Source organism: Eleutherodactylus coqui, chromosome 8 (genome assembly GCF_035609145.1).
Source record: "Eleutherodactylus coqui strain aEleCoq1 chromosome 8, aEleCoq1.hap1, whole genome shotgun sequence".
Lineage (NCBI taxonomy): Eukaryota > Metazoa > Chordata > Amphibia > Anura > Eleutherodactylidae > Eleutherodactylus > Eleutherodactylus coqui.
This window is the reverse complement of record NC_089844.1, coordinates 115,229,045-115,296,234: the sequence shown is the minus strand read 5'-3', so window position 1 is coordinate 115,296,234 and position 67,190 is coordinate 115,229,045. Positions and strand designations below refer to the sequence as shown.

The 67,190-nt window shown below is 46.0% G+C and overlaps 2 protein-coding genes across 2 annotated transcripts in view; both read left to right on the top strand.

The window, feature by feature from the left end:
- The first annotated feature begins 12,606 nt into the window (after positions 1 to 12,606).
- LOC136577569 (palmitoleoyl-protein carboxylesterase notum2-like) lies at positions 12,607 to 47,285 on the top strand. Its single transcript, XM_066577494.1, has 12 exons — positions 12,607 to 12,670; positions 20,089 to 20,444; positions 20,517 to 20,569; positions 20,774 to 20,869; positions 21,900 to 21,960; positions 23,094 to 23,152; positions 28,297 to 28,396; positions 32,110 to 32,298; positions 34,872 to 34,972; positions 44,133 to 44,280; positions 45,251 to 45,298; positions 46,105 to 47,285. Exons 2-12 carry the CDS (start codon positions 20,128 to 20,130, stop codon positions 46,406 to 46,408), a joined length of 1,476 nt encoding a protein of 491 aa, XP_066433591.1. The 5' UTR covers positions 12,607 to 12,670; positions 20,089 to 20,127; the 3' UTR covers positions 46,409 to 47,285.
- Positions 47,286 to 65,939: 18,654 nt separating this feature from the next.
- The window catches only part of ITPRIPL2 (ITPRIP like 2), a 6,296-nt gene continuing 5,045 nt past the window's right edge, over positions 65,940 to 67,190 (top strand). The window contains exon 1 of the mRNA XM_066576246.1: positions 65,940 to 67,190. This exon is cut by the window's right edge and continues 5,045 nt beyond it. Coding sequence (XP_066432343.1) covers positions 66,468 to 67,190 — 723 coding nt within the window. The 5' untranslated portion in view covers positions 65,940 to 66,467.

Sequence of the window (67,190 nt, the reverse complement as noted above, 5' to 3'; positions counted from 1 at the left end):
CCCGTTCGGCGTGATTATGTGAGGTTTCAGGAGGAGGAGCAGGAGGAGGAGGAGGAATATTATACACAGATTGATGAAGCAAAAATGTCCCCGTTTTTGATGGTGATAGAGAACAATGCTTCCATCCGCGGGTGCAGCCTACGTATTGCTTAGGTATCGCTGCTGTCCGCTGGTGGAGAAGAGAAGTCTGGTGAAATCCAGGCTTTGTTCATCTTGATGAGTGTAAGCCTGTCGGCACTGTCGGTTGACAGGCGGGTACGCTTATCTGTGATGATTCCCCCAGCCACACTAAACACACTCTCTGACAAGACGCTAGCCGCAGGACAAGCAAGCACCTCCAGGGCATACAGCGCGAGTTCAGGCCACGTGTCCAGCTTCGACACCCAGTAGTTGTAGGGGGCAGAGGCGTCACGGAGGACAGTCGTGCGATCGGCTACGTACTCCCTCACCATCCTTTTACAGTGCTCCCGCCGACTCAGCCTTGACTGGGGAGCGGTGACACAGTCTTGCTGGGGAGCCAGAAAGCTGTCAAAGGCCTTAGAGAGTGTTCCCCTGCCTGTGCTGTACATGCTGCCTGATCTCTGCGCCTCCCCTGCTACCTGGCCCTCGGAACTGCGCCTTCGGCCACTAGCGCTGTCGGATGGGAATTTTACCATCAGTTTGTCCGCCAGGGTCCTGTGGTATAGCATTACTCTCGAACCCCTTTCCTCTTCGGGTATGATAGTGGAAAGGTTCTCCTTATACCGTGGGTCGAGCAGTGTGTACACCCAGTAATCCGTAGTGGCCAGAATGCGTGTAACGCGAGGGTCACGAGAAAGGCATCCTAACATGAAGTCAGCCATGTGTGCCAGGATACCTGTACGCAACACATGGCTGTCCTCACTAGGAAGATCACTTTCAGGATCCTCCTCCTCCTCCTCCTCAGGCCATACACGCTGAAAGGATGACAGGCAAGCAGCATGGGTACGCTCAGCAGTGGGCCAAGCTGTCTCTTCCCCCTCCTCCTCATCCTCCTCATGCTCCTCATGCTCCTCCTCAACGCGCTGAGATATAGACAGGAGTGTGCTCTGACTATCCAGCGACATACTGTCTTCCCCCGCGTCTGTTTCCGAGCGCAAAGCGTCTGCCTTTATGCTTTGCAGGGAACTTCTCCAGAGGCATAGCAGAGGAATGGTGACGCATCACCGCTCACCATCTGGGTAGACTCCTCAAAGTTTCCAAGGACCTGGCAGATATCTGCCAACCAGGCCCACTCTTCTGTAAGGAATTGAGGAGGCTGACTCCCACTGCGCCACCCATGTTGGAGTTGGTATTCTGCTATAGCTCTACGCTGCTCATAGACCCTGGCCAACACGTGGAGCGTAGAGTTCCACCGTGTGGGCACGTCGCACAGCAGTCGGTGCACTGGCAGATGAAACCGATGCTGCAGGGTGCGCAGGGTGGCAGCGTCCGTGTGGGACTTGTGGAAATGTGCGCAGAGCCGGCGCACCTTTCCGAGCAGGTCTCACAAGCGTGGGTAGCTTTTCAGATAGCGCTGAACCACCATATTAAAGACGTGGGCCAGGCATGGCACGTGCGTGAGGCTGCCGAGCTGCAGAGCCGCCACCAGTTTACGGTCGTTGTCACACACGACCATGCCCGGTTGGAGGCTCAGCGGCGCAAGCCAGCGGTCGGTCTGCTCTGTCAGACCCTGCAGCAGTTCATGGGCCATGTGCCTCTTCTCTCCTAAGCTGAGTAGTTTCAGCACGGCCTGCTGACGCTTGCCCACTGCTGTGCTGCCGCGCCGCGCGACACCGACTGCTGGCGACGTGCTGCTGCTGACACATCTTGATTGCGAGACAGAGGTTGCATAGGAGGAGGAGGGTGGTTTAGTGGAGGAAGCATACACCGCCGCAGATACCACCACTGAGCAGGGGCCCGCAATTCTGGGGGTGGGTAGGACGTGAGCGGTCCCAGGCTCTGACTCTGTCCCAGCCTCCACTAAATTCACCCAATGTGCCGTCAGGGAGATATAGTGGCCCTGCCCGCCTGTGCTTGTCCACGTGTCCGTTGTTAAGTGGACCTTGCCAGTAACCGCGTTGGTGAGGGCACGTACAATGTTGCGGGAGACGTGGTCGTGCAGGGCTGGGACGGCACATCGGGAAAAGTAGTGGCGACTGGGAACTGAGTAGCGCGGGGCCGCCGCCGCCATCATACCTTTGAAAGCCTCCGTTTCCACAACCCTATACGGCAGCATCTCCAGGCTGATAAATTTGGCTATGTGCACGTTTAACGCTTGAGCGTGCGGGTGCGTGGCGGCGTACTTGCGCTTGCACTCCAACACTTGCGCTAGCGACGGCTGGACGGTGCGCTGAGAGACATTGGTGGATGGGGCTGAGGACAGCGGAGGTGAGGGTGTGGGTGCAGGCCAGGACACGGTAGTGCCTGTGTCCTGAGAGGGGGGTTGGATCTCAGTGGCAGGTTGGGGCACAGGGGGAGAGGCAGCGGTGCAAACCGGAGGCGGTGAACGGCCTTCGTCCCACCTTGTGGGGTGCTTGGCCATCATATGCCTGCGCATGCTGGTGGTGGTGGCTCCCCGGCTGATCTTGGCGCGACAAAGGTTGCACACCACTGTTCGTCGGTCGTCTGCACTCTCAGTGAAAAACTGCCAGACCTTTGAGCACCTCGGCCTCTGCAGGGTAGCATGGCGCGAGGGGGCGCTTTGGGAAACAGTTGGTGGATTATTCGGTCTGGCCCTGCCTCTACCCCTGGCCACCGCACTGCCTCTTGCAACCTGCCCTGCTGCTGCCCTTGCCTCCCCCTCTGAAGACCTGTCCTCAGTAGGCGTAGCAAACCAGGTGGGGTCAGTCACCTCATCGTCCTGCTGCTCTTCCTCAGAATCCTCGGTGCGCTCCTCCCTCGGACTTACTCCAATTACTACTACCTGAGTGATAGACAACTGTGTCTCATCGTCATCGGCCTCCTCACCCACTGAAAGGTCTTGAGACAGTTGCCGGAAGTCCCCAGCCTCATCCCCCGGACCCCGGGAACTTCCCAAAGGTTGGGCATCGGTCACGACAAACTCCTCCGGTGGGAGAGGAACCATTGCTGGCCATTCTGGGCAGGGGCCCGGGAACAGTTCCTGGGAGTCTGCCTGCTCCTCAGAATGTGTCATTGTAATGGAGTGAGGAGGCTGGGAGGAAAGAGGAGCAGCAGCCAGAGGATTCAGAGTTGCAGCAGTGGACGGCGCAGAACTCTGGGTGTTCGATAGATTGCTGGATGCACTTTCTGCCATCCACGACAGGACCTGCTCACACTGCTCATTTTCTAATAAAGGTCTACTGCGTGGACCCATTAATTGTGAGATGAATGTGGGGACGCCAGAAACGTGCCTCTCTCCTAATCCCGCAGCAGTCGGCTTCGATACACCTGGATCAGGAGCTAGGCCTGTGCCCACACCCTGACTTGGGCCTCCACGTCCTCGGCCGCGTCCACGTCCTCTAGGCCTACCCCTACCCCTCAGCATGGTGTATTACCAGTAGTGCAGAAACAGAACGCTGTAATTAAATGTGCCACTTATTGGCCTGTGGTTGGAGGCTGACTTCGCTTACGGAATGCACAGCAGAGGCAGGAAAGAATTTTGCGCAAGCCTGCTGTAACACTTAGCTGGCTGCGTATGAATTAGGACAACTACCCCCAGCAGAGACCCAGTACACTTGTGGACAGGAATCCAGGGGTGATGTAAGAGGCAACACAGAGGCAGGAAAGAATTTTGCGCAAGCCTGCTCTAACACTTAGCTGGCTGCGTATGAATTAGGACAACTACCCCCAGCAAAGACCCAGTACACTTGTGGACAGGAATACAGCGGTGATGTAAGAGGCAACACAGAGGCAGGAAAGAATTTTGCGCAAGCCTGCTGTAACACTTAGCTGGCTGCGTATGAATTAGGAGAATTACCCCCAGCAGAGACCCAGTACACTTGTGAACAGGAATACAGCGGTGATGTAAGAGGCAACACAGAGAGAGGCAGGAAAGACTTTTGCGCAAGCCTGCTGTAACACTTAGCTGGCTGCGTATGAATTAGGACAACTACCCCCAGCAGAGACCCAGTACACTTGTGGACAGGAATACAGCGGTGATGTACGAGGCAACACAGAGGCAGGAAAGAATTTTGCACAAGCCTGCTGTAACACTTAGCTGGCTGCGTATGAATTAGGACAACTACCCCCAGCAGAGACCCAGTACACTTGTGGGCAGGAATACAGCGGTGATGTAAGAGGCAACACAGAGGCAGGAAAGAATTTTGCGCAAGCCTGCTGTAACACTTAGCTGGCTGCGTATGAATTAGGACAACTACCCCCAGCAGAGACCCAGTACACTTGTGGACAGGAATACAGCGGTGATGTAAGAGGCAACACAGAGGCAGGAAAGAATTTTGCGCAAGCCTGCTGTAACACTTAGCTGGCTGCGTATGAATTAGGACAACTACTCCCAGCAGAGACCCAGTACACTTGTGGACAGGAATACAGCGGTGATGTAAGAGGCAACACAGAGGCAGGAAAGAATTTTGCGCAAGCCTGCTGTAACACTTAGCTGGCTGCGTATGAATTAGGACAACTACCCCCAGCAGAGACCCAGTACACTTGTGGACAGGAATACAGCGGTGATGTAAGAGGCAACACAGAGGCAGGAAAGAATTTTGCGCAAGCCTGCTGTAACACTTAGCTGGCTGCGTATGAATTAGGACAACTACCCCCAGCAGAGACCCAGTACACTTGTGGACAGGAATACAGCGGTGATGTAAGAGGCAACACAGAGGCAGGAAAGAATTTTGCGCAAGCCTGCTGTAACACTTAGCTGGCTGCGTATGAATTAGGACAACTACCCCCAGGAGAGACCCAGTACACTGAGGACAGTCACAGGCAGCCCAAATAGATTTTTTTCCCCAAATGTTTTTGGAAAGGCCCACTGCCTATATACACTAAATATGTCTTCTGTCCCTGCCTCACCACTACTGGCCCTGGACAATGTAAAATTACTGCAGGACGCAATGCTCTGCACGGCCGATATACAAAAAAAAAAAAAAGTGCAACACTGCAAAAAGCAGCCTCCACACTACTGCACACGGTCAGATGTGGCCCTAAGAAGGACCGTTGGGGTTCTTGAAGCCTAAAATAACTCCTAACGCTCTCCCTATAGCAGCTCCGGCACCAGCAGCACTGTCCCTGAACTATGTCAGAATGCATCTGTGGCGAGCCGCGGGAGGGGCCGATTTATATACTCAGGTGACACCTGATCTCCCCAGCCACTCACTGCAGGGGGGTGGTATAGGGCTGGAACATCACAGGGGGAAGTTGTAATGCCTTCCCTGTCTTTCTATTGGCCAGAAAAGTGCGCTAACGTCTCAGAGATGAAAGTGAAAGTAACCCGAACATCGCGTGGTACTCGTCTCGAGTAACGAGCATCTCGAACACGCTAATACTCGAATGAGTGTCAAGCTCGGACGAGTACGTTCGCTCATCTCTAATAATAAACACTAAATTAATAGAAGTTATTGTACACAGAGATGTCATAGTATACAAGTAATATAAAAAAAAAGGTTTGTTACCGTGTTAGCCAGTAGAGTAAAATGTGATTGTTCTCAGTAAGAGAAGTATAGAAGTAATGCACACAGTGATGTCACAGTATAGAAATAGTACATACAGTGATGTCACAGTATAGGAATAATGCACACAGTGATGTCACAGTATAGAAATAGTGCATACAGTGATGTCACAGTATTGGAATAATGCACACAGTGATGGCACCGTATAGAAATAGTACACACAGTGATGTCACAGTATAGGAATAATGCACACAGTGATGGCACAGTATACAAATAGTACATACAGTGATTTCACAGTATAGGAATAATGTACACAGTGATGGCACAGTGTAGAAATAGTACATACAGTGATGTCATAATATAGGAATAATGCACACAATGATGGCACAGTCTAGAAGTAATGCACACAGTGATGTCACAGTATAGAAATAGTGTATACAGTGAAGTCATAGTATTGGAATAATGCACACAGTGATGGCACAGTATGAAAGTAATGCACACAGTGATGTCATAGTACAGGAATACTGCACACAGTGATGGCACAGTATTAAAATAGTGCATATAGTCATGTCACAGTACAGAACTAATGCACACAGTGATGTCATAGTGTCAGAATATGGCACACAATAATGTAACAGTATAGGAGTAGTGCATGCAGTGATGGCACTGTATTTAAGAAATGCACACAGTGATATTATAGTATCAGAATATGGCACAGTATTTAGGTAATGCACACATGTATGTGAATACTGTGATGTAACTTATTCTGCAGCGCTTTGAAGTAATTTGTTTATTACCCAGCAAGGGTACTCATTTTGCCAACCTGAGTCAACCTTGAGCCAGCTACCTGAACCATGCAGGGATTGAACCCGCAACCTTCAGGTCGTGTGTGGGGGTTTAGGACTGCATTCTGCTGGGTTGTCGCGCGCCGAAACGGGTTTTTTTTTCTTTCACCCCCCCCCCTTGGAAATGTGCGATGTCCCCGCCTTCCATCACTTCAGGGAAGTCGCGATTCGCACTAGAGGATCGGCAAGCGTTTCCCAATGTTTTCAATGAAAGATCTCACATCGCAACTCACATGCACCTCGCACACCCTGCAATGTTTTTTCTGGCCCCATTGAAAATAATGGGCAAGGCGTTCTGAAGAAACACCCACAGATAGGACATGCCGCAATTTTTTCCAGCACCACGATGCAATGCAAGAAAAGATTGCTCATGTATATGATCCCATTCAAAAGAACGCCCAAATCTTGCACGATTTTGACACCAGTATGAAAGCGGCCTCGGTGCAAAACGCAGACAGATCAACACTGATGGCGCCGGCACATGGACTCATTTGAAACAGCTTGACGAGTCTAGCGGTTCTCCAGAATGGTAGCGAGGATAGGAGAAAGCTTCGCTGTAGCCCACAGCCACTACAGAAGTTTCTGAGGAAGGGGCTGTGCCCCCAAACCGGGTTAAATATTCGCTGTTTGTTTAAACATTTAATAAAGAAGAACCGAGTAAAACTACCTACCTGAATACCATTTTTAATGAGAGTTGCACCTCCATGTCCACAAATTTTCACAATACCTTGCAATTAGAAGGGAATGACTGGGATGCCATATGTAATTCTGCAGTCTGGTTTAGGCCTCTTTCATACGGCAACAATGACATCTGTACTACAAAATCGTGGCTGTGTTCCTGCTATTTTGTAGCGTCAGTAATGCGTTTTTCTTGTTGGGAGGGGGGGGGGGGGAACGCACATCGCTTCGGCAAGCGATTTTATCGCAAGAAGGTTAAGCCGTCCCCCTACAATAAACCCTACCTGAATTCCCCGAAAAAAAAGGGAATACTTACCTAGCAGGCGCTGTCCGGGTCCTCCCGCTGCTCTCCAGAGCTCCACTGGGTGTCCTGCAGTCCTCGTTCGCGCACAGAAGATCACTTCCTGGTTGCAGGATTCACAAATGCTCCGACCTCTGTGAAGGGGCCAGCGTTTGGAACTGCAAGTGCAGCTCTCATTGAAATCAAGGATAGGTCATCAATAGTATTCTCCCTGGAGAACGCCCTTAAAGGGGTTGTCCCGCGCCGAAACAGGTTTTGTTTTTTTTTCAACCCCCCCCCCCCCCCCCGTTCGGCGCGAGACAACCCCGATGCAGGGTTTAAAAAAGAACACCAGACAGCGCTTACCTTAATCCCCGCGCTCCGGTGACTTCTTACTTACCCGGTGAAGATGGCCGCCGGGATCTTCTACCTCCGTGGACCGCAGCTCTTCTGTGCGGTCCATTGCCGATTCCAGCCTCCTGATTGGCTGGAATCGGCACGTGACGGGGCGGAGCTACACGGAGCTACACCGAGCCCCATTGAGAAGATACGAAGACCCGGACTGCGCAAGCGCGTCTAATTTGGCCATTAGACGGCGAAAATTAGACGGCAACCATGGAGACGAGGACGCCAGCAACGGAGCAGGTAAGTGCAAAACTTTTTAGAACTTCTGTATGGCTCATAATTAATGCACAATGTACATTACAAAGTGCATTAATATGGCCATACAGAAGTGTATAGACCCACTTGCTGCCGCGGGACAACCCCTTTAACACTCTTATTATAAGAATAATCCACACAGTGATGTCATAGGATACACATATTGGCATATTTTACTGTATTTGTTACGCAGGGCACGTTAATTTGCGCACGGCAAATAAGACGCTCTCCTTGTAATGGTTATGCGTATTACGTGAGCATTATTTCTTCAATTTTTTGGATGGATTCCTAGTTTTGATTTCTAAAACTGCATCAAAATACCCAAACAAAAACTGTACTTGTGAACGCTCACTGCAGACTGATACATTGTAGCAAACTATCAGAAGTATCTGTGCTGCTGCCCATGTATTTAGCTCCAGAGCTTTGCTAGGCCAGTTGTTTGCAACCTGTTGGCAGCCACAGGCAGTCAGGGTATGCTGGGAGTTGTAGTTTTGCAACAGCTGGAAAACCACATGCTAGAAACTGTTGGCCTAGACTTCATACAGTTGTATCACAGCTGATAGCAAGACTAGCTATATATGGGCCTGCAGCCTGTGATGTGAGCAAGAATATTTATATTTACTGGCAGGAAACAAAGATCTTAAAAATGGTGAGAAACTGAAAAAGTATATTAGAAGGTTACAGAACTTTTGATTTAAACAGTTATTAAAGAGGGTCTCTCCTCTGCCCTGACATGTCGGCTTTGCATTCTCCATAATATAGCAGTTTGGGAGAAACTTTTCTTTGAACTCTGCATCATGCAGTTCCTCTGTTAAGCCCCATTTAGACGGGACGAATGTTGGGCAAATGATGCCCGCCACTCGTCTCCGCATACTCTCACTCCCATGCTGTTGCACGGGAGCTAGTACTGCTGGCTCGCTCAAAGATGGGGAAGGCGGGGCGGCTGCAGGAGATTTCTCTCCTCGCGCTCCAGCACCCCTTTCCATTAACATAACATAGCGGCCGTTCAGTACTGAATGGCTGCTATTTACACTGAACGATCAGCTCATCGTCCATCGTTTATGCAGCATGTATTAAACGGCCGCTGTGTTATGTCAATGGAGACGGGCAGGGGATCGAATACTCCTGCAGACGCCCCGCTGTGAGCCAGCAATACTAGCTCCCGAGCAGCAGCACAAGAGCTAGTATGTGTGGGGCCAAGTGTCGGGCATCGTTTGCCCAACATTCGTCCCGTCTAAACGGAGCGTTATTCCTACTGGAAATGGATTAATAAATATACTGCTGGGTGTTACCAGTTGCAGGTGTGAACCCATTGTCTTCAATAACATTGCCATGCGATGCTGTACCAGCCCAGTTGAAAATAATGGGCAATGCCTGCGAGGTGTTCTGAGGGAATGCCCAAAGATAGGATATGCCATGATTTTTTCCGCACCGCGATGCGGGGAAAGATGGCTCATGTGTATAACCCCATTCAAAAGAATGCGGTTCATATTTGTGAGAGATTTGTCCGTCTTGCAATGCACAAATCTCGCATGATTTTCTCAGCTGTGTGAAAACAGCCTTAGGCTGATTCGGATTCACACGGGCGTATGCGTTTTTACATTCGCACGTCGGCGATGTAAAAATGCGTGAACGTTCAGACAGCTCTGGCCCGACACATATATGCTGAGCCCGCAATGCCGTTGGGTGGGGGGGGAGACAGCTTAGCTCTGCTAAGCTGTCTCCCCCTTTCTTCATCTTCACAACTCTCTGCAAGGGGAGGAGGTGGGATGATGCGGAACCAAGTAAGCTAAGCTCCCGCCCCCTCTCAGCTCCTTGTCAGCAGCCAGCAATGGGGAGGGGGGGGAGGCTCCGCCCCATTCTGCCCCCTCCGATTACAAACTGCCGGCAAGGGGCGGAGAGAAGGGGAAGGGAGTTTAGCAGTCCCACGGCTAAACTCCCTCCCATCTCCCGTCTCTGGCAGCTGTCATTGGCTCTCAATAGAGTCTATGGCAGCAGCCATATTTTGCCAGGAAAGATAGTTCCAAGATTATCTTTATTGGCCAGTGTAAAAGCACCCGGGGCTACATTGGCCGGCCGGGGGCTTTTGTGTCGTGGGAATATGACTGTGTGATCTGATGCATTGGAATCCAATGCATCAGATGGTAGCGTATATTGGCCAGTTGTGAAAACGGCGGCCCATATACACTTGTGTGAATAAGCCCTTAGGGTGCGATCACATGCCGCTAATTTGCTACAGATTTTCATGTAGATTTTGGTGCAGGTTTCCCTACTTTATTTTGAATTCAATTGTAAGAGTGAAATCTGCTTCAGATTTGTACAAGAATTTGCAACAAAATCTGCAGTAAATTAATGATGTGTGAATGCACCGTTAAGCTTAATTTATATCAGCACTGCACAACCTGGCAGTAGGTTGGGGCCAAAATTACAATCGGTAAACCTCTTGGGGCCACAGACAGGCTCACTTTGTAAAATCCTATCTATTCTATAGTTTAAAGGAGATGTCTCGAGGAAGCAGTGAATTTTTTTTTTGCCCAGTCCCCCTAATTAAACACACATTACTAAGCCCCCCTGTAAATGACTTTTCTAGCTGGTTTGTACTTACCGTTCCAGCGTTTCAGCAACTTATAAAAGTTTCCCCAAGATGGCCGCCGGCTTTTTTCCCGTCGCTTGCTGTAGCCCGACGTGCGCGCTCCCGAGACGCTGCCAGCTGTGTCTCCATGACAATACGACGCCCCGCAGCCGCCGACCGGACCCCTGGAGTGAACACGGCCGACCAGTCACCCACCGCCAGGCAGCAGGTAACCGGCGCAGCCCCCGGCCCCCCCACGCTAGACCCGGCTCCCCCGCGCTACCCCCCGGCGCCCCAGCGCTACCGCCCCGGCTCCCCAGCGCTACCGCCCCGGCTCCCCAGCGCTAGACCCTGCCAGACGAAGGCCCCCTCGGCCCAGCGCTAGGCCCCGGAGCCCAGCGCTAGGCCCCGGAGCCCAGCGCTAGGTTCCGGAGCCCAGCGCTAGGTTCCGGAGCCCAGCGCTGGGCTCCGGAACCTAGCGCTGGGCTCCGGGGCCTACCGCTGTGGCCCGGGACCTTCACCTGTTAGTGAAGATCACCCCCCGACCCATCACTTACCTGGGCGGCTTCTCGGGACAGCTGGGCTGCTGGGCTGGGCTTCTCCGCTGGGCAGCTCCAGTTTCTGCACCTTCCTCTAACAGAGGATGGTACAGAATGGCCGCTCCAGCGCGCTCCCGAGCAGTGACAGCTCGTCTGCGCATGCGCAGAAGAGCTGTAGCGGGGAGCACACTGAAGCGGCTCGTGCTGAAAGGAGAAGACTGGACTGCGCAAGCGCGTCTAAAAAAGCAAGCTACCAGCGAAATTAGACGGCACCATGGAGACGAGGACGCTAGCAACGGAGCAGGTAAGTGAATAACTTCTGTATGGCTCATATTTAATGCACGATGTATATTACAAAGTGCATTAATATGGCCATACAGAAGTGTATAACCCCACTTGCTTTCGCGAGACCTCCCCTTTAAGGATTAAACAAAACATGTGAAAAGCTATGAATTTGCTTTTACAATACAGTTAGGAACTAGAGATGGGCGAGCATGCTCGACCAAGCTTGATGCTTGATCGAGCATTAGCATATTTGAAAGCACTATGAGGTGCTCGGGTAAATTTCAGAGAAAGAGAGAGAGAGAGAGATGGGTCAGCATGGAAAATGCTCGAGTCTCACATTGACTTCAATGGGGTTCGTTACTCGAAACGAGCTCTCGATCATTACAAAAAGTTCGGCTCGAGTAACGAGAACCCGAGCATTTTGGTGCTCGCTCATCTCTATTAGGAACCTAAAAAAAAGCTCGAGGGGAATTACGTAGAAAGTTTTACACTGCAATACACTTACTGCAGCATATACACATCTCCAAATTCTGCAGCTTCAAAGATTTTGTTGCACCACCACTCCAGCGGCCTTGCCTGACTTCCATTCACTAAAGGTCCTTTACCCTGTACAGTCATGTCATGCTAGCTGTTTAGGCTTTACAGCCAGTGGCCAGCATGACATCTTGACCTCATAGTCCTGCCACGGTCCGCGAGCCACCGGAATCCTCTGCCAGGCAGCATGTGACCTGCGGGCCACTGTTCTGCACACCTGATTTATATTAAACTGTAAGAGACCTTTAGCCCATGAGAATAAATACCCATTTAGTTACTTGTAATGTATTGCAGTATGAAGACACGTCCTATAATGCATCTCAGAGGTCAAAGAATTGGAATGACCTTGTAGATAGGTATGTAAATATTACTTCCTGCTAAATGAAATAAAATGCTTTGGGTCTTTGTGGGAAACTGTTATGCATTCCTTGTTCCCCAGCAATGACGGTGTTAAGCAGTTTAACCTTGGCAAGGCATGTCCCTTTGATGTCTATTGATGTTCTGCATTTCAGGGATGTGAGGGGACTAGGCTTGTAATCCCCTGTACAGATCAATGAGTCATCCAGCTGCCATCCAAAATACAGTATATGTGCACCACGTACAACGATGAAGTGTTTTCTTTCCGAGAGGGGACTTGTGCCTGGTGGTTCTATCCTTAATGCTCCCAAGTAGTGGCATCTAGAGACACAGAGGTAAGGGAATGTATATGGCTTTTATTATAGCTATAGACTCCATTGTTACATGCTTCTCTTACATGCTGCTAGCATTATCTAGTATGTAGATGTTTACATAATATAGTATTTGACCCATCACTCTAGTCGAAGACACGTTCTATACTGGTAATAATGCATTGCCTCCAGTATATGCTATAGCCTATATATCCTCATATATTTGCATCGTCAGATGAGCAAAAAAGTTTTGAAACTTTGTAAAACTTTAGCAGATTTCATTTGCTTTCTACATGGTCAATCTAGGTGTCCTATCATCATCTATTTCGGATTCATTTACCAAGCTATCGCAATTCTGCATCCTGATTTCTGAGTCATTTTCCCATTTTATGAGTAAAAATTCATACTGCGTTATACACCGACCTTACCCAATATAATCTATTGAAGTCCATTGATGCAAACTTTGCCTCCAACTAGAATGCTGCATGGAGACTAGTGACAGCTTTAAGACAAACTTAAGTGGTCTCTTACATATGTATGCCCTTGCCTGGGGTGTGTATGCAAATGGAAGCAATACACATCAAAGAACTTCCATCCTCCTGCCTACATGATATGTAAAGCGAGGTATATAAAGCTGAGTTTGTCATTGTCTTATGATGTCTGATTTCTGGTACGGCAGATGAATATATTGCATGATAACAACTTTTTATGATGTCGTAGGGTTAAGCGGGATTTTCTAAGCTATTAACAAAAAGTTCATTCCCTTTAGCATTTTGAGAGTGTACGGATGGTTTCACACACAGAGTTTTGGATGCAGTTTTTGAGTGAAAGCCAGAAGTGATCCAGCAGGAAGGAGCAGTACAAGTCCTTCCTTTATGATTTACATTCCCTTTGAATCCACTTCTGGCTTTGGTCCAAAAAGAGCAAGAAAATCTGCAAAAAAAACTGTAATTTTTTTCCAAAAAATGCTGTGTGTGCAATCCCTCTAATCACACATGGCGCAAATGTTGCAGAAATTCTAGCAATGGAATCGCTGCTGAAATTTGGCTAGTGTGGATTTACAGTGTAATTGCTGTGGGCTATGCGTGAAGGTGGCCTTTGGGGTATATTCACATGGGAGATTTTTTCATACATTTTTCAGACCAAAATAATTGGACAGAAATAAAGAATAATGTTTTAAACTTTTATATTCACACATGCAATTTTTTAGTCAGATTTTTTAATTTTTTAATCACAGCATGCTCTATTTTATTGCAATCTGGTCTTAATGTCTGTAACCATGGTGACCAAAAAAAAAAAAAAAAAGAGAACCAGGAAGTTCCAAGACTGGGCATTTATATGTCTTTTTTATGTGTATGAAATGTGGACACAAAACCAATGAAAACTGCATGGCAAAAACTGTACAAATGCATAAAAATTGCATGAAAATCTCAAGCAAAGTCAGACTGATTTTAAAGACTGAAAAAAGTGCCTGTGTGCAAACGTCGTCACACACTGGAAAATTCTGCAAGACGCTGTGGAATATTCTGTTGTGTGTTAAAATAAATAAATAAATCTGCATGTGTGAGGGCTTCTTCAGATGACCATATTTGCATGTTTTTGTGCGCATAAAATATACGCACGCAAAACACGGAGAATAAAACCTATTGATTTCAATGGGTTCATTCTCATGTACGTTTTTGTATATGCATTCCCCGTGCATGCAAATAATAGAAGTCTATGGGAGGTGCGCACATATGCAGTCAATACTACGCAAATGCACAAAACTGCCAGGAATAGAAACACATCTGGACCTCGTTAGGCTACATAGCCTTTTAAATAAGGACGGGGGTATGCCATACACTGATATGCATGGAAAAATGACTCATTTACATGCAAATGTGTTGTGCTGAGGCGAATCTATTTGCACATACAGTTATCTGAAGCCCCCTTAACGTGGATTTTGAATACAGATTTGGAAATGGCTTAATTCTGCCAGCAATTGACAGGGTAACGTCCAACAATTGTGGTATTAGGGCTTATTTAGACGACCGTATATTTGCTTGGTTTTCACGCCGAGCCGATATACGTTGTCCTTGTCTGCAGGGGGGGGGGGGGATGGAAGAGCCAGGAGCAGGAACTGAGCTCCCGCCCCCTCTCCGTCCCTTGCAACTATTTGCAATAGGAGGGGGCGAGACGGGGGCAGAGCTAAGTCCCACCCCTTCCATTGCAAATAGTGGCGAGGGGTGGGGAAGGGGCAGGAGCTCAGTTCCTGCTCCTGGCTCTTCCATCTCCCCCCCCCCCCCCCCTGCAGACAAGGACACCGTATATCAGCTCGGCGTGAAAACCGAGCCAATATACGGTCGTCTAAATAAGCCCTTAAGTTGTGAATTTTGACACAGTTTTTGAGGCAGAATTTGCTGCAAAAAATTTCCCAGTGAATTGTGCCATGTGAACATGCGCTTATATTTTGCAGATTTTGCTGTGGATTTTGTCAACAGAGTATCAGTGTATTGAAGAATTACCCAAAGGGCTCCTTCACATGACTGTATACATTTATGCATTCACCTGTACACACCGTATATTCACATGAATTAACTTTTGCCACAATTGACTCCCGATCTTAATTGTTGTATTTAAAGCCATTCACACTGGGTGCTGCTGCGTGTATGTAAAAATATATGCTAAATTGATGGCAAGCAACGATCAGAATGGCAATTAAAGGGGTTGTCCCGCGCCGAAACGGGTTTTTTTTTTTCTTTAAACCCCCCCCCCCCCCCCCCGTTCGGCGCGAGACAACCCCGATGCAGGGGTTAAAAAAACAAACCGCTCAGCGCTTACCTGAATCCCGGCGGTCCGGCGTCTTCATACTTACCTGCTGAAGATGGCCGCCGGGGTCTGCTCCCTCCGTGGACCGCAGCTGTTCTGTGCGGTCCATTGCCGATTCCAGCCTCCTGATTGGCTGGAATCGGCACGTGACGGGGCGGAGCTACACGGAGCCGGCATTCTGCACGAGCGGCTCCATTGAAGAGAGCAGAAGACCCGGACTGCGCAAGCGCGGCTAATTTGGCCATCGGAGGGCGAAAATTAGTCGGCTCCATGGGAACGAGGACGCCAGCAACGGAGCAGGTAAGTATAAAACTTTTTATAACTTCTGCATGGCTCATAATTAATGCACAATGTACATTACAAAGTGCATTATTATGGCCATACAGAAGTGTATAGACCCACTTGCTGCCGCGGGACAACCCCTTTAAAGGCCTGAATAGGGCGAGCTGTCCTCTTTTCCCACTGTTGTATGCGGGGTATCACCCTCCCCCTCCCTTTTTTTCAGCTGCCACAGAAATCTATGGAAGCTTTCTGCATAATACGGTGAAAGATAGCTGAAGACTAACTTTTCATGTACCATATAAAATACGGCCCAAGAAAGACAGAGCGCGTCCTATTTTTGATCGCGTGGAAAAAACACGTTCGTCTGAATAAGCCCTTAAGCGCTGATTTTGATGCAGGTTTGGGGGTAGAATTTGTTGCGAAAAATTCCATGGTGAATTCTTCCATATGAAAATGCGCTTAGACGTGCAGATTGTGCTGTGGATTATGACAACAGAGTATCCATCATATTGCTTTATAGTCCAGCGTGTGTGAAAGCGCCCGATGAGTACAGCCATGCAGGGCAGATACACTGCAGAGTATCCATCATATTATATTCCAGCGTGTGAAAGCGCCCGATGAGTACAGCCATGCAGGGCAGATACACTGCAGAGTATCCATCATATTATATTCCAGCGTGTGAAAGCGCCCGATGAGTACAGCCATGCAGGGCAGATACCCTGCAGAGTATCCTTCGTGGACATGAAGGCAGTAGTTACTGTAGCAAAATCCTATTCTCACACTGGGTATAAAAAAATCCATGTGGAATCCGTGCAGAATTGATCTTCAATGCAGATTTTAAATCCACAGCTTGTCAAGTTATGATGCAGCTTTTCACAGCAGTTTTCACTTTTTGTAACTCACAGGGCAAACTTTGCAACAGAATCTATGACAGATCCCCATGTAACACAAGCAAATGTTACTGTAGAATCATTGTGAATTGAAATGGCAGCAAACTCCATTGCAGACAATCCGCCCCATGGCCGACCCTAAACTCTGTAATTCCCTGTGCATGCCAGTTTGGTGCAAGAACTGCTGTGTAGATCTTGGTGTTCTTGAATGGATCGTGTTTCTGGTCTCTCACTATTGACAACTGCTCTGCTTTTTGTTTACACTAGTTTTGCTACATTGTATCCAATAGTGTAAACAAAGTCAGTCCAGTTCATAAAGCTGGGTTAGATACAAATATGCCACAATGATACAATGTGTGTTATAGCTGCACAAGAGGAACAGCTGCAACACATTCAGCACTGCTATGTCTGTATTATATAGTGGAGCTTAGGAGATCCAGGGATGATTTCACTTCTTATTTAAATCTTTATGTTTGGTTTATTAATTCACCTCTTCCTTAGGCTAACTTCACACGGGGCGATAACAGTCCGAGAAACATGTAAACCGGCGATTCTTAGCTGCAATTGTGAGGCATTTTGTAAGAAATGCGCATCACATTGCTGCGCTCACGTCTTGTAAACGCGTGTAAAAAAAAAATCACATGTTGTTCCAATAGTAAAAATAGAAAAATCACATCGCACTCACATGAAAATTGCATTTACATGCAAGTGTGATGCGATTTTTTTTCACACTCCTATAGAAAACAATGAATGATGCTTAGATGAGAATCACCCAAAAATAGGACATGCCGTGAGTTTTCTGTCAGATCATCGGTAAGACACAGATTTAAATTAAAGTGTTCTTTTCACGTGCGAGTTTTGTCCATATCACAATCGGATGGAACTTACGTATGAAAATCACCTGTGTTAATACACCATAAGGGCTTATTTACACAAGCATATATCAGACGGCATTTTCACGGTCAGCCAATATACGCTTTCTAGAGATGAGCGAACGTGTCCGTAACGGACACATCCGCACCCGGACACCGGCTTTAGCGAACACTGGAGTGTTCGCGCGTAAGTGTCCGGGTGCCGCCGGGGGGCGGGGAGATGCGCGGCGGCGCGGGCGGCAGTAGCGGGGAACAGGGGGGAGCCCTCTCTCTCTCCCTCTCCCCCCCCGCACCCCCCCGCGCTGCCACGGCGGCCCCCGAACTTTTTCGCCCGAACACCGAGGTGTTCGCAAAGTTCGGTGTTCGGGCGAAAAAGGGGCGGGGCCGAACGTGTTCGCTCATCTCTAACGCTTTCATCTAAGCAGTTCCCCCTTCCCTCCCCCTTATGAGCTCTCTGCCTCTGTCCTCCCCTTTCGAGCGGTTTGCGATTGGAGTGGGCGGGACAGGGGTGTGGCTAAGCTCCCACCCCCTCCTCTTGTCCATAGCCAGCAATAGGAGTGGGCGGAACAAAACAGAGCTTAGCTCCACCCCCACCCCGCCTACTCCCATTGCAAACACCAGAGTGGAGGAGAGAGGCAGAGAGTCGGTGAGGGGGAGGGAAGAGGGGACTGCTCAGATGGAAGCGTATATCGGCTGGCAGTGAAAACACCGGCCGATATACGCTCATGTAAATAAGCCCTAAGGCCAATGTCACATGAGTGTATGCGTATTTGCGCACGCACGAGCATAGCATTTTTTCAGAATGAATGTTGCTGTGGCTCCTGGCGCGGAAGTTACTGCATTTTGTGGTGCATAATGTGGGCCCATTCTACCGGTGTGAAAGCACCATAAAGGCTTAATGACGTGTTTGTGCACGCATTGCGCAGAGAATGGAGCCCATTGTTTTTATTCTCACTTTCTGCATGCAAAAAAAGAAAGTGCCATGCTCTATTTTTGTGCGCACCTAATGCACCATAGGAGGGTGCACCCGATCCCTGTGAAATTGCGCAATTTAGTAGTGAGATTGATAACACCAATGACTAATTAAGCTGCACAGCCTTTTCAATCATGATGCAGGTGTATCCCGCGCCGATGTGAATGGTCCCTGGCAGCGCAGAAAGTACAGTTTACAGTGCATATACGCTGAGCATACCGCGTCATTTTGCACTGTGAATGTCGCGCTATCTGCGCTTACTCTTGTGTGAAACAGCCCTCAGGGCTCCTGCAGATGAGCGCAGGCACAGATATGTTCGATTGAAAGGGCTGTGCAGCCTAATTAGTCCTCGGTGTTATCAATTTTCCTGCAAAATCACACAGTTCAGTGCGCAATTTCATGCAGATCATAGACTCCTATGGGGTCTTTCGCTCACAAATGTGCACAAAAAAGTGCATGTTACGTATTTTTTGCACAGATACGAATAATGTGAGGGTACCCATTGAAATGGGTTCTATTCTCTGCATTTTGCACATGAAAATTTTGCGCACGCAAAAACGCTCGTGTACAGAAACCCTAAGGGTATATTTGCATGCAGCGAAAGTTTGGCAGAAACATACTGTGGCTGAAAATCTGTTCCATATGCGTAAGTTTGGTAATTTTGGCACCATATACATGGATTTCTGCAAACCCCACTCAGATGAATGGAGCACTCACAGAAACGTATATAGCAAATCTGCAACGTGTGAATATACTAATACTTCTGCAGTTATAAGAATATTTTCCAGTTAGTTTATCATATCACTCACATGGCTAATCTACACAACCTCAACAGGCTGCAGCAAAGACTCCATCAGGTACCAAATGCACAGAACAATGGAGGGTTAATTTATCAAGGCACAAAGCTCTAACTGAGCATTTCTGAGCCCAAGTGTTTTTACAGGGCATGTTCTCCAAATGGGCATTGCATATTTGCACACAAGTGCATGTTTTACTGTACTTTTTGCATGCAAAAAAAGGATGCAACCATGCTCCCATTAACTGAAATGGGCAATTGGTTCATTATGGCTCTTTCCGTGTGCAAATGCGCGGAAAAATAAAGCATGCTACATATTTCTTGCATGACCAGAACACGTGTGCACAAAATATGTGAATGAACCCATTGAAATCCAAGAGCTCTAATTTCTGTATATTGCACATGCAAAAGGTTCACGTGCAAATATGCCCGTGTGCATCTGACCAAAGGATAACCAGGCCTTTCTAAAGACACTTGACAAGCTCAATTTTGCAGTTCTGTGCTTTTCTTACACCCTCCTCACACTCAACACCAGATATCTGCTCTAGACCGACATTGAACACTCCCATTACAACCCTCTTATACAGGGATCTAGGTGCAGCTACTTAGTCACCATGCTAGTCCTAATATCTGACATGGACCACACATTAAGGAACCGACCCTACTCTTCATTGATCAGAGTCCAGGGCTTATTCCAGCTTTTTCCAAAAACTGTTTTTAAAAAAAGTTGTACTCTGCATAAGAGAAGGTTCTAAGAACACCAAATATCTTTCCACCAGCACATTCTCAGTGGCCAGCTCACTCTCAGTTTCTCTTGATAGGCCTGAACATTGAAGTATCTGGAGGGTAGAAGAACAAAAATGTACGTTATGCTGCTTACACAGATCTTCTTGGTTTTTCTTACTGTGAATCAAGTGATGCCTCAAAGCAAACGTGGAAATAAAGCTAGCTCAAGGACTTCCATGCAAGGTAGAGATGTTCTCCTGCCAGGTACTGAGGGGCAGTCTGTATCTGCTCCTGGAATGCCTGCAGTGAATGTCTCTTTACTGGAACAGACTCTGAGACCAACAAGAAGCCCCATTTTGGATCTGTTGGGTGAACAGAAAACCTCAGATGATATGAGGCTTTATTTGCTGAAGAACACCCAAGTAACCTGCAATGATGGGACCACAGCGGGGTAAGCACTGGAGAAAGCATTTGACCAAGAAGATGTTCCTGATGGCTTATCTTCTGCCTTTTGCCCTCACAGGTACTACATCCGAGAATCCAAAACCAGTAAGAGATGGATAATATTTCTTGAAGGTAATGAGTTTTTTACTTTAACGCCTTGCCTATGACTTATCTCTTTCTTTGTGTTCTCACGAATATTGGTTCAGCCAGCAAAATGACTTGCTCTCTACTATGTAACTACTTGTATGTAATCGTTAACCATATGTTATGTTATATGTGAGATGCTGTAATGGTATAAGGTTTTCTATCCTGAGGACTTCTTCTCTCTTTCAATAGGCGGATGGTGTTGTTACAGTAAAGAGACTTGTGATGTTAGATACAAGAATGTCAAGCGTCTCATGAGCTCCTCAGACTGGCCGAAAACTAGAAGAGGTAACCTTGACTTATGTAGGGTGGTTTCACATGTAGCGTTTTGCATCAAAACGCTATGTTTTTCATGGTGGGTTTTGGAAAAATGTTGCAGCTTGATGTTAGCTGTAGGTCAATAGAAAGTATAAAACACAATTTTCCTCATTGCTTTTAGTGTTTTGTCCTTGCATTTTTTGGGGGGGGTCCATAGCATTCTTTATTTTCCTGGTGGGTGTTCTTTTTAGGCTGTGTTCACACTTGGCATTTTCTTCCTTAACTCCCCCCCCCCCCTTTTTTTTTTTTAATTTGCCTGCGTATTTTACTGTACTTTTTGTGCCCACAAAGCCTGTTCATTTGCACAGGCAAAGATACTGATTGAAATGGCTAATTTGTCACATTTGTGCACCCCCATTGACTTTTATGGGGACTTTTTGTGCGCAAATACGCAGGAAAATAGAAGTTTGTTGCATGCTCAAAATACAAAAATGTGAATGAATCCGTAGAAATAAATGGGTTCTACTCTGTTTTTTTATGTGTGCAAATACACCCGTGAGATGCCAGCCTAAGGGCGCCTTCAGGCGACCATATATCGGCCGTGTTTTCACACTGGCCGATATACGGCGTCCCTCTCTGATGGGGGAGAAGACTGCAAGAGCTGGGCGCAGTGCTCTGAGCTCCCGCACCCTCTCCGTCTCCTGCCCTTATTTGAATGAGAGGGGGTGGGATGAGGTGGAGCTAAATTCCAGAACTGGGCCCCACCTCCTCTGATTGCAAATAGTGCCAAAGGGGCGGGAGCTCAGAGCACTGCTCCCGGCTCTTCCAGCCTCCTCCCCCCCCCCCTGCAGAGATGGACGCCATATATCAGCCGGCGTGAAAACCCAGCCAATATACGGTCGTTTGAGGGCACCCTAAATGTGGCACAAAGTTTATCTGACAGTTTTCTGTTGCAATTTGCACCAAAAAACGGATGAATTTTCGATAGTAAATAAGCCCTAATGTCTTGTTGGTCTTGCGACAAATGAGTGTAACACTGCTCTCCTTTTGCTGTTGACAGGTGCAGGAATTCTATCACCGCGACAGGATGAGAATCCTCACTGGTGGAATCTAAATGCAGTGTAAGTTTTCTGTTCGGCGTGCGACTGTATGACAGACCAATAACATTGTACAACATGGAAATAACATAATAACATAGCAAAGAAAGTGTAGTCTTTGACCCAAAGCAATTAGATCACCGCTATCTTTTGTTAGAGGCCCCTTTAATAATAATGATCTGATTAGTTCCTATGGGCAATTCACAATATTGGTCTGAGAAACTTAGACTGATATTGCACTCAAACCTGCGACTATCTTTTTTTTTGTTCAGTGAGCGCAATACAGTATTCAAGAAAATGCGCATCGGATCACACTGCACCTGATTTTTAACATGTTCATGTAATTAGAATAGACAAAATCTGTGCTTTGCATTTTTTTTAAAAAGATTCTACAGAAAATGGATTCTTTGCAAAGAATCGCACGTAAATTGGACCTACAGCAAATTTTCAAACTTGAACAATCGGAGTGAAAAATCATTCATGTAAAGGAACCCATGCAGATGAATGCATTCGCTTTCTACACTAGTTCTGTTTGTGCTGGACATACAGAATTTGCGCAAGATTATCAGCTGTTACTATGGCCTTAGCACGGTCGACGATCCGTGGTAAAGCGCATGCATTTTCGAATTTATCTTCACACTTGTAGATTCGAATTGTGTATCTGCAGCATGTTCTATTTTACCGTTGAAACCACATGAACGGCGGCCTCTATTGATTTCAATGGAGGCGTGTGACCTGCAGCCTATATAAATTGCGTATGAGCTGTAGGTACCCACATCATTGCTAAGCGATGGCGCAGGAAATGCAAACATGCAAAAACCCCTGTACTGCGCATGACCGCCTGCGAGCCTCCGCAGTCATACACAATACAGTTACTTGCATACACAGGGTCACCGGCCGGGCTCACAGGTGGAATGCTCTGCAGGCCTCTAGCATTCAGAATCCAACTCGCTCGTGTGAGCCCAGGCCTTAGGGTTTTCGTATAGCACTATGTGAAGCCTTGGTTTAACCCTTTTGACTATATATAGGGAACCATTTGAGACTGCAGAGTGATTTCTGGTGGTAAGCCAGAATTCCCTCAGGCCATAAAACTTCAGGGCTTCTTTAAGCTGGCTAGTCCTAGATACAACTAACTGTCTTCTTCCTCTTTTCTACAGCTTTGTCCCATATTGCTCAAGTGATGTCTGGAGTGGAAACCTATCCAAGTCCAAGAACGGTACCTTCTTTTTAGGTTTCCTAGTATAACTTTAAAGAAATCCTGTCACTAGTGTTATAATGCTTCTAGTTCTAGCCAACCTTGAACTATCTGTAGCAATGCGAAATGCCTATGCCATGGATTGCTCATCTTACAATATAAGGTAACTGCAATAGGAGCAGTCCTCAAAATAACCCTAAATAGGACCGTGGGAAATGTATTCAGTGAATACAGAGAGGCTGTGGACACCACAGCTACTGATGTGGATGCCTTATCCCCAAAATACTCTATATAGTGCTGATCGTGTCCCAAGATGGCTAATGGGTCTGCTTTTGCCATGGAGCGCAGGCTTTTTATCACGCCTCTCCTTATTAATATAATGGCACTCACATTTTACTGTTAGAATCTGTTATGCCTAACTGCTCGCCTCCACATATGCATTTTTTTTTTGTCTGTAGCACACACAAACATGCTCCTATTGTCTTTTTTTTCAATGGGTACTTTGGGTTCCATTCACTTGTATTGTGTGCAAATTTAGTGTGAGCAATACGCTGTGCAAATACGTTCATGTAAATAAACCTCCCATTTACACAACGATTATCGCTCAAAATTCGTTCAAAGGATGGCTTTTGAGCGATAATTGTTGAGTGTAAACCCTTCCATCTTTCACTCTTCGGCTGAACATAAAATGCATCGTTCAGTTGGAGAGAGACAGCAGGGACCCTAAGCTGTGTTCTACACGGGAGCAGCTGATTACATTGTATTCAGCTGACAGCCTGTGGCAGCCCTTGCAAAGACAATGCAGCTGAGTAAAAAGTCCAGACCACAAGCTAGGATTTGCAAACAGCTGCTGGAGGCTCATTTGCATGCTAATGAAGCCGATAAAGTGCTAATGGGCATTAGTGTCCATTAGTACTTTATGCAAAAGGATCACTAACACTTTTAATCTTTGAATCCTTTGAAAGATTGGCTTTGCGTGTAAATGAGCCTTTAGACTTTTTTTTTGTTTTTTCCTTTTAGTGCATATTATACGCAATGAACAAACGAAAGTATGAATGAATCAAAGTACTTTCAGTGACTCCATTCCCCACATACTATGCAGTATGCACGCATAATAAGCAATGAAATTGTGCTTTTCCTTATACTTCACTACTGACTTTCATGTAGCCACACATTATTGTGATTCTTTACCCCCATTCCTCTTCTCTCCCCCCACCCCCCAAAAAAGTGCTGAAAAACCTTTTTTTTCAAGAAGTGCTGTATGAGATCAGCATAAAGTACTTAAGGCATGTTGTCACTTGGGCCTCTTTCATACGGGCAACAGAGTGATATCATCATGAGAAAATCGCACCTGTTTTCTCGCTGTGATTATTGCAGTTTTTGTTTTTGTGTTTTTTGGGTTTTTTTTATTTTTATTTTTTTTGTAGCGCTCTTTTGCCAGAATTTTCGGTGGGGAGGAGAAGGGGTGCATGAAATAGAAGCCCTACCCTGAAAACAAACATTGGCTACATTGAAAAATAAATACATCACCTGAGGGCGCTTTCACCTGACAGTTTTGTGAACCAAAACCAGGAGTGGGTCCAAAATATGGAAGAAATACAAATCTTTCCATCATACTTTCTCTCCACTTCTGGTTTTGACTCACCAAAAACTTAACATGAAATCTGTTGTGTGAAAGCGCTCTAACAGGTGCTGTCCACTCCGCCGCACGTCTCCTTCTAAAGCTCTGGCACACTTGTCTGTAGTTTTCAGCCAGCGCTTCCTGGTTTGGGAGCTGGATATCTCGCACCTCAGATCGTATTAACGGGCAATTTCACTGCTAATTGAAATAGCTTGAAATCACCCGTTCTCACGATCTTTAGTGCCATATAGCTGTGACCTTTTCATGCACCTATACTGCGCTTAAACAGCGCTCGTCTGAACGAGGCCTTCGCAGTAGGTCTGTGTCACCACTATGCTTGGTGTAGGCCCATTGTAAATAACTACCTCTTAATTAGAAGGCAACATCTTATTAACCAGCACAAAGTGTATCAGATGAACTATTCCCAAGTGTGAATCTATAAGACCAGCTTCTCTGCAGTACCTGAATATTTGGTTTGAGATAGGAGAACCGGTTGCATACATCTATCCTAGTCTGATTGCTAACTTTGGGGGGAGGGGGTCACTACTAATTGCTCTCAGGTTGGTCTGTTCTGGTCCTCAGGACTTCTGTCTGCTGTTCAGATTGCTGCTTTCAAAGCTGAAGACGCCCATACAATTCAGAAGATTCCTATTTGTGTTTTCAGCTCTTTCACATGAGCGTACGTTTTCACGGCCGGACAATATACGCTACGATCTGATGCATTGGATTCCAATGCATCAGATTACATGGCCGTATTCCCACAGCGTAAAAGCTCCCAGCCAATATAGTGCCGGGCCGAAAGAATAGTCCTGGAATTATCTTTTCGGATGGAATATGTCAGCTGCTGCATGGGCTCCTATGGGAGCTAATAACAGTGGCCGGAGAAGAAAGGTGGGAGGAAGTTTAGCAGGGTGACTACTAAACTCCCTCCCTCTTCTCTCCTCTGGCTGTTTGCAATGGGAGGGGTTGGAGCGAAGCTCCACTCCTCCCACTGCTGGCTGTGGATAAGGGGCAGGGGTGGGTCCTTAGCTCCGCCCGGCCCCACCGACTCCCATTGCAAACAGCCGAAGGGTAGGGGAGGTAACAGCGTTGCGGTCTCAGTGTATATGCGCCGGGGCCCGTGCCATCTGAACTGGCACACAAACGTTAGATTTGTGCGCCCGTTCACATGTGTGTTGGCACTGGCGGGCACACTTCAAAACCACCTCTCTGCCTCCTCTCCACCCCTCTGCACTATTTGCAATGAAAGGAGGCAGGACAGAGGCAGGGCTAACTTCTAAGAATTAGCCCCGCCCCGTCCCGCCTCTCCCCATTGTAAATAGTGCAGAGAGGGGGTGGGAGCTCAGTTCCTGCTCCTGGCTCTTCCAGCCTCTAAACACTAAACCCATGTTCTAATTCTTTTTCATTCTATCAATCAGAAGTGTATTTCTGTCCATTGACTTGATTTTTTTTTTTATTGCAAGCCTTATCAAGTGCGGTTCTTTTATATCCTCTTTGGCGTAATCTTCTTTTTTTTTTTTTTTTTTAATCCCTTTTTAGTTGAATCAAAAATGGAGCTATCAGAGCAGGATCTTTTTGCCCGAATAAATTCTCCTTTTGGAATAGCTTTGATGGGTGTGTTTTTTAGGGTGACCACTATTAGGCTGGATTCAGACGAACGTATATCGGCTCGGTTTTCACGCCGAGCCGATATACGGTGTCCTCATCTGCGCCGGGGGAGGGGAGGGAGGATGGAAGGGCCAGGAGCAGGAACTGAGCTCCCGCCCCCTCTCTGCCTACTCTCCACCCCTCTGCACTATTTGCAATGAAAGGAGGCAGGACAGGGCGGAGCTAAGGTCCGAGAATTAGCCCTGCACCTGTCCCGCCTCTCCCCATTGCAAATAGTGCAGAGGGACGGAGAGGAGGCAGAGAGGGCGGGAGCTCAGAGCACTGCTTTTCCCCCCCCTGCAGAGAGACACCGTATATCAGCTGGGCGTGAAAACCGAGCCGATATACGTTCGTCTGAATCCACCCTTAGCGTGTAGGACTGTATTTCCTGCGGTTTCTTTTCTGTATAAGTTTGTCTCAATACCTGCAGCAGTGTTACCTTTAAGAACCAAATCTAGGAAAGGTACTTCTTTATCACTATGGGAAATTGTGAACTGTAGATTTACAGAGTTATTTATATATTCCCCAAATCTCGAAATGTCTTTGAATCCCTCCTCTGGTTCCACTCCTTTGTCCCAGATAATATCATCAATAAATCTAGCATACCACACCATGCGGCATGTATATGGATTTTTACATTCAAGTAATTAAGGTGGGACAAAATTAACTGTTTCATGAACTTTATATACATCAATAGACGTATATTAACTTTTATGTTCAGCATTAAAGTAAACATCCACCATAAGAATGAAACGCAATACACAAGCACGTCATATGGTGGCAGAGCAGTGTGAGACGTGACACGAGTACAGGGTTTCAAATGGGTGGTTGGCCATACTAATCATGTAGACCTGATCTTGCATGAACCTTCCGGCCTGTCCTCTACCATGGATCTGTCCATTTACTTCAATGGGATCTTTGCTTGTAATGGCTCCATTCACATTGCAGTGGTCAGGCTTGGTATCTGCAAAAATGAGTTGAGTGCATTGGCCCAGGTAACAGCTGATCAGCAAAGATCCAGGGTGGCAGACCCCACTGTTCTACTATTCATGGCCTACTGTAAGGATGGACAATCAATAAGTAACTAATTCACAACTTTTTTAAATTCTTACCTTATTTTATCACATCCTCTGCTTTTAGCCTGATTTTCTGCTTTAATCTTCCGGATTGGCCTCTTTCAATCATTGTATAACAAAAAGTTCTTCAACTTTCTAATAAGGTTTCATTTATCACGATTTAAAAGATCTTTGATTGTAAGTGAATTGGAAGAGTCTTTATATCCAGGGGCTGGAAACATAAATGTCTTTTCAGATGGGTTTGCAATAATTTGTGTATATAGTATAGTCAAACTTTAGATCACAAGATGAAGGGCCTGAGCTGCAGGTGGATACATTGACACATTGTAGCAAACACTCAGGAGAGAAGAATCCTTTGTGTTTCGCTCACAAAGGACTTCCTTGGCTGCAGTGACTGAATGGTCCCAGCAGCTGAGGGCTTGCTACAATTACAAATTCATAAGTGAGGCAAATGTCTGAACAGACCCGTTTAATTGGCGTAATAATGAGAAAATTGCCCTCCAATGTATGAACTATTGGGAGGGAGGCTACATTTCTTTTTAAGTTAAGAGTTGGTGAGGGCAAAGTTTTTCAAATAAGTAGAGGTAAAACCAGCGCTTAGTGTGTTTCTCAATAAATTCTTGCCACGATTGATATATCACGCGCCCCCCCCCCCCCTTCCCATTTGAAAAACCTGAGCCGAATTCAAAATGGCCACCGAAAACCTCAATTTTCTCATTACAGAAGTTTAAATAAGTGTCCAGACTTCTGCCTTACTCTGTTTGAATGTTCAAATTCATACATGTATTGTCATTGTCCTAAAATGTCTTTGTTTTCTGCAGATTATGCATTTATGGGCTCAGCAATTATACAGGAAGTGGTTCGCGAATTGGTGCCGAAAGGTATTAAACAGGCAAAAAGTGTCATTCTAGCCGGTTCCAGGTATATACTCTTATTCATCCATGCCTTTCTGCATTATGTTAATATTTATAGCAAAGGGGATATTTTGGGTCAATCATGTCTAGTCTCCTACTACCCATAGCCACGTAGTGCTTGCAACTCCTTGTTCCTGGTCTGTGGATGACCGCTATCTACCTGGGTATGAGCTGACCGATATGTATCATGTCTAATTTTTCTGTAGAAGTAAATAAACTGGGTTTACACACAACTGGGAAATAAATAAGATCAGTATAAACCTGTAGGCATTTAGCCCAAGCTAAACCACTTTAGGACTACCCATAGACTATAAATGTGCAGCCAGTCCTTATCTACCTTACTGGGACACTTCAAAATGTCCTTTTAGAGAATCTCTCCCCCAGAGCCCCGAAGTTGTGCAGGATCTCCGTGATCTGAGGGTAATAGCGGCACAGATCAGAGCTGCCAGGAGACCAATCGACATGGTCTTCAGCTTGTGATGGCTGTGGCAACCAGTCCAACCCATCACAATGAGAAACCACTGCTGTCCCCTATCCCTCCATCTTGGCAGCTCATCTGCATGCCACTCTGTGACCCAGCTTTCCAAAGAGCTGAAATCGTACACCTTTTGCCTAGAGATCTACAGCGATGCATCAGGGTGTTCTCGGGGCATTGGCGGCTGACTTGTCGCTGCAATCGGTCATTTTTAATGTTGAAAACTTTCATTAAAGTTTCTTTACAACCTCCCCCCTCATTCCAGCCTGCCAGGGATGGGCATGTACAATCATTCTACATTCTACACACTAATGGTATGTTCATATAGTGGCATCCGGCGCAGTTTTTTTTCCGTGTGACTTTTACATCTAAAATTGCGTCAACCCTCATTCTGATGCATATTTTGCCCCAGATTTGCACACTGATTTAACCCTATTGATGGGCCAAATCCGTGTGCGCAATTTCCAAAAAGGTTCTGCGCATATCCAGAATTGTGGTAAACTTGGAACAGATTTTGCCCATTAACAGGGCTAAATGTCTGTGCTAACCTGCTGCAGAAATGTATACTTTAGGCCAGGTTCACACGAGCCTATGCATATTTGCAAGCGCATGAGTGCAGCATTTGTGTTTTTTATGAACGATGCTTTTGCACGCACCTCAGCGTAGTATAGTGTGCCTTTTTTTTCTGCACAAGGCATGTGCCTTTTGCGTGCGGCAAAAATATATGCACCAATTGAAATGGCTAATTAGTCTAAGTTCCAGATGTGCATTCCTGCGCAATTGTGCAGGGTTTCATGCATCTCCTAGGTAATGTGCACACATTTGTGCATCCCCATTAACTTCTATGGAACTTCTGATGTGCAGGAAAATAGAACTAGATAGATATAAATTTTATTATACCTTTTTTTTGCTCAGGAAACTGCGTGCATGTGAACAAACCCAGTGAAATCAGTGGGTTCCATTCTGTGTATTGCACACGCAGATGAGCCTGTGTGAATCTGGCCTTAGACATGGACTCCTGCTGCAGTTTTAGAGGTGAAGTGCACGAAAAGTGTGAAATTTCACCTAGTAGTCATGCCTGAAAAGGTGCCTGGGATGTCCCAATAAAAGGGACACTCTGAAATCCACAAGGTGTTCTTTAATTTCTTTAGTCCTGTTTTGAGTCTTACTGAACACTTGAGTTGGATATCTCTGAAAACTGCATTCTGGGTAATGAGATTTTTCTCCCATAACTCCGGCTCTGATAGAACAAACTAGTTTTCCAGGCAGAGGTTAACTAAATCTATCCATGTGGTAAAACGTGTCATGAATGGACTGACCGTGCACACTAGGCCTTGCAGGATGCAGAGGGACATTTTCATGATGCTACAGAATATGTTGGTGCTATATAGGAAGCAGAAAATCTTAGTGGCCTATGTGAACATTAGCTTTGTATCGACCTGTTTGCATTCTGCAAACTTGACAGTCTCGGCAGGCAGCTTTGTTCCTGTAGAAACATGGCACATGAAGCTGCTACACTTGTCCACTAGGTGGCAGTGTACTACATACTTTGCACTATAAGGCGACTAGGAAGGACCTATTGAAAATTGCATTTCAAACCTTTCCGTAATATGACTATTATTTGACTTGCTCAGGACACCTAATTCCATAAGGGATAAACTGACCACGCCTTCATTAACCCCTTTTTCATTGCCATTTTCTTTTTTACCTCCCTATTCCAAAAAATCATGACCCTCTTATAAAAAACAAAACAACAAAAAAAACTTTTTACATATTTGCACGCCATAATTTTTTTTTTCTCTATCTGACTTGTGTGGGGGCACTTTTTTGAGCAGTAAGCTGTACTTTTTGTCAATACCATTTAGAGGTACATAAGAATTTTGGATCTTTGTATTCAAATTTTTTTTCCATAAATATGCGGTGATTAAAACTATCAATGTAACATTTGTATAATCTGGACTCTTGCAGTAATACCAATTTTTTAATTTAACTTTTTTTATAAGACCATTACGCATGTATGTGTGTTCCATCAAGTATTATCAGAACGGCTGTCCTTTAGCTGCAGAAGTCCTCCTATAATGGTGCTCCTTTGCTGATCTGCAGAGGTCTTGAACCTCCTGTGCCCAGATTAGGGGTGTAGTAATAGGGGGTTCTGAGGTACGTCATACCCAGACCCTGCTGTCTGATGGGGCACGTACTCCTGCTATATACAGTAACTTGTAGGTATTATAAATGGCACATGGTAGGTTGACTGTGGCTGTTATAGATTATATATAAGGCCTAGGAACGCCTTTGGTCTGGATACAACTTTTATAACAAGGCCCCTTAACTAGTATTAGTTTTGAGGGGCTTTTTCAACATATCGCACTGGTTGCTCTATTGGACTTCCTCAAGCTACAGGGTTCAGATGCGACTTCTCTTAAGGTGCGATCACATGAGCATCGTTAAAGTAATAGCACTAACTGCTAGGCTGCAGTTGCAAGTTGAGCCTGGTAACTAATGGAAGATGTGTGCGCTAGCAGCTCATGTACACAAGCTATATTGTCACGAATTTGCTGCAATGCACGAACATGAAATCAAATTTTTAATTTTTTTTTTTGGTAATGCATTCAGTCACTTTAAGCTTTTTTTTTTTTTTTTTTTGCCATGTGTAAAATTGCAGGTTTAGGGTAACTACTCGCTATCTTTTTTTATTTTTTTATTTTTTTATTTTTTTCTGCAGGGGTCTTTGGGCTATGGGACTTGTAAAGCTGCGATCATGCAAAATCGTGATTTTGCGCGATCGCTATTTTAACATTACAAGTCCCATAGACCCCTGCAGAAAAAAAAAAACGCTGCGAATTTCGCAGTGAAAAAACGCTAGTGGGTAGTCACCCTCAAGAGTATATCTGATCTATTTACTGACCAATATTGCGTTTGCCTGTGTAAATACAGCTTAAGCATAAGCTGTGAAAAGTCCAAGGCTTTACAGTACAAGCATTGTGGATGAGATTTGAAGAAATTCCATAAAATCCGTATGTGAATGGACTCTCTGCAGTCCACAACATGTCAATCTCTGCTGCGTGTTTTCCACTGTGGATTTCACTCCTTTAAATGAGACTGAAATCCATGAATCCATCTGGAATCTACAATGTGTGAATAGACCTTTTGACTCTGACATACGTGTGTGGATTGTAATTGTAGTCAGACTTGTTAATAGCAGGTTCTCGGGCTTCTCACATTATGTCTTCCTTCATGTGTTCCAGCGCTGGAGGTACTGGAGTCTTGATGAACCTTGACAGGGTGGCCTCCTTGGTGGAAGAGATGACTGCTGATACCGTACAAGTCCGAGGCTTGGTTGACTCTGGATGGTTCATTGATACTAAACATGGGAAATCTGACTGTATGGATGGAGCTTCTTGTGTGCTAACTGATGCCATTAAAAAAGGCTTGAAGTAAGTGAGAAGTAACCCAACAACCCACTGTTATATATGCTTATGTATGATCCTAGCTCCACTATTGCAATGGAATTGTTGCCTTAGACTATCTATGGGAGTGCCCTGTGATCAGGAAGTGCTGGAACAAAAATAGTTCTGACATATTTTGCTAAATTCATTTCTTGAGTCTAGACCATTTATGGGTCATATTTGCTTATGTGGGCCCGGAGAGAGATAACTGTATCCCACAGTGTGGGAAGCTCCTACATGTGATTGCGACAGCCAGCAATAAGGCAGTTTTGCAAACTTGGTTTTTGCCGACTTAAGATGACCTATTTTTAAAGAAATTCTCCTAAGACTGGATTGGGTGAAGACCCCATTAAGTAAGGAAATGAGATATTTCACAATTTGGGAAAGCTTTATTGAAATTTTTCCACAATGTGTCCAAAAGGCCATTCGCAACTATTTTTCATTCACTACCTGGTTCCAGGAACAGTCCCAAGGTATTTGGGACATAATGGGGATCAATTTGCCACTCAGTCTTCTATTTGGGATACATTAGGACCTATACGAAGTATTGAGCAATAAGTTTATTACTGTTACTATTGTGAGCTGAAACAGTTGAACCCTGTTTCAGGCCAAACTTTGCTAAAAGTTCAGTTCGGCCTCCGCATTATCGCCCTCTCCCTCAGTGGTTAGTCCTGGGGTCCTAGGTTCAAATCTGACCAAAAACATCTGTGTGAATTTCTACAAACCTTCATACCAACTCCATGTAGATGTTGACCTTGGACAGATTTGAACCTAGAACCTGAGCACTGTAATAGTCCTTTTACACGGAACGACAGTCGGCTAAACGACTGCATGATCCCGGTCTTCTCACTTCTAGGTGAAGCACTGAGAGGGGAGCATTTACAGGGAATGAGAAGCCTGCGATTAGTTTTTTGTTTTTTTTTTGCTGACAGTCAGCAATAACTTGCGCAATTATTGCTCAAATTCGTTCATCCGCTGTAAGTGGCCCATAAGGCAACAGTGCTAATCACTGAGCAGAGAAGGAGGAATTTTATGGCTCTTAGACAATTTTAGGGGTGTTTGGTAACATTTTGGTTTGAACTAATTCAGGCTGAACCAAACTTTTTGCTGAACTGAACTTTTCAAAAGTTTGCTCAACACTAATTGTTACTTATGTTGCTTCCCCTTCACCCTTAGAACACTTAATGCGGTCTTAAATATGAGTTGCCTTTCTACTTTTTCCCCTCTAGAATCTATTTTGGGATCCACTTGCCAGCAAAGCATTTACTTATCATATACTATAATTTTAATTAAAAAAACTTACTGAAAAACCTTAAACTAGGGTTATATTGACCATTTTTAAAGCTGTCTCTGCTTACTATGAAAATGAATGGCAGCAGGATCAAACTACATAAGCCTCCTGTTGCATGATGTTGTAGCAATATAGAGTTCTGTAGAAAGTGATACACTTCAACTGCATGGCAAAGACATGGTGTGAATGTAGCTTAAGGCCCCCCCCCCCCCCCCCCCCGGGCAGGAATTCCACGTTGGGATTTCCAACAGAATTTCCGCCTGTGCCCGCCTGCTCAGGATTGCATTAGAGAACGCGATCCTAGGCAGACGGCCGTGATTTGTCCGCGTGAAAACACATGCGGAAAATAAATCGCAGCATGTTCTGTTTCTGTTTGGGTCTTGCAGAGGCACACACATAAATGTCAGTGGTGACGAGCCGGCTCCTTTCTGCGCATGCGCCGCCTGGCACATAGCAGAGAATGAAGACTCCGGGAGCTGGTGAGCCGCAGGGGCATGGGACCGTATCCCGCTGTGAAAATTCTTGCAGCCGGATCCGACCAGGCTGCCTGCAGGCGGCCTAAGTGTTATCCTTGCCAAGCAGATATACCGTACAGTATGTACAACTGCAGAGTGGCCCTGTAGGTGTGGAATGGGGAGGGGTGAAGGGGCAGTGTTGACAAAAAGATGCACTTTTCTGTTCTTTGCATTGAGTTTTCCTTCTCATGCAGTTAGATTAAGACGTGGTTTCCAGGCTCTCCTACATCATGCGTGTCTGTGTGTGTGTGTGTGGCTCAGGGTGCATTCCAAGCAATAATCAACTGGTCTATCGTGAATACACTAGCTCAGCTCCCCCACCCTCTACTCTAAGACTGTGTAGCATAACTAAGCACATGCTGCTTGTTCCCTGCTAACAGAAGATTTACCTGCAGTGAATTGCAGCCCTCTGTAATAGTAGCTTTCTCTGTTCTGTCCTCCTCCTGCTTGCCTGTAGCTTCCACTGACACCTGCCATACAACCTTCTGAAATAGATCAGTGGAAAGCAAGTGAATATACATTCACAACAGGCTGACTGACACAATTTGATATAATTTCAGTCCTCCAGTCTGCGGTGCCTTGAAATGCAATACATGCATAGAAATCAAACAAACACAAATTTTGGAACTGCACTTTTAACTGACTTTTTGCACTTTTTTATGCTGTTAAATATGTAATTTTTTAAATTCTTTTTTATAAAGATCTTGCTAAATCTATTCCTATATGTTGTCTTCCTGTGTTACATTACTTTGCAGACTTTGGAATGGAGCGCTCCCAGAGAAATGTAGGCAGCAGTATAAAAAGGAAGATGAGTGGCAGTGTTTCTATGGCCCCAAGTCTTACACCTCAATGAAAAGTAAGTGGATATTATGTTTATGAACATACAGTACATTCCCATTAATGCCATAGGGGTGAAAATAACTTGCTATTTCCTAAATATGCATAAAGCGGCCTCCCTGGTAGAGGTATCAATGTAAAAGCCTGGTTGACGTGTCCGTGTCCGTCCGCGTGTGTCTGTCATTTTTTTATATAGTGCATACATATTCCACAGTGTAGTAAGTCACTTGATACTAGGTCGAGCCCCCATAGGGGCTTACAATATAAGCTCATCTATTTAGTATGTCTTTGGGTGTGGGAAGAAACCAGAGTACCTAGAAAAAAACAAGGCAAAGACAAGGAAAATATACAAACTCCATTCAGATGTTGTCCTTGGTTGGATTTGAACTCTGGACAGCACTACCAGGCAACACTAATAGAGCCACCATGTTGCCCTAAAAATGTGACCAAGGCGGCATCTTATGATTCCATATAAATGCTATGGGATTAATTTAGGACTGTGTGACCAGAGAGATCATGAAACCTTTTTTTTTTTTTTTTTTTTTTTGTGAACCAAAGCAAGCTTTTGGACCCCTCTCAGTGACCAGCTGTGACTGCGCCCTATAAAGTTATGCCCCTATCTTTGACATTAATAGTTGGTCCCGTAATAAAAGTTAATTAGTAGTCGCACCCATAAAATGTCTTCACCCCCAAGTAAGGGATTTATCAGAAACTCTAGCTTGATAAGCTGAAGGAATCTGAGTGATAATAGAACAGGGCTGTCTGCAATTTCATTTCCTTGTTTGAACCTGCTGACAAAGCTATTTGAAAGGTGACCACTAGAGATGAGCGAACACCAAAATGTTCGGGTGTTCGTTATTCGTAACGAACTTCCCGTGATGCTCGAGGGTTCGTTTCGAACAACGAACCCCATTGAAGTCAATGGGCGACCAGAGCATTTTTGTATTTCGCCGATGCTCGCTAAGGTTTTCATGTGTGAAAATCTGGGCAATTCAAGAAAGTGATGGGAACGACACAGCAACGGATAGGGCAGGCGAGGGGCTACATGTTCGGCTGCATCTCAAGTTCACAGGTCCCACTATTAAGCCACAATACCGGCAAGAGTGGGCCCCCCCCCCTCCCAACAACTTTTACTTCTGAAAAGCCCTCATTAGCATGGCATACCTTTGCTAAGCACCACACTACCTCCAACAAAGCACAATCACTGCCTGCATGACACTCCACTGACACTTCTCCTGGGTTACATGCTGCCCAACCGCCCCCCCCCTCCCCCCCACAGCGCACACCAAAGTGTCCCTGGGCAGCCTTCAGCTGCCCTCATGCCACACCACGCTCATGTCTATTTAGAATTGCGTCTGCCATGACGAGGGACCGCAGGCACACACTGCAGAGGTTGGCACGGCTAGGCAGCGACCCTCTTTAAAAGGGGCGGGGCGATAGCCCACAATGCTGTACAGAAGCAATGAGAAATAGAATCCTGTGCCACCGCCATCAGGAGCTGCACACGTGGGCATAGCAATGGGGAACCTATGTGCCACACACTATTCATTCTGTCAAGGTGTCTGCATGCCCCAGTCAGACCGGGCTTTTTAATTCATAGACACAGGCAGGTACAACTCCCTATTGTGAAGTCCCTGTCGACCCACAGCATGGGTGGCTCCCTGGAACCCACCGGCGGTACACAGAAATATCCCATTGCATTGCCCAACACAGCTGAGGTAGTAATGTCGTGCTTAATGCAGGTGGGCTTCGGCCCACACTGCATGCCCCAGTCTGACTGGGGTTCTTTATAAGTGTACAGATGTAGTAAAAACTCCGTGTGCACCTACAGCATGGGTGGGTGCCAGGAAGCCACCGGCGGTACATAGAAATATCCCATTGCATTGCCCAACACAGCTGAGGTAGTAATGTTGTGCTTAACCCTTTCCAATCCAATTTGTATATGGTTTTCCTAGGGGGCTTACTCTTTTTCTGCCGTTATACAACGGTGCTATATGCTGGCTAAAGCCAGTACTGCATGAGCTGACATGTAGGATAGGCTCCGACAGCAGAGAGGCTGGCAATATACAGTAAGAGAACCCCCGACGGACGTCTACCAACAACGGAGCTGTACAGCCTTAAACCCTAATGTCTTCACAGGTCACACAGTGGACTGGAAAGGGTTAATGCAGGTGGGTTTCAGCCCACACTGCATGCCCCAGTCAGACTGGGTTTCTTTATAAGTGGAAACAGATGCATTTATAATTCCCTGTGGACCCACAGCATGGGTGGGTGCCAGGAAGCCACCGGCGGTACATAGAAATATCCCATTGCATTGCCCAACACAGCTGAGGTAGTAATGTCGTGCGTAATACAGGTGGGCTTCGGCCCACACTGCATGCCCCAGTCTGACCGGGGTTCTTTACAAGTGGACACATGTAGGTTAAACTCCCTGTGGACCCACTGCCTGGGTGGGTGCCAGGAAGCCACCGGCGGTACATAGAAATATCCCATTGCATTGCCCAACACAGCTGAGGTAGTAATGTCGTGCATAATACAGGTGGGCTTCGGCCCACACTGCATGCCCCAGTCAGACTGGGGTTCTTTAGAAGTGTACAGATGTATTAAAAACTCCGTGTGCACCTACAGCATGGGTGGCTCCCTGGAACCCACCGGTGGTACATAAAAATATCCCATTGCATTGCCCAACACAGCTGAGGTAACGTCAGCTGTAATGCAGGTGGGCTAAAAATTAATTTGATTACACTGTAGGCGAGGGCCCACAAATTGCTGTATCAACAGTACTAATGTACATCCCAAAAATTGGCCATGGCCAGCCAAGAGGGCAGGTGAAACCTATTAATCGCTTTGGTTAATGTGGCTTAAGTGGTAACTAGGCCTGGAGGCAGCCCAGTGTAACGAAAAATTGGTTCAAGTTAAAGTTCCAACGCTTTTAAGCGCATTGAAACTTATAAAAATTGTTCAGAAAAATTATATGAGTGAGCCTTGTGGCCCTAAGAAAAATTGCCCGTTCAGCGTGATTACGTGAGGTTTCAGGAGGAGGAGGAGGAGGAATATTAGACACAGATTGATGAAGCAGAAATGTCCCCGTTTTGGATGGTGAGAGAGAACGTAGCTTCCATCCGCGGGTGCAGCCTACATATTGCTTACGTATCGCTGCTGTCCGCTGGTGGAGAACAGAAGTCTGGGGAAATCCAGCCTTTGTTCATCTTGATGAGTGTTAGCCTGTCGGCACTGTCGGTTGACAAGCGGCTACGCTTATCTGTGATGATTCCCCCAGCCGCACTAAACACCCTCTCCGACAAGACGCTAGCCGCAGGACAAGCAAGCACCTCCAGGGCATACAGCGCTAGTTCAGGCCACGTGTCCAGCTTCGACACCCAGTAGTTGTAGGGGGCAGAGGCGTCACCAAGGATGGTCGTGCGATCCGCTACGTACTCCCTCACCATCCTTTTACAGTGCTCCCGCCGACTCAGCCGTGACTGGGGAGCGGTGACACAGTCTTGGTGGGGAGCCATAAAGCTGGCCAGGCCCTTAAAGACTGTTGCACTGCCTGGGATGTACATGCTGCTCGATCTACGCACATCCCCTGCTACCTTGCCCTCGGTACTGCGCCTTCTGCCACTAGCGCTGTCGGCTGGGAATTTTACCATCAGCTTGTCTGCAAGGGTCCTGTGGTATAGCAACACTCTCGAACCCCTTTCCTCTTCGGGAATCAGAGTGGGCAGGTTCTCCTTATACCGTGGATCGAGCCGTGTGTACACCCAGTAATCCGTCGTGGCCAGAATGCGTGCAACGCGAGGGTCACGAGAAAGGCATCCTAACATGAAGTCAGCCATGTGTGCCAGGGTACCTGTACGCAACACATGGCTGTCTTCACTAGGAAGATTACTTTCAGGATCCTCCTCCTCCTCCTCCTCCTCCTCCTCCTCTGGCCATACACGCTGAAAGGATGACAGGCAATCAGCCGGTGTACCGTCAGCAGCGGCCCAAGCTGTCTCTTCCCCCTCCTCCTCATCCTCCTCATGCTGCTCCTCCTCCTCCTCCTCCTCCTGTACGCGCTGAGAAATAGACAGGAGGGTGCCCTGACTATCCAGCGGCATACTGTCTTCCCCCGCCCCCGTTTCCGAGCGCAAAGCAGCTGCCTTTATGGTTTGCAGGGAATTTCTCAAGATGCATAGCAGAGGAATGGTGACGCTAATGATTGTAACATCGCCGCTCACCACCTGGGTAGACTCCTCAAAATTACCAAGGACATGGCAGATGTCTGCCAACCAGGCCCACTCTTCTGAAAGGAATTGAGGAGGCTGACTCCCACTGCGCCGCCCATGTTGGAGTTGGTATTCGACTATAGCTCTACGCTGTTCATAGAGCCTGGCCAACATGTGGAGCGTAGAGTTCCACTGTGTGGGCACGTCGCACAGCAGTCGGTGCACTGGCAGCTTAAAGTGATGTTGCAGGGTGCGCAGGGTGGCAGCGTCCGTGTGGGACTTGCGAAAATGTGCGCAGAGCCGGCGCGCCTTTACGAGCAGGTCTGACAAGCGTGGGTAGCTTTTCAGAAAGCGCTGAACCACCAAATTAAAGACGTGGTCCAGGCATGGCACGTGCGTGAGGCTGCCGAGCTGCAGAGCCGCCACCAGGTTACGGCCGTTGTCACACACGACCATGCCCGGTTGGAGGCTCAGCGGCGCAAGCCAGCGGTCGGTCTGCTGTGTCAGACCCTGCAGCAGTTCGTGGGCCGTGTGCCTCTTATCGCCTAAGCTGAGTAGTTTCAGCACGGCCTGCTGACGCTTGCCCACCGCTGTGCTGCCACACCGACTGCTAGCGACATGCTGCTGCTAACACATCTTGATTGCGAGACGGAGGAGGAGGGTGCTTTAGTGGAGGAAGCATACACCTCCGCAGATACCACCACCGAGCTGGGGCCCGCAATTCTGGGGGTGGGTAGGACATGAGCGGTCCCAGGCTCTGACTCTGTCCCAGCCTCCACTAAATTCACCCAATGTGCCGTCAGGGAGATGTAGTGGCCCTGCCCGCCTGTGCTTGTCCACGTGTCCGTAGTTAAGTGGACCGTGGCAGTAACCGCGTTGGTGAGGGCGCGTACAATGTTGCGGGAGACGTGGTCGTGCAGGGCTGGGACGGCACATCGGGAAAAGTAGTGGCGACTGGGAACTGAGTAGCGCGGGGCCGCCGCCTCCATGATACTTTTGAAGGACTCCGTTTCCACAACCCTATACGGCAGCATCTCAAGGCTGATGAATTTTGCTATGCGGACGGTTAACGTTTGAGCGTGCGGGTGCGTGGCGGCGTACTTGCGCTTGCGCTCCAACAGTTGCGCAAGCGACGGCTGGACGGTGCGCTGAACTACACTGCTGGATGGGGCCGAGGACAGCGGAGGTGAGGGTGTGGGTGCAGGCCAGGAGACGGTAGTGCCTGTGTCCTGAGAGGGGGGTTGCATCTCAGTGGCAGGTTGGGGCACAGGGGGAGAGGCAGGGGTGCAAACCGGAGGCGCTGAACGGCCTTCGTCCCACCTTGCGGGGTGCTTGGCCATCATATGTCTGCGCGTGGTGGTGGTGAGGCTGTTGGTGTTGGCTCCCCGGCTGAGCTTTGCGCGACAAAGGTTGCACACCACTGTTCGTCGGTCGTCAGGCGTCTCTGTGAAAAACTGCCAGACCTTAGAGCACCTCGGCCTCTGCAGGGTGGCATGGCGCGAGGGGGCGCTTTAGGAAACACTTGGTGGATTATTCGGTCTGGCCCTGCCTCTACCCCTGGCCACCGCACTGCCTCTTGCAACCTGCCCTGCTGATGCCCTTGACTCCCCCTCTGAAGACCTGTCCTCCTGAGTAAGCGTTGCACACCAGGTGGGGTCAGTCACCTCATCGTCCTGCTGCTCTTCCTCCGAATCCTCTGTGCGCTGCTCCCTCGGACTTACTGCCCTTACTACTACCTCACTGCAAGACAACTGTGTCTGATCGTCATCGTCCTCCTCACCCACAGAGTTGTTGAGACAGTTGGCGGAAGTCCCCAGCCTCTTCCCCCGGACCCCGGGAACTTTCGAATGGTTGGGCATCAGTGACGATAAACTCCTCTGGTGGGAGAGGAACCGCTGCTGCCCAATCTAAGCAGGGGCCCGAGAACAGTTCCTGGGAGTGTTCCCGCTCCTGAGCAGGTGTGATTGTAGTGGAGTGAGGAGGCTGGGAGGAAGGAGGAGCAGCAGACAGAGGATTCGGATTGGCAGCAGTGGACGGCGCAGAACTGCGGGTAGACGATAGGTTGCTCGAAGCACTTTCTGCCATCCAGGACAGGACCTGCTCACACTGCTCATTTTCTAATAACCGTCTCCCGCGTGGACCCATTAATTGGGCGATGAATGTGGGGACACCAGAAACGTGCCTCTCTCCTAATCGCGCAGCAGTCGGCTGCGACACACCTGGATCAGGAGCTTGGCCTGTGCCCACACCCTGACTTGGCCCTCCGCGTCCTCGGCCGCGTCCACGTCCTCTAGGCCTACCCCTACCCCTCAGCATGCTGTATTACCAGTGATTTGATTTCACAGGCAGCTAATAAATTGGCGCAAGACTGCAGGCCAAATATAATTTTTTCCCTTTTTTGAAAACGAAAGGCCCCACTGCCTCTAGTGAATGAATAATCTAAGTTTAATAACTGTGCTGTTTTCCTGCTAATGTGTCACAGAACGTGAGGGTAGCAGAGTTAACTGTGGCAGAGCAGGTATTTTTTTTCCCAATTAAGGAAAGCAAATGGCGAAGCCAGGAGTAAAACGTAGCTGGGTGCGTCTGATTTTTACAGGTTGCACACGCAGCCGACACGTGTCCACCGCCCTTAGGACGGACAGAGGCAGGACAAATAGAATTATTTTCACTTGTTTTACAAGCAAAAGGCAGCACTGCGTATATTCAATGAATAATAACTGTGTTGTGGCCCTGCCTATACAATTCTTTCCCTGCAGTATCAATGGAGGGTGCAATGGTCTGCAGAGTCGATTTTGAGAAGCAAAAAAAAATGCAGCACAGCTAACAGCAGCCTGGACAGTACTGCACACGGTTAAATATGGCCCTAGAAAGGACCGTTGAGGTTCTTGAAGGCTACACTCACTCCTGACACTCTCCCTGCCTATGCAGCACTTCTGTCCCTAATGCCAGGTGCAACGCTCTGCAGAGCCGATTTTGAGAGAAAAAAAAATTGCCACTGCTAACAGCAGCCAACACACAGCTATCAGTGGCCCTAATAAGGACCTTTGGGGGGTCTTGAAGCCTACACTAACTACCAATTCTTTCCCTACAGCAGCTCCGGTACAAACAGCACTGTCCCTCATCTAACTCACACGGCATCTGAGGCGAACCGCGGGAGGGGCCGACTTTTATGTTCGGGTGACATCTGATCGCCCCAGCCACTCACAGCAGGGGGGTGGTATAGGGCTTGAACGTCACAGGGGGAAGTTGTAATGCCTTCCCTGTCTTTCAGTTGGCCAGAAAAGCGCGCTAACGTCTCAGGGAAGGAAGTGAAAGTAACCAGAACACCGCATGGTGTTCGTTACGAATAACGAACATCCCGAACACCCTAATATTCGCACGAATATCAAGCTCGGAAGAACACGTTCGCTCATCTCTAGTGACCACAAATATGGCCGCACTTCCTGTTTTTCCAAAATGGCCACTGCAACCAAATAGAAAAAAATGCCAACAACCAGCATCTAAAAAATGCAACGACCAAACTTTGGCTGCTGCTCTGACTTCTGATTTACTGTTCTATACAGTCTGTTGAATGCTTTGGGCGGACATCTTTAATGGTTTCTGAGTGAAGTAGTAATGTATTTTCAACATTACTCTATTAAATCTATTTTCTTTTGTTATGAAAAATCATCAAAAATGGTTTTCTGTCTTCTGTGGAAGTGCTTTTAATTGTAGTAATGTTCTTTATTGGGAGTAAAAGCTTTTTCATTGATTCTATGTTGTAGAAAGCTTTTACAGACTTGTGCTGCCTACAAGTTTACTTTTGGCTTTGTAAACTAAAATCTCCAGATGGCAGACAACCTAAAGGAGGGTTTACATGCAGTGCCTTTATTTTTTCTGTAGCAGTATCTTGTAAGATACATGGCAATTTTGTTGCAGCCCACCCATTGGCCAGTCTGGCTAGACACCATTGACCTAACAAAGCTGCATAATAAATGTATGCTTAGGCTCGGTTCCCATCTGAGGTTGGGCTGATGCTCTACTGTTCTGCCATGGGAGTAGGCAGTAAATGGAATCTCTGCAGAGAATGAACCATAAGAACAAAAAACTGGATATAGCACTCCGGAGTATAACATTTAGGGATTGGCGAGAATAAAGTATAAAAGTCCCGTCTTTAATATCATACTACGCGTTTCGGTTATCAAGCCTTTTTCAAGCAATACAAAAAGAGATGTATGTATACAATAAACAACTCCTAGCTTGCTGGACACCAAATGCATGTGGGAGAGAATGGATCCATCCGATGATGGATTCCACTGTCTATAATGGGGTCTGTCCAGCTTGCTGGCATTTTTCCATGTCTGTGATGCAGATGTGAACAGCCCCTACAGACTGACGGTGTTTCTTAATCGGTCGAATCAGATTGATGAGGGTAATGGTAATTCTCAGTTGTTAGGCATGGGCTACAGGGTTTTGTTTGTTCGAGAAATACACATGTTTGCTATATGAGGCATGTCAGGAGAGGTGATGAGCCCCCTATAAATCCAGTGACCTTGTCTGGTTTAGTAGTACCTCTCCTTACCCCCCCCCCCCCCCCCCCAAGGGTTCTGCACTATAGCGGCATGAGGGGCCTCTGGGCCTCCCTAGCTTAGGGGGCTGGGTTGCAATGGTGTCCTCTATAGCAGGGGTCCCCAACTCCAGTCCTCAGGGACCACCAACAGGTCATATTTTCAGGATGTCCTATGGTAAGAACACCTGTGGCAATGTCTGAGGAACTGACGATAATTACATCACCTGTGCAACACTGAGGAAATCCTGAAAACATGACCTGTTGGCGGTCCCTGAGGACTGGAGTTGGGGAACACTGCTCTATAGTATGTGTTTTGTAAAAATAAAAAAAAAAAGATAGATAAAACTTATACCCAAAACGCTTTTTCTTTTGTTGCCTTTTTTTTTCTTATCATTCTGTCAACCTTATTTGTTTTTCAGCCCCTATCTTCATAGTTCAATGGCTCTATGACGAGGAACAGCTAAGAATAGAAAATATCCAGCCGGACTTCCAATTCATGACAGCAAATCAGTGGAACAACATACAAAGCATTGGAAGAGAGCTTAAGAAATCCCTGCGTGAAGTCCCGTAAGAGATAAACCTATTTCTAAATCAAAGGGCTGAAAGACTTCACTGGCATCCAGCCATAGTAACACGTCATTATTCTATACTGAGAGACAAATCTATTGCATATTCTAAGGGGAAAGAACCAAAAACACATAATTCAGGCCTCTATCATTGTGTGGAAAAACATAATGAAGTTATAACATTCTATTAGTGCATTTATATCTGTAGAGCTCCAATTAATTACCATAAAAAGCTCCCCTCGGTACTAGCTGCAGGTGACCAGAGCTTTCTAATGTAACTTTAAGGCTACTATAAAGATATATGGGGTAATCAAAGGAGAATTTTAACACCTCCCCATCCCCGCACGAAAAAAAAAAATTGGAAACCATACCACTCTTGTCAATCAACTGCATGCAATGCTACAGCTCGGGTCCATTTAAAGGAAACTGGACACCCCCACTTGACTTATACTGCCTGTAGTAAATGATACACTAAGCTATATGTGCCTCTGCAGAGCCAGGATCCAATGCTTCAGTCCCGCTGCTGTCCCAGTGATTACTGTGACAGCCAATGAGAGACTGCAGCATCACGTTCTCTAACTTCTGGCATCATGGCACTCAAGATGTGAGCACTGATGTCAGGAGAATGAGCGGTGATGCTGCAAAGGTCATCGGACTTCCTGTGACCTATTCTGCACAACAATCACCGGGAACACACTGCTGGGTCACAGAGGGGTAAGTATATCTTAGCTTTTTTTTTAATGTATGTAGCCCTGTTGAAGTGGGGTAATTCTGTAACTGGACATCCTCTTTTGAAATGAGCAAAGCTGGGACTGCAATTCCACACACTGCCTCTAGGCAAGATTGGTGAGGTTTCTGCTAGAAAGCAGCCATTGCTTTCTAATTTTGCACACACAATTTTTGTCCCCAGCCTACTATATCCCAGAAAATCCTTAATTTTGAAACCCTCTTTTTATCCCTTGCATTTACAGGGCAGTGTTTGCTCCAGCTTGTTTCTCCCATACGCTTATCACAGCAAGGTAAGGAGAATTTAAATATTTAAGATATTATGTATGTTTGTTCTTCCTAATGTAGAACATGGATTAAATCTTTCTCCAATTCCAGAATTTACAAACCAGTACACACAACACTGTACAGTAAAATTTATGCAACTCTTATTTCACCAAAAGAACCTCAAAACGAACACCCTTTTAAAAAAGGCAAAAACTTTTGAATCCTACACTAAAACCCCTAAATGGCGACCCTATCAAAAACCTAATGATATCTTGCCTAAAAGGGTAACCGCCCTGGGAAAGGCAACGCAGTTCCTGAAGTGTGTGTGTGTGTGTGTGTCTTTTTTTTTTTTTTAAGGGTGTTCGTTTTGATGAGGTTCTGGTTAAATCTATTTGAGCCCTTATTTGAGCCCTTGTCTAGACTATTTAGCTGCAAATGCCAATATTCAATTTATTTTTGTGTAAAAGTTCTAATTACCCCCAATTCCCCACCATTCTCAAGATGTCTACCTTAGAAAAAATCCTGAATGAATTGGTTCTTCTTGCTTTGGTGTGCAAAGCTGCCCATACACATGAGAGGTGCCAGCTAAATGCTACTGGATTTCTCCCAATCACTGCTGAGCGTGCAGATGTCTGGCATGGCATGTAGTAAGAGAAGAACACAGAATTTTGAACACTCTAGGCTTTTGCACATACATGATCCACCCTACACATATCCAAATCTTTGTGCATCAGATAGAAAAACAAATGTATTTTTGAAAACTTCTGCAACTATGTGTGTATAATATAATCCATATAATCCCACTGGTGGCTTCTTGTTCTCCTCTTATTAGCAATTGGTTGGACTTCCAAGTGAAAGGAGTCACCTTATCGCGAGCTGTACAGTGCTGGATGAAAAGCCTACAAGACCGAAAAGGCCCAAAGACTACTGCCCGTGGATGCTCCTTTCATCTGATAGATAACTGTCAGTGGCCACATTGTAACCCCACATGCCCAGCCCTTCATGATCCAGTGACCGGCCAAGAGGTGACCTTATTACAGATGTTTCTCCGACGGAGCATTGAAAATCAGAGGAGAGGACAAGAGCCTAAAGGAGACATGAATCAATTAATGGCGATGTTGAGGAACGGTGGTTAGCTGGGAATTTTTTTTTTCTTAAATGTGTAATATAAAGTTCCTGAACAAAGAAGAAAACTCCATGCAGATTATTCCCCTCTTTATCAGAAAATATGGACAAGATGCTTCGATGATTTTTAACTGGTTCTTTGTTGTATTTGTTGGGCTCCAGAAAGTTTAGGGTATAATAATAATAATTACATTTATTATATTGAGGCTAATGCTGTTAACATTTCTATATTGTCTGTTCTATATCTGCTGTTAATTTTATTTACCGGTAAACAAAAAAGATAGTCAGTAAGAAAGGGATCATCGATCCCTATGTAGATAAATAAGGGAAGGATCACAAGGGCCTCATCATAATGCTGGATTGGAGGAAATAGGTGTTCACTAATCAACTCGGCGCACAAGATGGGTTTCTCAAAGGGATAATGATGTCTAGCACACTTGTTACACAGCTCGGTGGAGGAGTACTGGAGGACTATATAGCTATGGACTATCTAAAGGTATAAATATGATAAAACTTTTTTTTTTTTTTCCATAATTACAATCCTGCCCAATTTTGAGTGTCATTACTTGTCTAGGAAGCTGTCTTGCTCCTACATGGACTTCTGCATCAAGCTGCTTTCCTATCATGGTGCCTTTTGTAAAGCAAGACTTGGGTAAGAGTGAAATCAAACAACTGGTCTTGGTGTTTCTTCCCTCATTAGTTTTAATGGTGGTGGTAAATTGTCTACTCCTTCCATTATGATGCTGGCCCTGTACCTGTTATCGCTCCCTGGTTTTAAATTCTGCATATTTATTCCTGTGTCTTTTATTATGTGGAATATTTTTAATTATGAAATGATGGAATTATATCTTCACTGACAAAATGAACAAGACCAAAGCCAAACCGTGAGGTCTGTGTGTTGACTCATGATACTACGGCGTTTACACATATGCATGAAGGGCAAGCTTTTTATACAAGTGGTGAAGAAAGTTGCTGGGCTCAGAGGCAAATGGGTGCTGAAACACAGGTAAACTGAACTGCCAACTTCTCAGCCATGTGAATGATTGTATTAGAGAAGAGAGGTAGGCTGACTATTTGGGCATTAGTGCAGTGGTGATGGGTAAGAGGCGATCCACTGCCCCTTGGTTTATTAAAGCACTATTTAAGGGGGCTATTCAGGATTACTAAACATGTCAGCTTGTTTCCAGAAACGGCACCATCCATGCCCATAGATTGTCTGTATTGGAGCTTATCTCCCTTAAATCCATGTTTTTCTAACCATGGATAACCGTTTCTGTTAGAACTGATAGAATGTTTAGTACAAATTAGTATTAACTGTGGCAGAGGGGTCTAATAGAATTCAACGGAAAGCCCATCACAGAAATAGACAACCCTTTTTAACAGTCAATTTAGTAATGTACCTTTTATAATGTAGGGATATTAGAGAGACTAACAAACAGACAAAGGTATCCAAATGAGACATCTTTCACACGAGCATTTTAGCACAACCATCTGAAACATTGGATTCTAATGCATTTGTTTAGACGGGCTTTTTTTTTTTTTTTTTTTTTTTTTTTTCCTGGTGCAATAAATCGGCCGGCCGAAAAAGATGGCACATACGGTGCACATTCCAGCTGGCCACTTTTACACATGGCTGGAAGAGATAGGACTTGTCCTATGTTTTGCTGGACTGTCCTATAGGAGCAATCAGAAAAGGGAATGGGGGAATGAGTTTAGCAGTGGCTTGCGTTGCTAAAGTCCCTCGCCTTGCTAGAAGCTCCCAAAGAAGCCTATCAGCTGGGAAGGGGAGAGACCTCAGCAGCGCTAAGGTCTCTCCACCGGCCCATGGAATTCCGGGCTGTGGCGTATAAACTCTTTAGTCCAGCCGTGTGAATGGGTGAGAAAACTGGCTTTCTCCCATTCATGCTATTATTTTTTTTTTTTTTTTTTTTCACCCCCGATGTGAGCGGCTGAAAATGGCAGCGCCCGTGTGAAAGAGTCCTAAATGAAACACAGAAACTGAGTGAGAACAGCCCAAGTATGATTGCAAGAAACTAACTTGTAGGGATATGTCTGCACACCGTACTAATACACCATGGATACGAAAATATAAAACGTACACAAACACCTCAGTTTGAGGGGATCACTGAGGTGCCTCTGTAGAGGGCTACAAGGGTGCACTGAACATCTATCCTATCTTTCCATGAATATTAGTTGCCCCCTTGTAGCTCTCTGTGGATTTTGTCCACTGACGGGGCTAAATCCGGGTGTGGATCTGTGACAAACTGCAGAATAGCTGCAGATTTCTAACGTGTATTTATACGTTTCCGAGCAGAAAACTTTGTGAATATACAGTTAGGGCCAGAAATATTTGGACAGTAACACAATTTTCGCGAGTTGGGCTCTGCATGCCACCGCATTGGATTTGAAATGAAGCCTCTACAACAGAATTCAAGTGCAGATTGTAATGTTTAATTTAAAGGGTTGAGCAAAAATATTTGATAGAAAATGTAGGAATTGTACACATTTCTTTACAAACACTCCACATTTTAGGAGCTCAAAAGTAATTGGACAAATAAACATAACCCAAACAAAATATTTTTTTTTCAATATTTTGTTGCGAATCCTTTGGAGGCAATCACTGCCTTAAGTCTGGAACCCATGGACATCACCAAACGCTGGGTTTCCTCCTTCTTAATGCTTTGCCAGGCCTTTACAGCCGCAGCCTTCAGGTCCTGCTTGTTTGTGGGTCTTTCCGTCTGAAGTCTGGATTTGAGCAAGTGAAATGCATGCTCAATTGGGTTAAGATCTGGTGATTGACTTGGCCATTGCAGAATGTTTCACTTTTTTGCACTCATGAACTCCTGGGTAGCTTGGCTGTATGCTTGGGGTCATTGTCCATCTGTACTGTGAAGCGCCGTCCGATCAACTTTGCAGCATTTGGCTGAATCTGGGCTGAAAGTATATCCCGGTACACTTCAGAATTCATCCGGCTACTCTTGTCTGCTGTTATGTCATCAATAAACACAAGTGACCCAGTGCCATTGAAAGCCATGCATGCCCATGCCATCACGTTGCCTCCACCATGTTTTACAGAGGATGTGGTGTGCCTTGGATCATGTGCCGTTCCCTTTCTTCTCCAAACTTTTTTCTTCCCATCATTCTGGTACAGGTTGATCTTTGTCTCATCTGTCCATAGGATACTTTTCCAGGACTGGGCTGGCTTCTTGAGGTGTTTTTTGGCAAATTTAACTCTGGCCTGTCTATTTTTGGAATTGATGAATGGTTTGCATCTAGGTGTGAACCCTTTGTATTTACTTTCATGGAGTCTTCTCTTTACTGTTGACTTAGAGACAGATACACCTACTTCCCTGAGAGTGTTCTGGACTTCAGTTGATGTTGTGAACGGGTTCTTCTTCACCAAAGAAAGTATGCGGCGATCATCCACCACCGTTGTCTTCCGTGGACGCCCAGGCCTTTTTGAGTTCCCAAGCTCACCAGTGAATTCCTTTTTTCTCAGAATGTACCCGACTGTTGATTTTGCTACTCCAAGCATGTCTGCTATCTTTCTGATAGATTTTTTTCTTTTTTTTTTTCAGCCTCAGGATGTTCTGCTTCACCTCAATTGAGAGTTCCTTTCACCGCATGTTTGGTCACAGCAACAGCTTCCAAATGCAAACCCACACACCTGGAATCAACCCCAGACCTTTTAACTACTTAATTGATTACAGGTTAACTAGGGAGACGCCTTCTGAGTTAATTGCAGCCCTTAGAGTCCATTGTCCAATTACTTTTGGTCCCTTGAAAAAGAGGAGGCTATGCATTACAGAGCTATGATTCCTAAACCCTTTCTCCGATTTGGATGTGGAAACTCTCATATTGCAGCTGGGAGTGTGCACTTTCAGCCCATATTATATATATAATTGTATTTCTGAACATGTTTTTGTAAACAGCTAAAATAACAAAACTTGTGTCACTGTCCAAATACTTCTGGCCCTAACTGTACACCCTGCCGTGCCTAGCGCACGATCGAAGGGTATCTGTTGTTCTAGAAGGGCTTCTTCAGTTTAGAAGTACAGCTCCTACCGCTTGACAACACACAAGTGATCCTGAAACGCATTTAGTTGACCCAAATCTAGTATATTGTAGCTGTTGCACTTGGTATAGGGTCTGTGACCTATAATGTCTAGAGGAACAAAATCACTCCTGGGGTATTTCTTATGCTGGCAGTCTTTCTGCAAGGAACGTGCGTGCGTGTGTGCGTGTGTGCGTGTGTAGCACTTGGAGGTTGTGATGTGCTGCCACCAACCAAAGGATTTTGGTGCCACACAACCAACTCTCCAAATGTGCATTTGCTTGTTTGGCATGTGAGCAGTGCATTTTCATGCACCTTATTTGCCTGTGCGAACATTTGTTCATTATCTGCTCTGATTGTTTTTAAGGCCCTTTTACATGGAATGATTATCGTTTCAACGAATGAAAGTGAAAAATAATCGTTCAGTCTAAATGCAGCCAACGACTAAGTGATGAACGATAATCATTCACTTTTTGTTCATTGTTTTGTTATGCAGGCATAAAAATGATCATTGGCTCGTCCAATTTAACTATGGATCGTTCAGTTATTCACATTCAAATGAGATTATTCAATTGGTTCACATTCCCTGAATAAGTAAATGAGCCAACAAAGTATCTTCCTGTATAAACAGGCTCCATGAGCAAACTCTCATCACTTGCTCATTCAAACAATTTTTTGAAAAGCAATTCTGTCCTTTAGGCCTCTTTCACATGGGCGTTCCGATTTTTGGCCACCTACATCATGGCCCCAAATTGCATGAACGGGAGAAAGCCATGCCCAAATCTAAGTCTTCCGTTTTCTTGCTTGTTCAGAAAGCCGGACTGTGGTGTATATACGCCGCAGTTCAGAATTTTGTGGGCCAAGGGAAGAGACCTTTAACATGACAGCAGCACTAGAAGCCTATGGGAGCTGCCGGCAAGGAGTGGAAGTTTGGCACCGCAAGCTGCTGCTAGGCTCCCCACCTCCCTCCCCTCCCCTTCCCTTTTCTGATGACCCTCATAGACTCTCATACGAGTCCATGGGAATGGCTGGCGTATTTCCGCAAAAGATGGGGACAAGTCCTATCTTTTCTGGTCGCATGTAAAAGCGGCCGGCCGGAATGCACACTATGAGATATCTTTTCCAGACACCTGAAAATCGCCCATCTGAAGGGATGCATTGGAATCAGATGGTTCAGGTGCTCACGATTTTCAGACGGCGTCTTATTGTGGCAAAATCGCCTTCCTGAAAGTCCTGTAGCTTAAAGCCACACCCCAAAGTGGTTTCTTTTTGCTACCCACTACTTTCAGGGAAGGATACAGTCCACTATGTGGCAGCCCAAGGAAATCCTACAGGTATATAATACAGATGTGCAGGGACTTTTAGTGTGCTTCCATGCATGAAATCCACCTGCTGGGAAACTTCATTTCCTGAAGTGCACCATGTTTGGAGTACTGTCCATAAACCTAAATACCCTCCATGTAGTTTCTACTCGAACATCTGTAGATTACATCCCGCAACAAGTCATTGGATCACCTACAGCAAACTGGTATAGTATGTTTGATATGTGAGACCTCTGTAGACCCCAACTGCTGACTTGGACTTAATCACTTGGTGCAGAGTATGGTGGAGCACTTCCCCATATTTCTCCGATGAATCACTCTACATGGAAACTTAAATTGCTTCTTAGAATTTAGTTACGTGTTTGCACAACATCTGCTTCACATCTGGCTATTAAAGATATGGAGTTGATAAGCATTTCTAACAAAGGCTGCCAACACAACTTAAATGTTACTTAAATGTGGCATAAATGTAATCTAATTATCTCTGATCTTATCAAGCCATGCATGTTTCAGCAGAACAGTTTGAGATAACGAGTTGGTGGATCATACTGAAATTAGTGGGATCTCCTTAAGGCTCTTTCACATGGGCATTTTTATGTGCGCCCACCCAGACTGTAAAAACGTGCACAGGTGTGCAAATCTGTCGTTTACGTACCCATTTAGAGGGTACGGGCCCGATGCATATAGGCCGAACCCACATTTTCAATGGGGGGGGGAGAGACAGTTTAGCTCTGCTAAACTGCCTCCCCTTCTGGCCCCTCGCCGGCTTTCGACAAGTGAAGAAGGGGAGACAAGGCGGGAGCTAGTGTGCTAAGCTCCCGCTACCTCTCCACTTCTTGTCGGCAGCCACCAATGGGAGGGAGTGGGGCGGAAGCGTAGCAACTAGCTCTCGCCCCCTACCACTGCAAACAGCTGGCATGGGGCGGAGAGAAGGGAGAGGGAGTTTAGCAGTCACGCTACTAAACTCCCACCTCCCTTCTCCGGCTCCCGGGCAGAAAGATAGTTCCCGGACTTTCCTGCCCAGCGTAAAAGCGCCCAGCCGAAAATGCGCAATCTTGGCTGGGTGCTTTTATGTGGTGGAAAATCACCCATCTGATCTGATGCATTGGAATCCAATGCATCAGATGTTGGCGTTTATTGGACGGCCGTAAAAACGATGGCCGATATACACTCGTGTGAATAAGCCTAAAGCCCCATTTACATGCAAAGATGATTGCTCAAAATGCGTTCAAAAGCTAGGATGCTTGACAGTTTGAGCGATTATTTTGCATAAGCTGCTAATGGGCCCCTTTGTTCTGTTACGGGACAGTATCTGAATACAATGTTAACAACGCTCCCATGGAGAATCACAGCATACGGTCCTTGCTATCAGCTCTCCAGCTGAACTATGGATTTTAAACTCAACTAAAAATCATTGTTTGAATGAAAAGCAAACGATGGTAGCATTTACATGCAACAATTATCGATCAAAAGCTAATCATTGTATGTAAATGGGGCTTTACACACTGGAACTTTATATGTTCAACTTCAAGCACATGTCTGTAACTCCTTTCCACAACTATACATACAAAACTCACACCCGTCTCCTACAGCCTTTCACTGCTACATTCAGTACAGGTTTGAAGGAGTGTATATATTCTACCATTAGACCATGTAGCTTCTATGGTCCTGTCTATGGGATTCTCATCCCCTTTTGTGTGATTGCATATACACCAAGGATACAGAGTCCCTGTGTACTTCTGGATATAACAATACAAATGTGTTTCTACTGTACTTAACCATATGAAAGACCCAGCCTCCACAGTGTAGTAAAACCATTCTTAATAGACGTACATTAAAGAATCATTTTCCACTGTGATCTCGAGGCAGGAGCTAGTAAACAATAACCTGCTGCTTTAGGGCCAGGTAGGAAACAGCTGCTGTGCTTGCTCCATTTGATGAATGAGTTTAGCTTTAGCGCAGACTTTGGAAATCGTGGTATTATTTATCACTTTCTCAAGGATTGCAGTTTTGCTAATTTTATCCCACTTTATTTTATGATGATACAAAATCTGTAATATGTGCACTTAATGGTATATGGAAAGTGAACTTTCTATATTTGTACACAGGGTATAGGGAATCTAAGGTATATTGGATATAGTAACATAGTATTTAACGTATAAATAAAACGTATGTCCATCCAGTTCAGCCTATTTATAAGGTTGCCCCTTAGCCGTCTTTTTTTCTAAGCTAATCCCAATTTTGCTAACCTCTGGGTATTGGCCACCCCTTCCATTTATTACTTTAGTGGCCCGCCTTTGTACGCGCTCAATCTCTGATATGTCCTCCTTGAGTACTGGCACTGAAAACTGTACACTATAGTCCATGTGTGGTCTGACCAGTGACTTGTAAAGAGGAAGACCAGTGTCCTCATCATGTGCCCCTAGACCTCTGTTGATGCACCCCATGATCCCATTTGCCTTGGCAGCAGCTGCCTGACACTGGTTGCTCCAGTTAAAATTACAGTTATCTAAAATCCCCAAGTTTTTTTTCCCCATGTCAGTATAACCCATTTAGTTGTAATGGTGACATGTATTTTCCCTTTCCATGGGTATAACTTAACATTTATCAGTATTAAACCTCATTTGCCACTTTTCTGTCCAAACCCTCAACTTATATATATCCTATGCCCCCTCTTGTGTTAATCTTTACATAGTTTTATATCATCTGCAAATATTGATATTTTACTGTGCAATCCTTCTACCTGATCATTAATAAATATATTAATAAGAATAGGGCCCAATACTGCCCCCTGGGGTACCCCACTAGTAACGGTTAACCAATCACAGTATGTACCATTAATAACACCCCCCCCCCTGCTTTCTATCACTGACCAGTTCCTTACCCACTTACACACATTCTCACCCCGACCAAGCATTCTCATTTTACATACAAACCTTTCATGCAGTATCAAACACTTTGGAAAAGCCCAGATCCACGAGATCCAGTGTTTATACAGACAGTGCATATAAATTCTTCTGCATATAAGGTTTACTGCATGTAGCAATATTGAGTGTATATTACATATAGGTTATAATGCAAGTAGTAAAGTAGCAAATGGAATGGGTGGACTACAGAATCCAGATAGATTAGGGTTATTTAGTTTGAAAAAAAAAAAGTAGGATGAGGGGGTCGGGCTCAAACTGGCCCATTGGGAACAGGTGAATCAAAACTAGGAATGGGTCCCAAACATCCTTTTCCCCCCCACAAATGATGCATGGTACTAGACACCCACGGCAATACATACAGATAGGCAGCATTTTAATGTACCTTTACAGAGGATGATTATTGCCCAAATAATCACTGGAAACAATGAATTCAGGCAATAGTTGTTTCAGGTACAAATGGCCGCCAAATGGGTATTGAGCGGCAAATCGCTTATTTGTCAGTGGTGCTTGATTTTCAGCTCACCTAATCTTTGAGTGACTGTGTGTTTAGTGTGAATGGAGGTAAGCGGCCAGAAGAGATCTCCGGCCTGCTCCACCTCCATTCACAGATCGACTATCGCTCCTGTGTAAAAGCACAGCAGACACAGTCGCTGGGACAGCTGTAGGGGGCTTATGTATCCGCCAGTCATCCTGCGTAAAGGTACCTTTAGACAACAGTGAGACCCCCACCAATCAGCACGTTATCACCGATCTTGTGGATAGGGGATAACTTTAAATTTTAGTCCGACCCCTTTAATGGGGTATATTTAGGCTTGGCGCCTTCTGCCCACGGATGGATATTTGCAGTGGAATCTGCAATGCCGCGGATTTGTAGAAAATAACGCCTATAGCATGCTATGGAAAATCGTTTTTGTTTTTTTCGTACACTTGCGGAAACCATTTGGGGTTTCCGCAAGCAGAACAAAAAATTGCAGCATGCTCCATAGAAGTCAATGGAAGCCATCTGATCCACGGCCTTTTCGCAATGTAATTGCGGAAAGGTCATGGGTTTCGCTGGAAAAGCAGGAGTTTCTAAAAAAAAAAAAAAAAATCTGTACTGCACTTGTCCGATTCCAACACCAGAAATCTACTACAATTTACAGTGCGATTCAAATGGATGAGAGTTTTTCAAAACCTCTTCCTCAGGGGTCTTTCACACGACTGGATATATGGTGACTAAGGTTTTTTTACTTTTTCGCACCTGCTTCGTATAAGCGCCTGAATGGGCATTTTTCTACGATCATGTCCAGCATTTCCTCGACCATTCACACGACCGTCGTTTTTAGCGAAAAAATACGCAGCACCTCGGAAACTCTCGCTCTGCCAAAATCCTCGGGATGCCTTTCAGTGCCTATATAGAGGCACCCGTAAGCTTTTCACAGCATTGGACGCTGCAAAAATGCCTCCCCCTCCCTTCATTTTCCCTGCTCCTATAGGAGTCTATAGGACCCACTGGCGTATATTGGTCAACAGATAGTTCCAGTATATACGCCGGACATATTTTGGTCGCTTATGTTCCATCTTCACAGTGCTGATGTGTTTGCACGCCGTATAATCATCCATATGAACGAATGCATTGGAAACCAATGCTTCACATGGGTAGCGTATATACACTCTGGCGTGAAAACATGGCATATATGTGCTCGTGGGAATGAAGCCTTAGGGCTCTTTTCCACAGGCAGAGCGATATCCTGCGGCAGTTTTCCGCAGCGGAAGCCGCTGCCGGGGAGAGCTGACTATTCTCTGCGCTGAGCCTATCTGACAGTTTGTTGGAAACTTAGGTACTTTTTAATTTTCAAGTTAATCTTTGCTACATCTGTATATAAGCTTCCCTTGTCATAATGTGAGTCCCATTTACTTGAGATGCAGAACAATTAATCTTTGACAATTATTTATGCTCATAGCGGAGTATTAACACAATTAAATCACTTCAGGGAAATTGCCTGGTTTGATATCCAATTCCTGCATGTGCACACCGAACCTCAGGTTATATTAGAATTGATGCTTTCCTATGTGAATACATAGTGGTTGTGGACACCAATCATTAGTGGAGACAATTCCCTAATAATTATATAGACTCTGTTGGGGATAATGACACAAGTCCCCAAGGAGCATGCCTTCTCCTGATAACGGTCTATCAAATAATAACGTTGTCTTGTGTTCTGGGAATGCCAGTCTAACAGTGGCTCCAATATATTACATTATATCAGTCTCCGCATGAAATTCATTGTGTTCTCAGTCGTCCTTAGACATGATCTTTAAAAGAAACAGGCTTTATTGCCCTGTCCTTAGATGCTCTGCACAATCCATTTTATATTACGTCATTAAGTAACAAATGCTGTGATTATATGTTTATACCATTTATACTTCCCCTATAGCAGACCATACACATATAATTGCTGTTGGCTAATGGTTATGCCCGGGACAAAGTGATTTGGAGCCCCAGGCAGATTAGACAAATTGTCCCTCCAACAACTGCCATAATCAATTAAAAACCACCTTCTCTCTAGTGAAAGAGATTTAAAGACATTTTAAAACATCTTGATCCAGCGGCATAGCTATAGAGGGTGCGGAAGTAGCAGTTGCAGCCAAATCCTGGAGCCTGATGAGCCCAAAAGCCACTCTTCCACAAAAAAGACACCAATATTATAAATGACAATCTGGCCCCCAGATCAGACCCCATAATAAAAACATACCCCTTATTGGAGCCAAAAATTAAAACATAGACCCTTTATTTGGCCCCAAAATTAATATAGACCCCAGATCTGACACCAAAATTAAAACAAACGCCCTGATCTGACCCCATTATTAAAACAGACCCCGAATTTGACCCTGCAGTGAGCACAACCGAGCGCAGACCAACGACCTGGGTAAAATGGTAAGGGACAAATAATCAAGTAGCCATGGTGGCTCTGCTGCTTCCCTCCAACTTGGGAAGTCGGTGTGTCACATACAAAGAGTGGTGAAACAAAAATAAGGAAACGGGTAACCTAAAAATAAACAATAGCATTTTTGGTCTCTACCCATATAGCCAGTCCGTATATGGGTAGAGACCCATGCTGGACAAAAACCATAAAATAAAGTAGCACAAAAAATCAAAATAGTCAAAATACAAAAAAATGGAAGTAGTAGTCCTTATGTTGCTGGAGAGTGATGTGGTACCTCTCACTAGTGGATGTAGGCTGGTAATCCAGGAGACAGTCTTTGGATAAAAGCAACTTCCAACTCTTTATTGCAGGGGGCACTTGATATCACATTTGAAGCATAGGCTCAGGGTGGCTGTGGCAATAATTTGCAATATAACATTTCCAACTTTCCTCCCCTGGCTTTGGCTAATGTTTAGGGCACCCGGCTCAGTCTCCATCCCAGTCTAGCTCCTTCTCTCGTTACTCTCTTTCTCTGTCCCACTCTGCAACATACTCACTCTTTGCATTATTCTTCTCCACTGGTTTTAGGGTAGACCACCTCTTTCCCCACTTCAGACTACTATCTTTTTTTTTTTCTCTTCTTCATCTCTCCATTGTCTAGCTCCATCCACTACCTCCAACCAACTCTTCACTCTCCTCTTTCTCTTTAACTCCGCCCTCTCTCTCACTTTTATACTCTTTGGGTCACCCAATCCTAAGCAAGGGCCCAACTAACTGTCCAATACCCAAGCTATCTAAAGATGATTGACAGTAGTGACAGGGAATTAGCTGATATTCTGCCTAGTCATGCAGTGCTAGGAAATGTGAATATTATACATTAGGTATTAACCCCTAGTAAACTATACTTTATTGTTGTTTCATAATTAAACATACATTTCACTTCATTTACCCCAGTGTCTCCCCTTAATATATACAATTTAGCTGATCCAGTGTTAAACGTGCTGTCTTAACATTGACACATGCTACATTCTGACATGGGTGACGTCAGAACACTGACAGGCCGGCCTCACAAGAGCGTACCGGATTCCACACGTGGGAGGCCCACAAGGGATTCAGGCTGTTAGCCCGTACAACGACCCTGCGTACCTGCTGCTTAGTGACGACGCGGGTACCCAGTCATAATGCTTCAATGGAGGTGGTCTGCGCGGAGTCTGTGCCAAAATAGAGCATGCTGTGACTTTTCTTCCACTCACGGATAACACAATTTGTAAGTGTGGACAAAAAAGCGAAAGTACATGCTTTTCAATGTCTGCATTTTGTCACGGATGCTGATCGTGAATTCTGCCATTGGCATTCACCCGTGTGAGCTCGGCCACACTCAGAGTAGAGGAGGAATACTGCTCCCCGGTACTCCTGTAGCAAGGAGTACTCCCATCATTAATAGAAGCACTCATTGTACAGGATGTTATCCCCCCCCCCCCCCCCCTTCGTCTACCCATCATCACAGCCCAACTTCTCCATATACACTCAACTAAGAGTGCATTTGTTTTCAATAGGAACAGAAAAATAAGCCACTGAGAAACCCCTCTGATAACAGATTATTTTTTGCAAGAATGAAGACTTTGGCCAGTCTAAATCGAACATGCATTATCCTTCCTTCCTCCAGCATGTGTCATGGAGGGTGACTGTTGGCTGAACATTGAAGGTATCAGTTTATATAAAACTTGCCTGCAACTTGGAAATAAAGTTTTCCCAAAAATCATAGGGAAATTGTTTTTTATACCAATTTCCATTTACAAATATTTCCTATTACAGTAGCAGACAGTACTGAGCCTTTAGCTGCAGAAACTCAAAATTCCTAGGGGTGACAACATCTCCAATTCCAGATAGACGGTTGTGACTTCTGGAGTGCCAACAATTATTAATACAACTAGTTGTTTGTAGTTAATAGAATTGGCATTCAATACAGTTTAACGATGTTGAGCTGCATTACCAACCATGGACAATGGGGGTGCTCATTCATCCTCTTTAATGAGCACAACAATATTGTTACTGGGTGACTGCGTATTAGCAATCAAACTACTAACGACTACTTGACCGTTAGTATGTATGTTTGTGTGTGGGTGCTTTTCATGCTCCAGCCCTGGTAACGTCCTCTTAGGTCCTACAACATATATAAAAGACAGAGCCTGACAGACAGAAGAGCATAAAGGTTAGAGCTCTTAATAGTAAAATCAGAATACAACTAAACCGTTATTATCTCAGAAGACACAACTCAGCAGTCCTGACAGAAGACACCGACCTACCACCACCACCACAGAGATCAGGTGGGCTGAAGGACCTGCGGTGACATCACTGCTGTGGGAGATGCCATTATGAAGTTTGATAGAAAGTACTGTATACTGGATAAGCCAACAGCAGCCACCAGGACCTGTGATGGTGTCACCGTCATGTCATCACCTGTATGGGTGGGGCCAGGGATCACATGACCAGGGGCTGATCACTGTATCCAGGAGTCTGCTGAGCTGGTGATGTCTGGAAATCAGCATGAATGTACCATAGCTGTGTGTCTGCGATGTGTGTGAATCAGGATGGATGAAGTAGAGGTGTGATGTGTGGGGATCATAATGGATGTACCATCTAGCACAGCTATGTGGCACATTGTGCCACCAGAAACACTGGCACTATAATTTCTTAATAATTACTAGTAGCCTCGTATAAATGATATACATCATTTGATTTACAAAGCTATAAAATAGCTTTGTAAAGGGGTACTTTACCTTTACCTTGTATAAATCAGCCAATGTTAAGTATTGTTTCTCATAGATACTACTTTCTAGTGCAAGGCACACTGGATAATAGACCAGTTGGACTGGTTCATCAAGCCACTTACATGCTAGGTGTCCATTAAACAATTGCTATGTACACAATAAAAAGCAGACTTTGTATTTACAACAAACAAATGACCTTTTACTTAGTGAACACTATCCTTATCTGGACGGCCAACCGATGAGAGAATTCCATGAGCTGACAAAATCTAGAGGCCAAGAAAGCCAGGAGTTAGGGTTATAGCTATAGAGGGTGATGAGGTAGCAGTCACACCCAAGTCCTGCTAAAGCTTAGGGCAACCAAAGGCCTCTCTGCTACATTAGAAGGCAAGAGTGTTATAAATGACACATGCTAAATGGGTGCTGTGTTAAAGGTTTAGCATTGGGATTCACTAATAATTGAAGGCAATGTAACAAGGAGGGTTGGAGCTCCACATCTGCACACACTCGGGATCATCGCCGCATACAACCAATAAAAATACACTGCTCAAAAGATTTAGGGCAATACTTAAATCATACATTGGATCTCGATGAACAAGAGACGTGCTCACTGTGAATCTGCCCGATACTGGTGCAATATCTCGACACCGGAAGTATAGACATACTGCACTAGTAGCTATGGGTTGGGCTGTCTGAGTTAGAGGTCACACCCAAAAGCTGCCCATTTGCTTCTGAGAGCTAAGGTGGGAGCGCGGCGGCGAGGACAGTGACAGCGAGTATGGGACCGGAGATGGTAGGCTGACGGGGAGAGTAACAGCGGAGGCGGGAGCTGACATGGGAAGCCGCCGGGGAAAACAGTGACAGTGGAGATGGGAGGCTGCCGTGGAAAGTGACAGCGGGACCCGACAGCGTAGCGGGAGCTGACATGGGAGCCTACTGGTAAAAACAGTGACAGCAGAGATGGGAGGCTGGTGGGGAAAGGGAGCGGAAATGGGAGGTTGCGGGGAAAGTGACAGCGGGGCCCTTCTTTTTTTAATTTCATGCACCGTCACATAGCGATCATGCGGGTACCCACAACCAATATGCAATCTAATTGTGTATGGACTGCGGGTATGTCCACGACCATAAAGCACAATGCGCTCTATTGTCGCGGATTCTGCAGTAAAATAGAGCATGCTGCGACTTTTGATCTGCTCGTGGTATCTGCAATTACCCCCAAGGGTGAAGTAAAACTCAAAGCTACATGCTGGACGATGACCGCAGAATCCACAATTCCAATCCAGTCGTGTGAGACCGGCCTGAGGGCAATGTCAGATGGCCATATGCACAACCACACTCACCGCTACATGTAGCGCATGAACAGCTTTTTTTTTCTTCCCTGGCCATTCAAACTAGCGTGAAGATAGGTCCTGCCCTATCTTTCCTGCACATAGCTATCACGGCCGCATAACGATACAAAAACACACCCATGTGAAGAAGCCCTCAGAGCTCGTTCCCACGAGTACATAAACGGCGTCATTTTTACAGTTTCACGCCCGCTTCGTATAAGCTCCTGAATAAGCTTTCCGCGATCACGGCCAGCGTTTTCTTGTCCATTCACACGACCGCGAGTGTCGTTTTTTAGCGAAGACATATGCCGCACCCCAGAAAAGCCTCGCTCTGAAATCCTGGATACCTTCCAATGCCTATATAGGGGCACCTGTAAGTTTTTCGCAGCGTTGGACGCCGTTAAAATGCCTCCCCCTACCCTTGCTTTCCCTGCACCTGTAGGAGTCTATGGGACCCACCGGCGTATACTGGCCAAAAAATAGTTCCAGAACTATCTTTTGGCTGAGCGTATATGCGCCGGACGTATATATGTTGTAATTTTCATGCTGCCGGCGTATTTACGCAGCACATATTTGCGCGTGTAAACGGATGCATTGAAAATCAAAGCCTCTCATAGGCGCGTATATACGCCTGGGTGTAAAAACGCAGCATTTTTGCGCTCGTGTGAAAGAGCCCTAAGGCTGGGTTCACACAGGGCGGATTCCCGTCGGAAATCTCGCGGTTTGGCCGCAGCAAAAACCGTGAGATTTCCGCCGGGAGAACCACGGCGGCTTTGAAGCGGCCCAGCCGCTTGCTTTTCCGTTGCAGCCGGCGCTCCCATAGAGGAGAGTGCGGCCTCGACGAACAGAAACAAAAAAAAAAGTAAATAGACATGCTGCATCTTCTGCCGCGGTTTCAGCCGGACTTACCGCAGCGGATTGGCCGTCCCGTGTGGACGAGGTTTCTGAGAAATCTCGTCCACGTGGCTGGCTAATCCCGAGATTAGCGGTCGTGCCACCGGCGTGAGGAATTCATCCGCCGGCCGAAAAAGAAGATCCGGCCGTGGGGAAGAGCAGAGCTTCGCCGCCCGCTATGGATAGGTAAATTCTTATAAATTCTTATTTTCAGCGCTCATGTCCGCGGGGCAGGAGGGACCCGCTGCAGATTCTCCCTGGAGAATCTGCAGTGGATCTGATTTTCCCCGTGGACATGAGGCCTTAGACTTTACGTTTTGTGAAATAATGTGAATAAAATAAATACATAATAAAAAAAAAAAGTTTATACAAAAATATCATTTCAATAATAAATGCAAAATATAAATTAAATACACAGGAAAATCCAATATTCAGTGCTCATCGCTCCTTAGTATAGTAGTAAACCAGTAAGCAGACAGTCTCTCCAAAGCCACGTCCCGCTGTGAATCCAGCAGCAAATAATCCGGAAATGCAGAAATACCCGGCCTGCTTCCAAAAGAATCTTCTATATTTATATATTCGTTAAAACATCATAATAAAATGTATCCGCAAATAACTTCACGTCCCGCAGCATACGGGTTTCATGTCTCTAAAGCTGCTTGATCACAGCAGGGTGGCCAAAACATCAGTTCCATTAAAACCCACATTTCAGCAACTTCTGTTAGTAAATATGTAGCAGAATATTTCGAAAACTCATGTTTATCTGCAGAGTTTACTAACAGAACTTACACCTTGTTGAAATGGGATTCTCAATGGAACTGATGTTTGGGCCACCCTGCTGTGATCAAGAAGCCTTGGCCGCCTGCAGACGGGCGGGTTGGATCCGGCGGCGAGAATTCTCGCCGCGGGACCCGACCCAAGCGCCTGCAGGGACCAGCGTGTACTCACCCGCGCCCGCCGGCTCCGGCTGTTTGATGTGTCGGCTTGCTGGGCAGCCGGCGCATGCGCAGACTGGAGCCGGCAGCGGGTGAGTGACATTTCTGTGCGCGGAATTTTCGCTCGTGTGCAGGCAGCCTTAGGCCTCATGTCCACGGGGAAAATCAGGCCTGCTACGAATTCTCCGTCGAGAATCCTTAGCGGGTCCCTCCTGCCCCACGGACATGAGGCTAAAAAATAAGAATAAACTCACCTGCTGCGGACGGTGCGGGTCTTCCCTTCTTCGCGACAAGATCTTCTTTCTTCGGGCCGGCGGATGTGCCCGGCTGCCGGGCCGAAGAAAGAAGATCCGGTCGCGAAGAAGGGAAGAACCGTACCGTCCGAAGCAGGTGAGTTTAATTCAGGTGCGGGTCTCCCGTGGATCCGGACGGCTTCCATAGGCTTCAATAGAAGCCTGCGGGAGACCCGCACTAAAATGGAGCATGTCCGGATTTTTTCCTGCACGTGGGACCCGCGCCTACAGGGAAAAATGACATCCGCAGGTATTTAGGCGAGGCTAATCACATACTCGAAGCTGATTTCATGATATGCGGCGCTCCTCCTCACCTCCTCCGAAGGCTTCCCACTGCCAGCTAGCCTCTATTTGGTAATCACATAATAATATAGAAACAACATACAGCAGAATATTCCAGTTCCTAGAGGCCTGTAGTGACCTCACCTGACCAGCGGCGCCGCTCCTGAGCAAGCCTCTGGGAATTGGAATATTCTGCTGTATGTTGTTCCTATATTACTATTTAATTACCAAATACAGGGTTATCTGATTTCCTTTTCAGACAATGTGATGATAATACACCTGCAGGGGTCAAGGGACTTACAGCAGATATCAATGCATCATAATAACCGTCCGTTGTGACAATCCGCTTGAGTTGTGATTGACTCCTGTATCTGCAATCAGTAATTGCAAGCAGTTCATCATTCCTGTTAGGGACCTTTCACTTTATCATTCCTGTTAGGGACAGAATTACGCCACAGAATGCAGCCAAATCTGTAGGGGCGAAATTTCACACCAAAATCCGCAGGTCTACCTGCAGATGTTGATGCGGAATTGCAGGCAGGTTTAAAGGAGATGTCCCGCGCCGAAACGGGTTTTTTTTTTTTTAAACCCCCCCCCCGTTCGGCGCGAGACAACCCCGATGCAGGGGTTAAAAAAACCACCCGCACAGCGCTTACCTGAATCCCGGCGGTCCGGCGTCTTCATACTCACCTGCTGAAGATGGCCGCCGGGATCCTCTGTCTTCATGGACCGCAGGGCTTCTGTGCGGTCCATTGCCGATTCCAGCCTCCTGATTGGCTGGAATCGGCACGTGACGGGGCGGAGCTACACGGAGCTACACGGAGCCCCATAGAGAAGAGGAGAAGACCCGGACTGCGCAAGCGCGGCTAATTTGGCCATCGGAGGGCGAAAATTAGTCGGCACCATGGAGACGAGGACGCTAGCAACGGAGCAGGTAAGTATAAAACTTTTTATAACTTCTGTATGGCTCATAATTAATGCACAATGTACATTACAAAGTGCATTAATATGGCCATACAGAAGTGTATAGACCCACTTGCTGCCGCGGGACAACCCCTTTAAGCTATTTTCAATTCCACAGGTAGCCTGCAGATTTTGGTGCAGAATTTCCCGCGGCTTGTGGTGCATTGTGCAGCCTATTCTGTCCTGTGTGAAAGGTCACTAGGAAGGAACAATTACATTTAGCCAGCTTCACACAGACGTAGTTGTGTATGTTTATTCCTGTGCAGAAAAATTGCGTGCGCAACATGCGAATAGAACCAATCATTGATGTCAATGGGTTTGTTCACTTTTCTGTATTTTGGTGCGCACATTACAGTTGCGCAAAAAAAAATATCTGTTCTAGCTTTCTGTATGTTTACGCATAGAAGTCAATTAAGGGTGCGCAAATGCACACGCAAAACGCAAGAAGATGCGTGAAACACTACGTAATTGCACTGGAAAACATCTGGAACTCATTAGATGAGTTAACCATTTCAATTGGTGCGTGTTTGTATCCCACGCTCAAAAAAACATTCACTGTGGGCAGAAAAAGTGCATTAAGATACACCAACCTGCTTGCAAAAAAGCCTTATTCATAGCGCAAAAACGTTGCGCCAAGCCATGTATAATTGCGCATACGCTCATGTGAAGCTGGTATCAGTGGAGCTTTTAATTCTGCACTTTCCTATTAGCGGCATTAAAGCTGCTTCAAACACAAGGCAAAACTGCAACGATTGCTGAAGTTCTCAAGAAAGAGTTAACTTTCTAGTAAACTCCGTGAAGGTCTCCAGGGCTTCAAGTAGAGCAAAGATTGCATCACAAGGAGAGAATATTTACAGTACAAATATGAAAGAAGGGATTGCTCCAACTCTGAAATAACCAAGAAATACATCTAGAGACTAAGTATCTACATTAAAGTTCCAACTACAGTAACAAACATCCTGTTCCTTTAAGATAACTCAGCCCCGTACAACCCACACTAGAACATAGCAGAGCAGGAAGTGATGAACTCTGCTAAGCTAATGAAGAGTTAATGTCTCCTCCAGGCTGTTGGATAAACAGTTGCAGTGAGTGCAGCGTGGCAGTGCTAGTAGGTTACTCCATAGAGGGTACTCCACAAGGACCTCTCTCGGAGTGCCCCAGCTGCGCCCCTCTGGTACCAGCACACACTGGCATTTCCTCTGAGCTCATAGAAAATATGACAAGGCAGCCTCCCACTATTCCCTCCTCGGAAGAGGAAGTTTCTTTCTGAATAACGGTCAGAGCTCCATAAGCCGGGAAAAGACTGCAGGAATCTGGAACTTGTGGAAGATCTGATGTCCTCCTGCCACCCTTGCCCTTCCAACTGAGCAGATGATGGGATGACAGCACCTCCTCAGGATGACAGTGTATTCACTCAATCTTAAAGTTTTCTGGCTGCTGGTAATCATCTTGTTCACAGGCATCTGGTGCATGTTCCTTGCTCTTAGAAGAAGTAGTCATGAGGAGGATGGTGGCTGTCAGGAGAACTCCCTCAGCAACTTGCAACTTCTCTTCAAGTTGGGTTTGGTGATCCTGGTGTGCTATGTGGTCTTCAAATGCTGCAACTACCCCCGACATAAGGATCAGAACCTAAATTTCCATCATCAGCACCAGCAACTGCTCAGGAAGAATCTGCTGGAATCCTTCTATGAACAGCACATCAAGCTTTCTCCGCATGTTCTTGGCCACAGCAAAGCGCATGTCAGCCAGATAGTGGGTGAGCTCATCAAAGTGGGCAAAGCTAAGCAACATGATACCGGTGTCACCTTCAGAGGGGACTATCTACAGATTGGAAGTGCATATGAGCAACACAAAATCAACAGCCCAGACTGTTTTGATATCCTGGTGCCACTTAAAATGCCACAGAGTCTTAAACTGGAGCCTGTTTTCGCAGAGGTTGGTAAAGAATTTATGCCCATGCTTCATGGATCTATCATATGTGGGGTGGCGGCGCCCAAAAAGTCTGAGTGGGTTAAAACATACAAGCAGTTTAGTAATTGCTTTTGCATAGAGGTAGACCTCAGGCACCATCTGTCTGCCACCCTGATCCTCAAGTGGTTCCATTGGAAGATACAAAGATGT

Bases quoted from the DNA above. Each gene is read 5' to 3' on its own strand.
- LOC136577569 (XM_066577494.1), top strand. From the start codon at position 20,128: ATGTACGTTATGCTGCTTACACAGATCTTCTTGGTTTTTCTTACTGTG. The intron at 20,570-20,773 runs GTAATGAGTTTT...CTCTTTCAATAG, and splicing joins ATGGATAATATTTCTTGAAG to GCGGATGGTGTTGTTACAGT. The intron at 34,973-44,132 runs GTAAGTGGATAT...TTTGTTTTTCAG, and splicing joins GTCTTACACCTCAATGAAAA to CCCCTATCTTCATAGTTCAA.